This window comes from Neovison vison, chromosome 6 (assembly GCF_020171115.1).
Source record: "Neovison vison isolate M4711 chromosome 6, ASM_NN_V1, whole genome shotgun sequence".
Taxonomy (NCBI): domain Eukaryota; kingdom Metazoa; phylum Chordata; class Mammalia; order Carnivora; family Mustelidae; genus Neogale; species Neogale vison.
Genome location: NC_058096.1, coordinates 3753359 through 3823597, shown reverse-complemented (window position 1 = coordinate 3823597; position 70239 = coordinate 3753359). Strand labels below are relative to the sequence as shown.

At 57.0% G+C, this 70239-nt stretch overlaps 1 protein-coding gene across 1 annotated transcript; it reads right to left on the bottom strand.

Moving 5' to 3' along the window:
* Positions 1-40266: 40266 nt before the first annotated feature.
* On the bottom strand, positions 40267-66028 carry RIPK4 (receptor interacting serine/threonine kinase 4). The gene is made up of 8 exons (XM_044250894.1): positions 65839-66028; positions 55683-55974; positions 50794-50942; positions 49055-49104; positions 46723-46881; positions 45840-45943; positions 44287-44548; positions 40267-42533 (listed from the first exon to the last, which is right to left on the bottom strand). The coding sequence occupies exons 1-8, from the start codon at positions 66018-66020 to the stop codon at positions 41374-41376; spliced, it is 2358 nt and encodes a 785-aa protein (XP_044106829.1). The 5' UTR covers positions 66021-66028; the 3' UTR covers positions 40267-41373.
* Between the last annotated feature and the right edge of the window lie 4211 nt (positions 66029-70239).

Here is a 70239-nt window from a genome sequence, read left to right as displayed (position 1 = left end):
GGGACACCACCCGGTCTAGGCAAAGGCAAGGGGAAACCAGTAGGTGAAGGTGGTGGAAAGCCCTGTATTTAATGCTTTAGAGGCAAATTTGCCAAGGAGACCCAAGACAAGCCGTCCGCTGCCAAACCAGCCTTCTTGGAAGAGACCCTCGGGCCCAGTGATGCCAGAGAAACAGCGGGAGTAAGAGGAGGGCCGGCCGGACGCAGGTGTGTCTCCTGAGCAGCCAAAGGGGAGAGCAGAGCTGTCTGCTCTTTCTGCTCTCAAGGCTCTGCACTGGTTCAGTCCTCGGAAGCATGAGGTTGTCATGCTGGCCGTCGGCGTAGAGGGCACCGCAGCTCAGGGGGCCTGGGTGTCGCCGCCTGGGACACGTGGCTTGAGTGACCGACCTGGGCTCACACCGTCCTCCGGCTGAATGCAGCGACTGCGAGCCTTCCGTCATCCTGTTCTGGGGGAACCAACGGATGCCCTTACTTGGGTCTTCTCACCAGCGACCACTTGAGTGGAAAGATCCTCTCCCAATTTTTGTGCCCACCTCCGAGTGTCTTGGGGATTTACCTGGCAGGTGACCTAGCCAGAGCTTCTGCGCTTCCTTGGGAATCAGACGGCTGGACGGTTAGAGCTGGGCACGTTTTCCTAGCCTGGCTGGAATCTCTGGGAAAGCTTACTCCACACGTGCCATTAGGAAACCACGGCCCCAGCGTGAATTTGGAAAGTGTGTATTTTGCTACTTGAGGTCAGGTATCGTGCGCGGCATGTTGGTTCAGAGCAGAGACCTTGGAAGCAGAATGCCTGAGTTCAAATTCTGGCTATGTCCTTGAGCAACTTACCTCTGCGTATCTCAGTGTTCTCATCTGTAAAATGGGGATGATCTAAGCCACTCATCCAACGGCTATCCTGAAGATCACTGAGGCTTACCGTGAGCACCAGGTGGGAGAGGTTCTCGGTTGGAAGCCCACGAGCCTCTCCTATTATACCTGCCCTGCTCCCTCCACACACTTAGGGGAAGAGGTGTTCAGGATCTTTGGATTTCAAGAAGGAAAAGTGGTGTAGGTACTGGGTAACCCCCCACCCCCAGTGGGTCTGGTGCGGTCCTCTAGTAGTATTTCTGCAAGAGAGTCTAGAGCCTTCACCCTGAAAGGGATCAGTAAATGGCATAAATGATATTTTTATAGTCATGTCAGGTCGGAAAGGAGCCAAATTTCAGGTCAGATTTTGCCATCAAATGAGGTACAGAGAAAGCTTTTCTGTTTATTTTGGATTTCAGATTTAAAGACAATGGGTTTCCATCTTGCCTTGAAGAATGAAATGCATTCGTGGTCCCCGTGATAGGGCCAACCAGTGAGTGGGGGGTGCTGGCGGGACTGGGGGGACGTTGGAGAGCCATGTGGAAAAGGTGGGTGGTATTTGACTCTAGCGAGGTAGAGAACGTGTGGGCAAGAGTGCCCTGTTGTTAAATGATTTTGTTTCAAATCTTCAGGGGCCCCTGGGTGGCTCCGTCAGATGGACGTTTGGCTCTTGATTTCACCTCAGGTCATGATCTCAGGGCTGTGGGATCAAGCTCTGCCTCGGGCTCCGTGCTGGGCGTAGAGCCTGCTTGAGATTCTCTCTCCCTTTCCCTCTGCCCCTCCCCACTCCCACATGTGCTCTCTCTCAAAAAAAAAAAAAAAAGAAAGAAAGAAAGAAAGAAAGCAGGGTGGGGGGCAGGAGTCAAGCCAAGAAAGATGTCTAATGACATCGCCCAGACCCCCAGGAACTCCACTTGGGCAAAGCAAACATGGCGGCCACGTGCACAAGGCTGATGGTGCCTGCTGACGCCTGCGGGCCTCCCGGAAAGTCCCGGCCCTTTCCCTGGTGCGGCCTCACTCACACCGCCTTCTCCCAGGGCTGACTAAGCATCTGCGGTGTGTGGCCACGCCCAGAGCCCAGAGGATCCCGGGAGCAGAAGACGGCCGGGCCATCCTGGCAAGCCAACTGTCCGTCTTATGGCTGATGTGTCACAGTCCTGCAGCAAAGCTAGAGACCGGGATCTCTATTCCCAGAGTCACCGCCTTGACTGCCTGACTCTGGCATATGCAGCTGGTGTCTTAAAAAATAACTGACACGCTTCCTTCGGATGGTCCCACCGCTCCCATTGCTACTGTGCTTCCGAGCACCTGGTCAACAGCTGTCGCGGAGGTGTCCTGCCGAGGCAGCTTTGGTCAATGCTCTACCATTTCTGCTTTCCTCTTTTATTCCTTTTCAGTACTTACAGTGAACTCTCTCTGGTATAGTTTTAAGAGGGTAGGCTCCTAACGGACAGGTGATGACTGTTGCCACAGCCCAGATATTTTAAATGCAAGAGAGCCATCAGATTGTCCTGGGGACCCGGTCATGCCACACAGCTCCCACCGACCCGTTTCCTTTCCCCTCTGTGTTCTTCCACGCTGCCTCACGCTGCACCCCATGGAGGACGTGGGGGCGGGGGTCCTGTCTCCACTCGGTTTCCTGGCCAGAGATGTGCTCCAAGCCAGGTTGGAAGGCGGTGTCCTCTTACTTCTGTGTTACAGTGTGAACAGACAGATGCTGAACCGTGGCAGCATCTGTGTCCACCAAGAACACGTATTTCTTAAAAAGCTTGAAGCAATTGCTCTCCGTGGCCCACAAGGATGCTTCTTGGAGACGTACCTCCAGCCTGCAGCAACCTCAGGACAGCCCTGGCCAGGTGTATGTAGGATGTCAGGTCTCAGGAGAAGACCACCAGGAGAAGACACCACCACCGGGTGCCAGCAAACATCCTCCAATTTCTGCTCTGGAGCCAGGTTGGACGTGCAGAAAGCCAGAGACCTGGAGGACGCTGCTTCACCCCCGCAGAGGTGCCCACCCTCCATGGGTTCTGACCCACACCGGGCCTTTGGCCACTGCAGGTGGAAAACAGAGAGAGAGGTGTGCTTTCTGACGCCCAGGGCTGACACATGTGTGCTTGGATTCGGTTCTAGGAAGAAGTTTGTTCCGGCAACCTGACTCGGGTGCTATCTTTCATTAGATGATGTAGGCATGAAACTCTTCTGGCCGAAATTCCCACTTCTGAAGAGCTACTCCTGAGACCACAGTACAAGCAAATGCCGTGGCCCATGTTACACCCCAAAGGCAGTCCTGTTATTTTCCCCTGTGGGTGTAGTAGAGAGAATAATGACCCCCCCAAAACGTCCATGTCCTTATCCTCAGACCCTGAATATGTTTCCTTACAAGGCAACAGGGACATTACAGACCGGATTAAAGACCTTAGATGGGGAGGTATTCCTGGATTATCTAGGTGGACCCAGCATCATCTCCAGGCTCCTTATAGGAGGGAGGGAGGCAGAAGGGTCAAGTTAGAGGAAGAGGCAAGTTAGCAACATTCACAATGGTCAGAGAGGTGTAGCCAGGAGCTTGTGGAAGCTGGGAGAGGCAAGACTTCTCCCAGAGCCTGTGGAAGGAGCCAGCCCTGCCAGCACCTTGATGTGGCCCCTTTCCCACTCATTTCAGACCTCTGGGACTGTAAGAGAATACTCCTGTGCTGTTTTAAGCTACTAGATGTGTGGTATTTGTTACAGCCGCCACAGGAAACAAATACGGTGGTCACGCCCTGCTAGAGGTCACGTTTCATCTGAAGGCAAGACCGTGGATCCTCTCCACTTGGGTTTGAAACCGTCTTTCCCCTTGGCTATGAAGTTGTAGATATCGTAACCTGAACCCTCACACCTGGGGAACCCCCTGGACTGGGCCCAATCATCCCAGTATCTGCTCCATGGCTTCTGGTAGGTTAAAAATTCAGATAACTGTGGGGTGCCCCTCGTCTCTCCAAGTGGGAGTTTGTTAAAGCAAGGGAGGTGAGGTCCATGAGAACCCTTCAAACCCGGCTTATTCTGAACCCCTTCTTCTTGGAGACACCTTGCCCCCATCTCTAGAGAGCAGAGGTAGCCAGGCTGGACATTAACAAGAACCTCAGACCCAGGGGCATCTGGGTGTCTCAGTTGGGAAAGCATCTGACTCTTGGATGAGGTTCAGGTTGTGGTCTTACGGCTTGTGGGATCTCACCCCATGGTGGGCTCCACGCTCAGACTGGAGTTTGCTTGGATCGTCTCCCTCTGCCCCTCCACCTCACACTTTCTTTAAAATAAATAAATAAATCTTGAGAAAGAGAAAAGAATTTCACACCCATATGTCATTTCACACGGTGATTTTCCATCACTCTACACATACCAGCTCGCTGCAGGGCAGGAAGGGAAAGATCATTCCTGCTCTCCTGGAAGGCGAGGCTGAGATCCAGAAAAGTTCTGCTTCCAACCAGACCAGGGGCCCAGGCCTGAGGTCTAAGCCAACAACAGAAGGCTCCCTTGTCCCCAGGGACCCTCCCCCTTGAGCCCTCCTGGCACGTGCAGGGCAGAAGTGAGGCTCTGCTCAGGGGTCCTCGCCTTTCTAAGAACCCTAACCTGCTTCCTACCTCATCCTGTCCCCCCAGCAAGAGCTGGCAGCCTCTCTCCTTCTGCTGATGTGGGCAGATAAGCATTCCGATCTGCACTTCCCGCGCCCACCAGGCCTTTGGATGCTGCTTTGGAAATGCCTTTCCCAGGCTCAGCCCTAGCCTGGAGCCATGGGCTGGCCCAGGTCGGATGGCAGGTGAGGGGCTCCCCTGGACCCGGGAGCAGTGCATGTGTGCAGCCCTCCTGATGCTGGGCCAAGCCTTCGCCTGCCCTCTCCTTCAAGTCCACGCAGATCAGGAGGCAGGCACTCATCCCAGGCCTGTTTTAGCAAGAAGGGGAGTATCTGGCAAAGGTTATTGACTGGCACAGCTAGGATTTGAATCCAGCTCTGAATCCAGAGTCCAAGTGTGTAAAAGCTACCCTGTACCTTCCTGCCGATTGCTAGAATCTCTCAACTCCCAGATGTAGCGTTTTCTTGCCCTCACTCCTCACTCTGTCTCTGTTGAGTAGTCGCTGGTGGAAAGAGCATTTCCAAGAACACACACATCTGCCAAACCTTCTCCGGCTTGTCCAACGGCTCCAGGGGGTGGACAGGTGCCTTTGGGAACGCTCCTTGCCTAGCAGTTACTGTCAGAGCCCGACATGGGTGAAGCGATTATTATCCCCATCGTGGGAATGATGACGACACCCAAATGAGAACACAAAAAGTCTGCATGTTTAGGTCTTGCGCTATGAGGGGCATCAGTCACCATCATGTGTGTTCAGCAGAGACTCAAAGGCAGGCAGGGGACCGGGAACGCTTCATGGGAGAAAGCAAGGAGAGTTTATTGTGCCCTGGGTGGAGGCTGTCACCACGGGAAGCGAGTGCAGGCTCCCAGAAGTGGGGCATCCTTTGTGTTTTGTTAGCCCATATTTGACTTTCTCTGGTTGGTCCTAAATTAGAAGCAAGGACTCAAGTTAGGGAAGCTGGCACTCACTGACTGAGTTCTGACCATTCTGGGCTGATGGTACAGAAGTTGTGGTTCATTCTCTTGCCATGTATATTCTGGCCATTTCCTGTGTAGGGGAGGAAAATCTTTTTCCCTACCCTCTTAGGTTCTTGTATATTAAAGCCATCAATGGGAGGGATTTTCCTATGCATGTGGGATCCAACACAACAGTACCTGACTCCTGAAATGCTTATGGTCAAAAATGGACACCGCTAACTTTGGAGGAATAAGAGAAGGGAAGAAACAGCTTCGATGGGCTTCTTTTTCCGTGGGGAAAACAAATAGGTTTCTTTAGACAAAGGAGTTTTTAGGAGAACAGGCAGGAGAGAATTTGTGATAATGTTTGCTTTAACAGGTATGAATGGTCTTTCTGTCTTCTTCAGGGCTGTATGTCCCCAGGGAGGGGATATATGACAGCTTCATTTCTCAGAAGTTGCTGCTTTTAGTCAACTAAGGGAAGCTCCAAAGAGGCTTTGTTCTGCCTCTGTTGAATCTCAAATGTCTTAACTTAGAATAATCGTTATGCCAACTTGGGGGGCGGTTCCTGAATGGGTCCCCACATCTGTTTGTCATACAAGCTCTCACCATTTCCAGGATAAAGAAACTGAGGCCTTTTGCAAGCGCTCCTTAGTGGGAGGCAGGGCTGTTCAAGGTGGGGAGAAGTTGGGGGGGGGCGGATTTTGTAAATATGATGTCACAGAAGAAAGTCCTACCCACCCACCCACAGGAATCATCCCCGATGCTTGGAAAGCATGACACGGTTCCTAATTTTGAGTTGTTCACACTCTGGTGAGGGGAGACAGAATCATAAAGAATTAATTTTTTTAAAGATTTTATTTATTTATTTGACAAACAGAGATCACAAGCAGGCAGAGAGGCAGGCAGAGAGAAAGGGGGAAGCAGGCTCCTGGCGGAGCAGAGATCCCAAGGCAGGGCTCAATCCCAGGATGCTGGGATCATGACCTGAGCCGAAGGCAGAGGCTTTAACCCACTGAGCCATCCAGGCGCCCCCAGAATCATAAAGAATTATTGATGTTATGTTAAAAACTCCAGTTATTCCTTTTGTAAAATATCTGCCTATCCATCTATGCTTAGAACAGAATGTTGTGGTGATAAACACTTTCACCGTGTGCGAGATGAGAGCAACGTTGTTTCCTCCCATTCATTACCTGCTGGAGTTTCCAGGTTGTCTGTACCTGCAGAATTTATTGGGGGTGGTGGTGGCAGATTTTTAAAAAACCCTGTTTCCTTATCGCTGAAAAGGCTGATTGGTTCCCGAGCCCTTCCGCAGCTTTCCTAACTGATTCTTCCTGCCCACCGCCCGCCACTGCCCTGGGCGGCCGGCCCCCTGCAGGGCCACTTCACAAACCCAGGACGCCAGGCTCTCTCAGACCTCTGGTCCTCGCTCACCTTGAATTCTGTCTGGAGCATTTTCCACCTTTGCTTGGGAATTTCCCCCCTTACTCCCCCAAACCCAGTTTAAAAGTCTTCACTTCTGAATCTCACAGCATCATCCGTCTGCCCCCACGATTCTGTGAGCTCTTCCCGTGTCCCTCAAAAAAAAAAAAAAAAAGTGCTTTAAGAAGGATGTGCAATATCCGCCCCCCAGGAGGCACCATGATTTGTTCTCTCAGGCCGTGGTAGGTAGTTGCGTTGTTTCCAACTTTTGTATGTAACTGATGCTGTGATAATCCCTCTGGATTCGTAATCTTTGATCACGTCTCTGCTTTTTTACAATAGATTTCTAGAGTCCCCGGGTCACAGAGGAAGAACATTTTTTAAAGGATTTATTTAGGGGCACCTGGGTGGCTCAGTGGGTTAAAGCCTCTGCCTTTGGCTCATGTCATGACCTCAGGGTCCTGGGATGGAGCCCTGCATCTGGCTCTCTGCTTGGCAGGAGCTTGCTTCCCCCTCTCTCTCTGCCTGCCTCTCTGCCTACTTGTGATCTCTGTCTGTCAAATAAATAAATAATTTGTTTATTTATTTATTTATTTAGAGAGACTGCAAATGCACAAGTGGTGGGGGTGGGCAGAGGGGGAGGGACAGAGGGAGCGGGAGAACGAGGCCCTCAAGTCAGCTCCACACCCGGGGCAGAGCTGGGTGCGGGGCTTTATCTCCTGGTCCTGAGATCATGACCTGAGTCGAAACCACGAGTCTGCCACTTAACCAACTGCGCCATGCAGGCGTCCCCTAGGAAGGACACTTGTTAAGGCTCTTCCTACATATCTCAGAATTGCTTTCCAAACAGATCATGCAACTTCTTCTCAGGCCCCGGTGTGTAGGTGTATATGTCCCACCCCGAGTGGACGCCGTCATTTCAAAACCATATGTTGGTCTCATCGCTGAAGATGCCACTTCGGTGTTTTGATTTGCTTTTGACTCTTCGTGAGATTATATCTTTAAAAGTTGGCTTACTTTAAAAAAAAATTGGCTTCCTTTAAAAATTCAATTATATAGCATAGTGGTTCTAGGCTTCAGAGTCCAAGAGGGGCTCAGGTCTTGGCTCTGCTGATTAGAACCGGGGGACCCGGGGGAAATTCTGGCCTCCTTGTACATTAACAGACCAGGGGTCAGGCGGGCCCACTTCATGGAGCCCTTGTGAGGACCGAATCAACACGTACGTGCAAAACACTCGGCTCGGTGTCTGGGGCCAGGGTCTTCCAGAACCGTGACCTGTGTGATCAGCATTTTCGGAGTTCTGAGACTTTAGTGTTTTATGTGCAAATTGTATGATTTTTGACTGTGGGTTTTTGTTTGTTTGTTTGTTTGTTTGTTTGTTTTTGGTGGAGTGTGTTTTTCATACTCATTGGTAAGAGTTCTGCTGTATATCAAGGAGTTCAACCCTTTTCTTGTCATATTTATGCAGATATATTTGCAAAATTTTCCACTTATTTTGGCCTTGTATCATTTCTACACGACATTTTCCTTCTATGTAGACAAACATACTCATGTCTTTGTTGAGGATTCCTTCCATGAATTCTATGCCAATAATTCCTTCCCGGAACGGAGAGCCATGAAATAGTTTCTCTCCCTTTTTGGAGGGAAATCCCTGTGATTCTTTGTGTTCTCTCTTACATCCCCAGGCAGACTATTTTGGTCTCAGTTACCGGAGAGGATCACACCAGACCCTTTCACAGAACCTTTTGGGGAATAATTTTTTATGGACCTAAAAGCAGAAGGCGATGGGATTAGCTATGTTTTCAACAGCTTGCTGGCTCCCGTGCAGCAGGAGAGACCACAGCGATCTTAAACATAGCCAACAGGTACTCAGTCCTTCCTGTGGGCCGGGCTCTGCTCTGGGCCTTTGCACACCCTAAATCCCTCGAGCTCATGACCACCCAGAGACATGAGCTGGAGTTTAAGGAACTTACCCACAGTCAGAGCCAGGAATGGAGTCCAGAAGAAGGGGTGATAGACACAAGGAGCTGCATTTTTCCGAAGTGATGGTCTCCATGAAAAGCAGTGCGGTCAACCTAGACAGCAGCATAAGGAGGAGAGGTCAGGGCAGATGAGCGGATCTGGGACCTGACGACCCGCTGCCTGTTGGGGCACCGTTAGGAGGAGGGAAGTTAGAATCCCATCCAAGTGTGCAAGACCCTCGAAGACGGCACGCACCACAAATGCCCCCTTCCTCCGTCCCCACGGTTCTGGCACACTCGGCTGCCCGGGGCTGAGAGACCTGCAGTCTTCACCTTCCCAAACGGCCCAAGCGCAGCAGGCACTGGTGGGAGAGGGAAGGCTCTTCTTTCTCTCTCACCCAGGCCCCTCACACCTTTGTCCCCCACCCCGTCACCCTCTGCTTGCACAACGCCTGGCTCTGGCCCTGGGCTCCCGCACAGGCAGTGTCTGCGGGGCACAGCTGGTCATGCCTGACCTCCCGGTCACTTCCACTTTAGCTCGTGTTCCCCATACTAGAGGCCACTGGCCGGGCCCCTTCCGAGGATGGCCTGGGTCCCTGTGGTTGACCAGCTGCCCAAGCCAGACTGGCCGTGACCATGTCCATCGTGAATGGGCGTGACGTGCCCGCCGTCGGTGCCCCTTGACCCTCTGAGCAGAATAACGAGGCCCACTGCTCAGCGATGTGCAAAGGCTGGGCTGAGGGCAGAGCCCCAGGACTTGCCGCGGTGAGCACGGCCACATCCCCCCTCGGAGTCCCAATAGCAGGAGCTCAGAATCCAAAAGCAAATTAGAAATCGCCCATATCTCACCTTCTCCCAACAGCTCGCGTAGTGACTTTGGCGTCAGACGCAGTGAATTTGGGGAGCCCTCTCTGCTCAGACGAACAAGCTTCTCCATCCCGTTCTTCCTCCTCTCTGTGTTGGGCCACAGACGCTCGCGGCTCCGGGGATCGGGGAAGGGCCACTGAGGCTGTGCACCTGCAGGGCTGGGTGGGCGCCGGGCCTCTAGCACACGCTCGAGAAACACTCGCTTCCTAGAGCAGTTTGCCGCCTCCTCCGGGGACAGCCTGGAGCACAGGACCCCGTGCAGATTGGGGTCAGCAAGGAGCCCCACCAGCCGGCCCCGGTCTCTGCCGGCAGCTTGTCCTTGCGTGTTCAGGTCTCGTCTGCACCAAAGATCTTAACCCCAGTTGACTTGCTACAGCAGGGGCCTGAGCAGAAAGCCTGCGGTCACAGTATGTTCGCACCGTCTACATGTGGCCGTCCTGTGACATGAAGATCGTGCTCTCGGCCCTGGGCGGCGATTCCTTTTCTGGCTCCTCATCCCGGCAACCTCACTGCGTCCCCGAGCCGGCAGAGAAGCTGCCAGAAGGTTCCTCTGCCCCAGACCGTGGGCCTCCCTGAGCTGCCTCCTCTGCCGCCCTGGAGCGCGGGGCCTGTCCTGTTAGCCTGTCTTAGCGGATTGTGTACCAACGATCGCTCTCAAACCTCAGGCATGCGGCTCCTCTTGCATTTCCTGTCCAGGGAGACACCTGTGTTCCGTGACATCAGTTTACTTATCTGTCAACACAGCCGTGTGTCTCTGCTCCTCCGCCCTCCTCCCTCCCTGCCCCGTGCGCCACCCGGCCTGGCTGCCTGGGTGCTGGGAGCGTGGCCTGCCCTGGGGAGAACCGCAGGAAATGAACCGGGGCCGTGCGACGAAAACCAGGTCAGCCCATTTGTGAGCTTGTGCCTGTCCCCGCGCAACCAAGACGGAAGGCCGTGGAGATTCGTGGGGGGATTCGTGGGGGGCTCCTCACTGTTGGGTCTGACGTCGAAAGCCCTGTGTCCCTGGGAGGCCGTCTCTAGGGACGGAGTCGGGTCCCCTCGAGTCGGAGCGTCTTTCTCCAGATTTTCAGCTGCCGGTCATCAGAGCAGAGTCCCCTCCCCCCCCCCCCCCTACCCCCCACCCCCCGTTCCTGTCCCCAGCCCCGCCCTCGGCTCCGGAAGCACCATGGCTAGACAGCATGGCAGGAGAGATGCTCTGCCTTCCCTCCTTCTCCAGAAAGTCAGAGATGCAGTGACTCTCCCGTCCTCTTCTGGGGTGCGTCTTCAACGCACCCATCCCCCACGTCAGAGCAGCCCCGACCGCGTACCCTCCTGGGACCCAGTCCCGGGACGGCAGCAGCAGCGAGCCTCGAGGGCCTCCGAGCCTCCCTCCGTGAGCTGGGGTCGGTGCGCGCCCAGGGCCGTGTCACAGAGTGGAGGGACGCTTTGCCGACTCAGCAGACACGGGCTGCGGCGCGGGGAAGCGCCAGGTCCCCGAGCACGTTGCAGCAACAGGACCTGCCATTTCACCACCTTTGGCCGGCTCCTGGGTGATGCCCAGGAAGGTGTGGGGACTCGTTGGGCAGGTCCCCAGGAAGCTGACCGTGTTTGCCTTGGATCGCTGGGCTGGTCCGCAGCCTGCTGGCGCCACACCCCATGTGTCAGCCTCCGGGAGGCACGCCGGACTTTTCTACCATGCTTCCTGTTTTCACTACCAAGTGGTGCTGGGCCACGGCGGTGCCCGGAGAAGACCCCCCCAAGAACCTGCCTTGTGGGAAGGCACCTTCCACGCGCCCCAGGGGTCTTGGCCATCCCTCTATCACCGGCTCCCCATGCTGTGTGTGTTAACTCTTTTCCTTCTCCCCAAACCCCACTGATGGGGTCAGAACTCATCCAGCAAATATTTGCTGAGTACCCGCTCCCTGTGAAGGGCTGCTGGATGCACCGGGGACACATCAGGGAGCAGAGCACATGGAAGTCCCGTGCCTGTGAACCTCACATCCTAGCTAGGGAGACAGACCGCCCAGAAAACAGGAGACATGCATAGAGAATGGGCTAGAAGGAGCTCAGTGTGGCTGTGCTGAGCAGAGACGTGATGGGGGTAGACAGCAAGCCCGGGGGAGGGGGCGTTATCCCCACTTTACAGATGCGGAAATCGAGGCACCGATGGATGGAACAGCTTGGTCAAGGTCTTGAGGCTCACAATGCAGCAAAGGCTGACCTTGAGCTCTGAAATCGGAGACCGTTCTCTAAATGGGCCATCTCAAGCCTTTTCCCATAAAGGGCTAGGGCGTAAGTATTTTAGGGTTTGCAGGGCGCATAGGGACTCTGCTGCCTAGACTTCCTCTTTTTTTTTTTTTTTTGGTTACAATCCTGAAAATGCGTAAAAATCATTCTTACCTCTCTGTGGCACAAACACAGGGGCCTGGGGATGGCTCTTTGACCCCAGCTCTGAGCCACAAGCCTTGGGCACTTTCCCAATAAAGCTCAATGTTCTCAAAGCCCCACACAACCCTGGTGGATGGACGCGCTCTCATTTCACAGACAAGAAAATCAAGGCTCGGAAAAGTGAGATCGTTTGGCCGTGATCGAAGAGCCGGAATCTTGCCCTTCTGTAAGGCTGACAAGATTCAGACACGTTTTTCCTTCCGCCCTAAGCGTCTCACTTTGGACAGTGGTTTAAACCCCTGCTCTAAAAGGCAACATTCACGACTCCGGAAACAATTAAACGTAGATTGCCATATGGTCGGCAATCCAGTCCGGGCATAAAGCCGAAAGAATTGGAAGCAGGGTCTCCAAGAGCCGTCTGCACACCCATGTCCAGAGCAGCGTCGTTCGCAAGACCTGGAGAAAGGAAGGAATCGAGGGTCCCTCGAGGGACGCAGGGATCAGCAAAATGTAGAACCTACGGGCCAGGGAGTCGCCCTCAGCCTTAGAAACAAAGGACATTCTGACACCTGCCGCAGCAAGGGCGAACCTTGAGGAGGTCGCGCTCGGTGACACCAGCCAGAGACAAAGGGACCAATAGTGTGTGACTCCCCTAACATGAGGTAACGAGAGGAGTCGGATCTGCAGAGACAGAAGGTGGGACGGGGTGACAGGCGCGGCGGGAGGGCGTGGGGAGTTAGGGTTTCAAGGGGCCACCAAACCTGGAGCAGCTGGAAGGTAAGGGGACTTGGGACACAGACACACAGGGAGGAGGACGATGTAAGAGACACCGAAGAGATGGCCACGTGAAGACGGAGGCAGGGAGCGTGGTGAGCCGTCTACAAGCCGAGGATCGCCGGGGACGGCCGGCAGCCACCAAAAGCTAGTAGAGAAGCACAGAAGGGTCCTCCTCCAGAGACTTAAAAAGGAGTAGGGCCCCGCCAGCACCCGGATTACAGACTCCCAGCCTCCAGAGCAGCGAAGTATTACATTTCTGTTGTTTAAGCCACTAAATTTATATGATTTGTTAGGACAGCTCCACGAACTCCTGCAGAAGGTAAACAGCTCAGCTCGGATTTCTCAGCATGGGACCCACAGTCAGACATGGTTTTGTAATCTGATCAGAAGGATGTCCCTTCTGCATTCTCCCCCTAGGGCAGCAGGAACCCCAGGGACCCTCTAGGGACCCTGCTGCAGGAGACTCCCCCATCCAGTGTCCAAAGGAGGCACATTGGGGTGTCTGAGCAGGACAAGAAATGACAAGCAGGAAACCCATTGTCTGGCTGGAGAAAGCTTCCAAGCTCATTTGCTGCTTTAAACACCAGTGTTTGGGTTCCACCCAGAGAAAAAACAAGAAGACTGTGAAGAAGACAGTGAAGAGAAGAAGATAGTGTTGGATGGACAGTTTCCATTTCCGCCACTGCCCGTGTTGCTAGTAGGACATGTCGGGGCCCCCAGCCTTGTGAACTGGGGGCTGGCGGCATAACCGTAAATCCACTCGTACTGGTCTATAAATGTGCCAAAAGCCAGAGATGATTCCTACTTGGTACGTGTGCCTGTGCTCACGGCCACCACCATTGGTGCCGCGGGACACAGCAAAGAGGGGACTCTCAGACCACCTACAGTGCCTACCTCAAGGTCCACAGCACGGGGCTTGAGCTCCTAACACCAACTCAGAGGATACACTCGGGTGTGCTTACACTGATTTTCTCCAGAGGGGAGAGTACACAACTTTTACCAGATTATTATTCCTTCCTTTTAAAATTTAATTGTCTGTCTGGGGCGCCTGGGTGGCTCAGCGGGTTAAAGCCTCTGCCTTCGGCTCAGGTCATGATCCCAGGGTCCTGGGATCGAGCCCCGCATCGGGCTCTCTGCTCAGTGGGGAGCCTACTTCCTCCTCCCTCTCTCTCTGCCTGCCTCTCTGCCTACTTGTGATCTCTGTCTGTCAAATAAAATAAATAAAATCTTTAAAAAAAAAATAATAGGGCGCCTGGGTGGCTCAGTGGGTTAAGCCGCTGCCTTCGGCTCAGGTCATGATCTCAGGGTCCTGGGATCGAGTCCCGCATCGGGCTCTCTGCTCAGCAGGGAGCCTGCTTCCTCCTCTCTCTCTCTCTGCCTGCCTCTCTGCCTACTTGTGATCTCTCTCTGTCAAATGGATAAATAAAATCTTTAAAAAAAAAAAAAAGAAAGAAAGAAAAAAATAATAATAATAATAAAAATAAAATTTAATTGTCTGAAAATTCAAATTGTGTTGCAAAGCTTGTGATAAACAGTGGTTGTCACGACGCACCTTCCCACCTCCCATTCCCTCCCACCTTGAGTCTTGCTTTTCAAGTCTTTTAACAGTTGTTTTTTAAATCTTTACCTCTGCATTTTTAACTCACATACTTACGTTATGATTTCTTGGTTTTTCAGTTTGGCCACCACTCCACACACACTCTTCACCTCTTCCACGCTGCCCTCCATCTCCGTACTTTATTTATATTGCAATCTGTAGCCACAACAACAATTAGCACTGACATTACGATGACTCCATAAATACGCTTCCAAGTCAGCCAGTTAGGACACTCAGACGGCTTTTTCCTTCTTACGCAACTTTTTGGGTTTTCCTGGACTTCGTTGTTGCTTCACTTTTTTTTTCATATCCTTCATTTTTTATATACGACTTCCCAACTATTCCCCCAAGTTATTTGAGAAAGCTGAAAACCTCCTCTCAGCAAAGTCACACTGATCAGGTAATCATTCATTTTTACTTTGTTTTGTTGTTTTGTTGTGTTTTTTTTTTTTTTTCATGGCGACATCCCTTCTGGAGATCTCTGCCCTCCTGTATGTATCTGGACTGGTTGATCTCTTAGCTTGTGACACAGCTCTGCCCTCCTGAGGACTCCCTTCAACTTCAGTGAGAACCTCTTTTTAGCTTTCCATGTTAGCTATAGTGTGTCCTGTAACCTTTGTCTTTCTTTTTCTGGATTTACCTTCTTGCTCAAGTAGAACACCTTCCAGGAACCTCCTAAAAAAAAAAAAAAAAAAAAGGATGCCTGCAAGGTACGACTTGTAAATCTCAACTATCTTTGAACATCTTTCTTTGATTGCTTGTATTAATAAAAAATTCCAGGTGAAACATTTCTTAGTTAGAATTTAGCAGACATCGCTCCATTATCTTCTGCTTTCCAGTATTGCTATCGAGAAATTCTGATCTTCTGAATATTCTATTATTTCTGTCCTATAAATATGTATGGTCCTTCTTCCTAAATCCCCAGCATTTTGATCTTTCAAAATGACGTGGGGTTTTTTTTGCATTTATTGTTTAGAAACTTAGTTAGCTCTTTCGATCAGGAAACTTGATGTCCTACCGTTCTGGGACTGTACAGTTCTTGTATTGCTCCGTTGATGACTTTCTTTTCTTTTTGCTCTTTCTTGAGGCACCAGGTTTAGAGCATGTCTGGTTTAATTTCCCTGAGCTCTCTGCAGGGACAGTTGGGTTGTTGTCTGGCTCTGTGCAGCAAGGGAGGAGATCTTAGGGTCTAAATGTTTCATACAGCATATTCTCAGCACTTGATTTCTACAGTATTCACCCAACTCCTCACTTCCACTTTCAAAGATGCCTGGTGTCTCCAATTTCACAGCCATTCCGGAGATTCCTCGTGCAGGTCAGTGAGCATCAATTCCGCTTCGGTTTCCACGGGTCTGCTGTGCTGGCTCATCATCTATGGATCACATGTGGCTGCATGTAACAGAATTCCATCCAACGGCTCAAACAGCATTTTGATTCTCTTACCAGAACGAAGCAATCCGTGGCTAAGAGAGCAGCCTCCTGAGGCTGGCACTGTCTTCTACCTTTCTCTCTACCGTGCTTCTCAGGTGACTCCCATCCTCAGGGCTGTTTCAGGGCCACAGATAGCCCCTCCACCCCAGCCGCATGTCCACATTCCAAGTCAGGAGAAAGAGAGAAAAATGACAAAGAAGAATGAACGGTCCCAATATCAGGAACGGGATTTTCCGGGGTCCCCAGCAGACTTCTGCGTACGGAGTCACCCGGCCATCTTTAGACACAACGAACGCTGAGAAACAAGTTCACTGGAACACTCCTGCCAGCACTGATGTTGGGATTCCGTCTGCAGGGAGGAAGAGAGAAAGGGTTGGAGGAGGCCACGAGCATTGTCCGCCACAGGCCAACTGTGGGAATTTTCACGAACAGCCCTCCCCTGGCGCCTCCTCTCCCTTCCCTTTGTTCTGCTGAGTTGACCTCTTACTTTTCCAGTGCCAGTGTTTTAGAGGGTTTCTTCTGCAGGATCGAAAAATCAAAGTACATATTCAATCTACGATGTTTAACCTGATGCCCCAGGAAAGGTCCAGGCCCATGGAGCTAATTTGTTTCCTTGTAAGTCGGGATACTTCTTCTTTTGTGTTGAGTAGAAAGAACAATCTCACTCAGTCACTTTGTTTTATAACTTTTTTAAAAGATATTATTTGTTTGAGAGAGAGAGAGAGAGAGAGAGCACAAGCAGGGTGGGGCAGAGGCAGAGGGAGAAGCAGGCTCCTCGCTGAGCAGGGAGCCTGACATAGGGCTCCATCCTGGGACGCCGAGATCATGACCTGGGCTGAAGGCAGATGCCTCCCGGACTGAGCCCCCTGGGCTCCCCCTCCTCTTCATTTTTAAAGTGAAGACACTGGGTGAGGAAAGCATTTCCCATGGGATACTCTGGCAAGAAAACAAAAAGCGAAACAAGCATGGCAGAAAAAGATGAAGGGACAGCAGAGAAGCCCATGAAAAGATACTTGATCATTAATCATTAGAGAAATTCAAATAAAACCACAGTGAGATGCTATTACACACCCACTGGAGTGACTAAAATGATAATAACAACAGGAATAAGAATCACACAAAACCAAGTGCCCATGAGGAGGCAGAGCAGAGGAATAAATTGCTGATAACGATGCAGAATGGCACGGCCCTGGGGAAATCAGGTGGGCAGTTTCTTATTTAGTTAAACATATATTTGACCAAATGACCCAGAAATCCTAATCCTAGGTATCCACCCGAGAAATGCAAACTAATGTTTCCCCCGAAACCTGCGGCCACGTGCTTACGGCAGCTCTACTCACCCCCAAACTGCCCACGACCCTTATCCGCCTCACCTGATCGCTGAGCAGACTCCGGGGACCCACGGCGGGTGACGCTCCGCAGAAAGGAGGGAGCCACGGATACGGCCACGGCACGGAGGGCGCTCCGACCCGCGGCTGAATGAGACGGGCCAGAGGCTGCGGGCTCCGCGGAGACGCCGCTCTGGGAGGGGCAACACCGTAGGGCCTGGGAACCAATCTGTGGTTGTCGGGGCCGCGGTGGGAGGAGACTGACAGCAAACTGGGGGGTTGACAGCTGCGCTCTGTGTCCCGACTAGGAGAGCGGTTCTGCAGCACGTGCCTCCGTCAAAATCAGAATCCGAGTCGTCCTCTTTTTTTTTTTTTTTTTAAGATTTTATTTATTTATTTGACAGACAGCGATCGCAAGTAGGCAGAGAGGCAGACAGAGAGGCAGGCAGAGGGGTGGGTGGGTGGGGGACGGCTCCCCGCTGAGCAGAGAGCCGGATGCAATGCGGGGCTCGATCCCACATCATGACCTGAGCCGAAGGCAGAGGCTTAACCCGCTGAGCCCCCCAGGCGCCCCAAGTGGAGTCTTCTTGTATGTGAATTACGTCTCCGTAAACCTGACTTGTAAACATCAGTTAAAGTCAGAAACACCTGGGAAATGCTGCACCTGGATCCCTGCTCATTGAGTCCCTGAGCACCTGAGCACAGCCAAGGCACTGAGAAGTCCTGCCGCCAAGGCACTGAGAAGTCCTGCCAACCATTTAACCAAGAGGATTTGTTCTCCAAGTCCTTTTCCAAGTGACAGGCTTTAACGAGCCTCCGGATGATGTGGAGCCCCTCGGTGAGCTCGTCGGTGACCTTGGGGCGGTGTGGGCTCACAGCTTCCCTGCAGGGAAATCAGGCTTAGCATTTAGGTTTCTTTGAGAATAGCCAACTGCTCCACGCTTTTGTGCACGGCCTTCCCTCCAGCCCCACAGACCAAGAAGCAGGGCGGGCCGCTGGGAGAGGGAGGCTCCCACAAGGGAAGGAATGCTGAGGCCAGGCCTGGGGACAGCACATGCCCCTCCCTCGGGGCCTGCTGCCGGCCAGGGGACTGTGGCCACCCTCACAAAGGTGAACGCTGCTTGACCGCTCATGCCTAGGCTCAGCACTGGGCGTCCGTTGCACAAGACCCGTTGAAGGAGGCGTGGCCGTCATCTCCGAGCGCGGGGAGATGCGGCAAAGCCCAGACTCCCGGGTGCCCACGGCCTTCAGACCCCCTCGGAGGTCAAAGCCCAGCACCAGACAGGCCAGAACCATCTTTCCCCAGGTTTGGGCCATCTTCCCTGTGCGATCAGAGCAGGACCAGGTCCAAACTGCCGTGTCCTCTCCCAATTGCGACAGCTGTCCAGGTGCTTCCCAAGCACACGGAAGGAGATGACTCAGCGGGCAGCGGGGAGCACACACACGGAATCCCAGCTGCAGGGGACGGCGCCAGGGCCAGTGTGGGCGCTCCTTCCTCACTGGAGGGCTTCCAGGAGGAGGCCCTGCCCCTCCCCTCACTCCCCTACACAGAGCTTGCCCCCCCCCCGCCCTCCTGCTGGCCAGTCCAATTGCTAAAAATAGTCTCCCCTGCGGCCAGAATCAATGCCATCATATTTTCCACAGCAGGCATGAGCTTGGCGGACAATGGAGACGATTGTGCGGTTCTCGCCCTCCCCCACGCAGCTTCCCAGGGCAAAGGGAAACTTTCAAAATGGGATGGTGGGCACTGGAATCACACGGTGGCTCCCAGAGCAGGGTTGGGCAAGATTGTGGTTGCAACCAAGTCCTGGGAGAGGAGGTAACCCACTGCCTTTTTTTTTTTTTAATGCCCTAACATTTACATGCACAGGTTTGTTGTTTCAGAGCAAAGCAAGCCGGCCGGGGACCATACCAATAAAATAAGGGTCTGAATTTCATCTCCAAAGAGGTTCTTTATTTTGTAAGACAGGCTCTTAGCAAGCAAACCTTTTGCGTCGAGAAAATATTCTCAGAATGTTGATGGACACAGAACTATTTAACAAACTGGACCACATCATTGGGCGCACACGACGCCTCGTTCGAGGTGGCCTTGGAAGGGACACTTCCTCTCCCCGCACTGGGCGGATCCATCCTGCGTCCGCGCTGGGCTGCTCAGTGAGGCGTCAGCAAACCGCGGACACTGCTTCTCCCACAGCTCTGGAGACGGCAGTTTAGGACCTGGGCATCTGCGGGTCCTGGTCTCTCTGAAGGCTTCTGGGGAGGGACCCTTCCTTGCCTCCTCCAGCTTCTGGGGGTTCCAGCCATCCTTGGCGCTCGGGACTGGGAGACGCATGACGTGGGCCACGTGGCGGTCTCCGCCCAGCATCCGAACGGGGCAGTGCAGGGCCACGTAGGACACGCAGGGCGGTCCTTGCCACAAAGCACCAGACAGAGCCTTGAGCTGGTTCTGTGTGTCCCGTCCACCCCCTGCCAGGACCCGCAGAGGGGATGCTCCAGAGGAATGCGGGTGTGCATGTGCACGTGTGCGCATGTGCTCTGCGTGCGGGCGTGCATGTGTGTGCTCTGTGTGATCACGTGTGCCCTACATGTGTGCACGTGTGTGTGCTCTGTGTGATCACGTGTGCATGCCCTACATGTGTGCAATGTGTGTGTGCTCTGTGTGTGTGTGTGTGCTCTGTGCGGTCACATGTGTGTGCTCTACATGTGGGCATCCATGTGTGTGTTCTGTGTGTGCCCTACATGTGTGCACATGTGCGTGTGCTCTGTGTGTGCAATGTGCGTATGTGTGATCACTTGTAGTGCTCTAGCTATGTGCGTGCATGTGTGCACTGTGCTCTGTGCACGCACATATGTGCGTGTGTGCTCAGGTGTCTGTGTTCTGCATGTGTGCACATGCGTGTGTTGTGTGTGCACGTGTGTGCTCTCACTGTGCACACATGCGTGCGTTGTGCTCTGTGTGTGCACACGTGTGTGTGCGCGCTCTACATGTGCATGAGTGTGTCTCCCTGGGGATGCTGGTGGCTGGGCTGCCTCTCCAGCTCAGGCAGCCAGATTTATGGGGGGAAAAGGATGCCTTGTAGAACTTTAGTTTAAAATAAACATTTAACAGGATATACTTACGCTGAAATATTATTTGCTCTTTATCTCATACACCTGGAAGTCCTAAATTTTATCTCGCATTCTTAAAGCCGCTGCTTACCCTCTTGGCTCTTGGGTTGCTGGGCTGCCGACCCCTCCCCGTGAAACACAGCAGGTGTAGACAGGCTTCGGATTCCCCCGCGGGGACCCTGGACAGAAACACACAGAATGTTAATAGCCCTTCCCTCCAGTTAGTGGGCTCGCAGGTCATTTTCATGTCCTTGTTTATACTCTTCTAACTTTTTCCAACCAAAGTCCATCTCATAGAAAATATGTCAGTGATTCCAGTGACAACTGCTCCCTCCTCCTTGGCTCTGGAGTCCCAAAGGGCAGCTTGTGTGGGCTTAGGGGCGGGGAGGGGTGGACTTTGGACGCCGTGGGTCCCAGGGCCCCATGAATGATTAACCCTTGTATTGGGGGGAGGGAGCCATAGCACCCCTCACCCCCACCTCCCGCCCTGGTTCTGTCTGCTCACACCTTTCCAAGAGTTAAGGCACTGGCAGTTGCACGGCGGTCAAGGTCACCCAGGACAGACGCAAACCTGGCACCTGACTGCGTGGCCAGAAGCCACCCGGCCACTCTGGGGTCCCCTCCAGGACTCTCCACAGGAAGGGTCTGGCCCAGCTTCTCCAGGCCCTGCACCCCTCATGGTGACACGTGTGATTTCCTAGTGGGACGCTGAGCGACACTCACGGGGAAAAAACTGGACAGAAATACACTAAACCCTCAACAGCCCATCTTTCTGGCTCCTGGGCTTGGAGGCCTCTTTCAGTTTCTTATTTATACTTTCCAATTTTCTCCAGCCAACGTCTGTGCCTCCTGCGCCCTCCCCTTCCTGCCTTGCTGTGACCCCTCCCCGCCCCCCCGCCCCCAGAGCAGGACGGATCATTCTGGCTCCTAGAGAGAGAGTAAATACGTGGGTGTGTGCACGTGAGTGTGTGTGGTGGGGTGGGGGTGGGGGGACACGGGACTTTTGCTGCAGAGACTAGAGGCTTCAGGAAGCCCCCAACCCTGCATCTGTTGCTTTAAAGTTCTTGAATGTCCAGCAGAGGCTCTGTGACTGGCTGGCCAGTGAGCCGGAAGGCAAAGGTGCTGAGGGCTTCTAGAAAAGGTAACAAAGAGCTATGAGAAGAGAAGCCCATTGGCTGTCAACGCCTCCTTCCTGCAGTGGATGTCGTCCTGCAAGGTGTGATGCCTGGAGCCCCTGCAGCCATCTTGCCACTGTGGGGAAAGCCAAGAAAATCTCAGACTCAATACCTTCCTTCCACAGTATCTGACACAATGAACACTACGGCCTCAGCCTCTGAGAGGAATTCTGTTATTCACAGCCCAAAGCAACCTAACCACGACACTGACCAGAGCCATCCTGCGGATGGGCAAAGCCAGGAGGCCCGCTCTCTGCACTTGGTCATTCTGAGCAGAATTGGGCTGAGACCTGGCCTGACACCTTCCTACCATGGTGGTGGAAATGAAAACTTTGCTCCTGGAGATTTCCTTAAGGTCCTGGTTCTGTCAGGCACAACCTGTTGCTAGGGAGGGGCTACCTGGTTGCCGTGGAGACCAGGACACTGCGGTGGAGACGGAGCTTTCAGTGGGGTTCAAGGTTCAGTCCCAGGGGCCGGGAGGGGAGGCAGATTCCCAGGACCTCTGTTTACCAGCCTAATTGTTATCATTCACGCTCCGTAGTCCAGCCACCTTCTTGCTCTGCACTGGGTCTTTTTCTCTGGCTCCTGAATGCACCAGGCAAAGTGGCCGGGCACCCCTGAGGGCAGAGTCAGGTGCTGGCTCAGCACCCCAAGACGTGCAGGGTGGGGCTCAGGGAGAAGCCTGCACCCCGTCCCACCCCCCCACCCCCTGCAGTAGGACCAGGGCTGCAGGGTCCATGGAGCACAGGTGCTGTTCCAGGTCCCTCCCCACCCCGTCCCACCCCCCACCCCCTGCAGTAGGACCAGGGCTGCAGGGTCCATGGAGCACAGGTGCTGTTCCAGGTCCCTCCCCACCCCGTCCCACCCCCCACCCCCTGCAGTAGGACCAGGGCTGCAGGGTCCATGGAGCACAGGTGCTGTTCCAGGTCCCTACCCCCCCCCCCGTCCCACCCCCCCACCCCCTGCAGTAGGACCAGGGCTGCAGGGTCCATGGAGCACAGGTGCTGTTCCAGGTCCCTACCCCCCGTCCCACCCCCCACCCCCTGCAGTAGGACCAGGGCTGCAGGCTCCATGGAGCACAGGTGCTGTTCCAGGTCCCTCCCCCCGCCAATCTCCCGGCAGCAGGTGCAGCAGGCGGTGGGCGAGCGGAGATGCTCACGAATAACCTCCCGGTACCCGGCTGCTCCTGGTAACACAGACATGGCCTCACACAATCTCTTCTTTCATCCAACACATATTTCTCAAGGCTCCTCCAAGTCCAGTGTCTCTGCTCTCCGATGGTGGGCAGAGCAACGTCCCCCCACTGCCCTCCCCCAGCCCCCAACAGGGGATGAAAACTTCCGGAACCCAGACCCTGGGTAGGTTACTCTATATGGCAACGGGGGCTTTGCAGATGAGGGTCAGTTGAGGACGGCGAGCTGGGAGACAGCCCTGGGTTATCCAGGAGGGGCTGGTGTCCTCACGGGGTCCTCACGACAGGGATGCGGCAGAGACAGAACCGGCTCCAGTGATGGAATCGCTGGCTGGGAGCGCCCAGGAGGAGCCCGCAGAAACCAGAAAAGGCAGGGAAAGGACCCTGCCTGGAGTCTCCAGGAGGAACCCGCCCCACTGAAGCCTTGATCTTAACCCAGTGAGACCCAGTCCAGACCGACCCCAAGACGTCTAAGAGGACTCGCCCCCGAGGCCGGTGCTCTTCCTCTGGCTCTCCCTCCTCCCCGCAGACCCCCGCCATCCCTCCTGCTGGCTCCCGCCTTTCCTCCTTGCCCCTTCAGCCTCCCGGACTCACAGTCCTGGCTCTGAGTATGGACACCCCAGGTCTGACCTGCGAGCCCCTGCTCTAACAGGCTGGGTTTCTAGCGGGGACTCGGAAGCCGGGAGGCTTCCATCCCCGCACCGGTGTACCAGTAAGGTCCCTAAGGCTTGCCTTCAAGGTCTAGGACAGGAAACCAGGCTCCATCCGCGTGTGGAGAGGAGGCCTGCGCCCCTTGGGGTGCCTTTCTCCTCTGGCCAAGCCTCGCGAGTGTAGACTGAAAGTCACCTGTTCTCTGCAAACACCCCACCCCGGCTGGGGAACCACACAGCAGACATTTCTTCTCCCTCAGTCTGTAGCCTGAGAGTCCGAAGTTACGGTGTCCTAGGATCGCTTCTTCCCCTCCAATGATGTTTGCAAAGTTCATCCACGCTGCAGCGGCTGTCAGGGCTCCGATTCCTTTTTACGGCCGAATGACATTCCACAGTAGGGAGAGACCCCAGTGCGCGCATCTGCTGGTCGGTGACACTCGGGCTGTTCCCACTTCCTGCCTCTTGTGCATAAAGCTGTGGCCTCAGACGTTCCCAGACCGGTGTCATGTGGACTCTTCATTTCTCTCGCGTGCACGTCCAGGGGCGGATCTTCTGGGTCACACGGTAGAGCAGTAGCTACTGCTCTGCCCTGCGGTTGTCCAAGGCAGTGACCCCATCACCCACCCCCGCCAGTATCCAAGCCCCCTTCCTCACCCCGCCGGTGTTCTCTGCCTCTGACAGGTGCACAGTCATACCTCTTGTGGTTTTGACTTGCGTTTCCCCTTACGACGAATGACACTGAGCATTCCCTCGTGGGCTTATGGGCCATCTTTATAACTTCTTTGGAGAAAGCGACAATGATTTTGAAAAGGATCAGGTGGTCCTAGAGGCAGCAGGGTGTGGGACAACCTTTGGGGCTTTGGAGGCTGGACTCCTGGGTTTGAACGGGTCCACCGAGCTGGCTGTGTGGTCGGGAGCCAAGCACATCCCCCTCCGAGCTTCCTGGTGCGTAAACCAGAACAACACTAAGCTCCCGGGGGGTGGACAGGTTAGAGGTAACGTAGGTCTAGAATCTGGAGCTCAATAAATCGGTATTTATTATTTTGAAGCAGATGGGGGCCAAGGAGAAGATGGTGAGGGTGTTTGTGTCCTAAGTTTTCAGCCACGGCTCAATTTGCTTCCAAAAGATGCCGAGATCAGAGACCTTCATTGCTGTGTGACAGACCAGCACAGACCAGCAGCTCAGAATGGCCCCTGCTTACTTGCACCCAGCTCTGCAGCCCAGCACGGCTCCTCTCCCCTCCCCCCACCAAGTGGGCCACAGTTTGGCAACGGCCCGGCCCAGAGAACCCATCTCCAAGTTCACCCAGACCCTGGGGCTGCAGGACTGAGGTCCCCGTGTCCTTGCTGGCCTCCCTGAGGGCCACTCTCGGCTCCTGGTACCACAGGGGCCACTTCAGAATTCTGGCCCGCACGCCTTCCACCCGGCCCACGTCCCGCAGATCCGTCCCGAGAACGTGCAGTGGGCTGGGCTCCCTCCTGCGCCAGGCGTATCACAAGAAGGTAGAAAGGTAGCTGCCGCGCCTGCCTACACTCCACGTCCGGTGTAGACAAGACACCACGCGGGGTCAAAACCCGATTCCCAAGAGGCTGGGTGTGCGCTTCGAGTTCCGGAGGGTTGGGATTTCAGGAAGCCTCACACACCCACGCGCCTGCACATGCACACACACCACCTTCCCTCCCCCTCCTCGTGCATGTGAAAGTTCATCATCCGAACGCCTACTCCAAGCAAGATGCATGAAAGTCCCTGGCCCCAGCTCCTGCCTGGCGCACGCCCTGGGCCGCCACCCTGTCCTTCTCTGCCTGGCCACCCACAAGCCCTGCCACTGAGTACATCCAGCTCCCTGGCACCTGCCGGGACGGAGAACACTCGTCCCTGGTGGAAGGTGCCCCCTTTGTGGGGTTCTCTGGTGCTTTGGGGGAGAGATGTCCCAGAAGACGCCCTAGCTGGATCCTTCCATGCAGACACGTGGGAAAGCATGATCAGGGGACAAAGGCATCCTCCTACGGGGTCCGAGGTGGGGACATGACACGCCTGGGTGTGGGCCGGGGAGGCTTCCTGGAGAAAGTGGCCGTGCCGGTCCAGGAGGAAGGCGGGTGGGGCTGCAGGCCAGGCCAGGTGTACTGGGAGGAGGGGACAGGCGCAAGGCTGCTGGATCCCCAGGGGCAGGGATGGAGGTCTGGGATGGTGACCAGCCGTGGTGCTGGGGACAGGCTGGGGGGAGGGGGCCCTTCATGGGGCAAAGAGGCTGCTGAAGGATTTGCAGGAGCCTCAGGCCTGGGGGTGAGTCCATTTCCCTCACTTAGTTCCCTGCGGGGGGACAGGCCCAGGGGGATGAGACGGAAGGACGCCAGGAGCCCCTGAGCCTCTCAGAGAGGCTGTCCCGGCCTTGTCCTCACTTAACCCCAGGAGCCAATCGTGCTCAAAGGAAGGAAGGCCTGAAGCAGACGCCCCTGACCAGCAGCTCATCGTGGGCCCGTGGCCTTCGCACTTGGCGCCCAGAGCCCGTGGAGCCCTGCCGGCCCCCTCGTGTGTTCTGCCCCCTCATAACCCCTCCTGGCCTCTCTCAGCCCGTCGGCATGTGGCCGGGCTTGGCCCTGGTGCCCTGTCCCTGTGCTCCATGTGCTCCCAGGGCTCACCACGGGGCCGGTGGCCTCTGCCCCCTGGGGTCGCATCTTCCTGGACCCCATCACATGGGCAGCACCCCAAAGTCCTCGGCCCGTGGTGGCCAACACAAGGACTAGCCATTAAGGGACTTCATTTTTTTTTTTTAAGATTTTATTCATTTTTTTGACAGAGAGAGAGAGAGAGAAGGGGCAGAGGCAGAGGCAGAGGGAGAAGCAGATGCCCCGCTGAGCAGGGAGCCCGATGTGGGGCTCGAGCCCAGGACCCTGAGATCATGACCTGAGCAGAAGGCAGAGGCTTAACCCACTGAGCCATCCAGGCAACCCGGGACTTAACATTGTGAAGAGACCCAATCTGTCCGTTTTATTTCCACTTTTGCAAATAACAATGAATGTATTCTACATAAATGAGGTAATATAACGTCTTCGGTAACAGTTATGGAATGTGCCGGTTATGGTGAAGCCTGTAGAATGAACTTACTTGGGAGAAATCCAAATTCCAGAGCATTTAAAAACAAAGGTTTACACTTTTCAAATAACCAAGCATTGTTAGGAACATGTTATAAAAGCAAGATTGCCAGATACAGTACAAGGCACCCAGTTAAATGTGAATTTTAGATGAAAAAAAAATTTAGCATATCATTTATAAATAATAAAGTACAAATACAAATTATAAATATTCAGACTTTTATAAATCTTTATAAACTATTTATCAACTTTCATAAGTCCCATGCAATATTTGAGATATCCTTACACTTAAAATTATGCATCATTTTTAGAACCAATTTCAAACACAATGTTAGTAAAAAGGAGTATGATGTTCTAATAAAAATTAATAAACTGTATGATGCATAACTTTTTCCTATTGCCTTACGCAATATTTGGGACATACTTTAAAAAATGATTCATTGTTTGTGGGAAATTCAGACAGAACCGGGCAACCCCGTATTCTTTCTCATCCAGTGTTTTTATTTGCTAAGCCTGTGAGGAGCTTTAATGAGCCCGTGATGCCCGGGCACGGGCCTGCCCTTTGTAAGAACCGGGTGTGTCTGGCCACCACCAGCAGATCACACATTCCCCGGGGGCTGCACGGGACAAGCCAGCATCCACATGCTGGACGAGGCCATCTGAGAGGGATGGGGGCATGTGGCAGGTGCACTGAGCCTCACCCCTGCTCTGGACCTTGGGCTTCAGCCCTAGCCTGCTCTGTAAATCGGGGGCACCAGGTCCCTCCCAGGCTCGCTCCCCACACTCCCATCCGTGTTTCTCACATGCAGATGGATCAGGCACGAGTCCAGTGGGAGAAGGTGAAGCCATGCCCCCCAACGGGACACAGCCCAGGACGTGCCAAGCCTGGATGTTGGGGAGACACCTGCGATCCTGTCCCTTTGGGGCACCTCCCTCTGTGAACGAATGTCTAGCATCCTGGCAGTGGCTCACAGCAATCTGGATGTTTTCCACCCAAGCCCCCTTCTCGTGATGCTTGCCGGTCTCCTTTCTGGAGGGTTCTGGAGTTTTCACAGTTTCCCTAAAAGCCCATGTTGAACTGGCCAAGTCAGAGGCATCGTGGAGGATGGCGTGGGGGGAGGGGGGCGGTCTCACAGCCCGGGGCCTCTGGGCCAGCGCTGGGTCTCGGGCCTCTATGGGCCTCCCTCCCCACTTCCCCGTCTCCCTGCCACCCTGAGCCAGGCTCCTCCCGGGGGAGGAGAGCAGAGCTGGGAGCCAGGCCGACCTGCTGTGATGGCGGAACAACATTCAATCCCCTAAAACGTGTGGAGTGAAATGGCCTTGTCGGTGGTCTGGGCCTTACTTTCCCTCTTGCCCTCCCCCTCCTTCCCGCTCCCTGCCCCTGCTTCCATCCGTTCTTTGATTCTCTTTTTGTTTTTCCTTCCTCCTTCCTTCCTAAAGCAACCACAACCAGAACGAAGCAGAAGCAAATTCCACGCCATAGAGAAGTGCTGCTAATCGAGGACAACGAGGGCGTCCTCTGCCGGGACAGAGGGGCTGGGGCCATTTCTTGGGGGACATGGCAGGTGGCCTGAGGGGCAGGCAGCCCTGCTTATTTGTGGCAGAGAGGCAGGAAAGCGTGTCCCAAGAGGGAAATGCAAGAGCCAAGGCGGGGCAAGGAGGAACATACTTCCTGGGAGCAGATGTGCCCCCTCCCTGGGGGCTGGAGGCTGGAGGCTGGAAGGCCAGCTGGGCTGGGGCACAGTGCCCTGAGCCTGCTGAGGTCTCCCTCACCCACTGGAGGATGTGACACTCCCTGGTTGTGCCCCAGAAACCGCTCTAGACCTTGGGCTAAGGCCTGGCAGAAAGCAGAGGGCTAGTTCTAAAAGCTAAGCATCAGAGAGGCAGGAGGGCAAGGCTGAGGGATACTGCAGCAGTCCTAGCCCAGATGGCTGCAGGACACTGGTGCCCGCAGTAGAGACAGGGAAAGAAAAGGCAGGTGCGGGGTGGGGGGGGAAGGGAGGTGGGGGAGACTAACCCTTACAGGTGGCAGCCCTCGGGGGTCCCACGTGCCAGGCACTGCAGTCACCTAGGAGTCAGCCCCAGGTCTCCCCGACACCCAGACCTCGTGCCCTTGACCACAATTCTCGCTGTGTGTGAGCACCCAAGGCCGAGGCTCCCACTGCTGTCCCTGGGCCTTGACACACACTCAGGGTCCTCAGTCGGGACAGACAGGAAGCCCACCCCCTCCTTATCCCCCAGGAGTGGCGGCATCGGCTTCCGTTTTAGGGAACAAAGTCAGGGCAAGCTGGCCCCTGGCTGGGATGCCCAGACTCCAGCAGGCCCTCAGAAGCTTCCCTCCAAGGTGAGGTGGGACCCAAAGGAGCCCTTCCCCTGGGTGGACAATGCAGGGAGGCTGGCTGGGAGGACAGTGGGGAGGCTGCCGGAAGGTAGAGGCCGGCCTGCCCTGGGAAGGCCTTGCTGGGACAGGTCCCGACAGGCCACCGCCAGCTTTGATAAACAAGAGAAAAATGTGCCCAGATAAGTAGAAGCGGTTCTGGTGACTTTCCTCCCCGGCAGCTGTGTGGTTATTGGCTGACTCTTCCCACCCGATGCTCCTCTCCAGAGGGGAAGCATGGCCCAGCACCAAGTGGGGCCCCCAGGCCACACCGTGTCCCTAGGGAAGCTGGTCCCTTCGGGCCCCTGAGCTCACCTGGATGCCAAGCAAGGACAGAGACACCCATCCAGTGGCGGGGGGGCCAGGAGGAGCCTGGGTTGAATATTTAGCAATCTCAGGTCACCCTTAGTGGCCAGGGCTGCTCGTAAGGGTCAGGGGAATGTGACCGTTAATTTTATGTGTCAGTTCGGCTGGGCCAGAGTCTCCAAACATTTGGTCAATCATTATTTCTGGATGTTACTATGAGGTGTTTAAGGATAAGGTTAACATTTTAATCTATGGACTTGGAATCAAGCAGATTGCCCTCCATAATGTGAGTGGGCCTCATCCAATCAGTTGAAGGACCTAACAGAACAAAAACCTGACTTTCCCCGAAGCAGAGGGCATGCTGCCAGCAGGTGACCTTCAGACTCAAACTGTGACACTGGCTCTTCCTTGGGTCTCCAGCCTGCTGGCTCACCCTGCCGCTTTGGGCCATGCCAGCCACCATAATTGGGTGAGCTGATTCCTTAAAATAACCCCCTTAATATTTATACATCCATCTCCTCTTGCTGTGTTTCTCTGGAAAGCCCTGACAAACAGGGTGTAGGAGGCCCGCTGAGCTGCTCCTTCCCCCACAACCAGGAAGAAGTTCAAGCCTTTGGAAGCCTCAGACACCCAGCTCCCCAGGCTCGGCCAGGGGTGATCTTTCAGCCTTCTAAATGGGTCAGATTTTGCCCAAATAACCTGGAAGACCCCTCCCCCACTGACTATGCCAGCCCCCTCCACCCTCAACATGCCCACGGCCAGAGTGGAGACCGTCATCTCCATGACTGTCACTGCTAATAAACACAGCGTATGTGTGGCTACACAGCGCTTCACCCCCCACGGGATCTGCGTCCATCTCCTCTGCCTTCTTGAGAGCCTTTCTGTTTTGCTGTTTTAGAAGCACTCCCACCGGGGCGCCTGGGTGGCTCAGTGCTCAAGCCTCTGCCTTCAGCTCAGGTCATGATCTCAGGGTCCTGGGATTGAGTTCCACATCGGGTTCTTTGCTCAGCAGAAAGCCTGCTTCCTCCTCTCTCTCTCTCTCTCTCTCTCTGCCTACTTGTGATCTCTGTCAAATAAATAAATAAAATTTAAAAAAAAAAAAGAAGCACTCCCACGAAAGCTGTGGTTTGGGGCCCTGCCTGAGCTGCCCCTCTCCCACCAAGACAGAGGTCCCATCGCGGAGTTTGCCTGGGGAGGAACGCTTGCAGGCAGGGAGGAGGGTGGGGACAGGGAGAGCTGAACAGCCACCTTGGTGGGAGCCCATCCTCCAACCCAGAGAAGTGGGGCCCCAAGAGTTTCTCGACCTTCTGGGGAACGGCCAGAAAGGGCTGGGAGGTTCATGCCTCATTAGCAACTTGCTCCAAAAAGGTCCAGAATTCACTCTGGGGGTGACCCCAGGATGCTCCCTGTCTTCACAAAGCCCATTTCCCACCAGCATCCAGGTGAGTCCCAGCGGCCCAACCCTTACAACCTCCAGCATGCTGGCCTCTAGGCCCATTGCCCAGTGGCCACATGGAGGTTCACTCTCCAGACTGGGGATCTCTGGGCTTCCTTCCTTCGCTCTCCCCAAGGCCAGCTCTCTCCATCACCCACTGTCCTTTGGAAGGTGAACAGAGCGACAGGGAAGGTGGTGGGCTCTTTATAAACAAGAGGAGAGGAAATGACCCATGGTGCTTGGCAGGAACACGGTCCTGGGAGATAAACACAAATCCAAGGACGGAGGAAATGGATGAATGAGTGAACGCTGAGTCTGGCTTCTTCATCTTGCACAGCTGGGTTCCATGACTTTAATGCACCTGTAAAAGCAACTGGGCAAATCATAAAATAGTCATAGAGTTGATGCAAGGAACTCAGTTCCTGGGAAGCCGCTCCGACAACCACCTTATTCACAAGAGGGACTTGAGCCACGGCCACTGGCTCGTGCTCTTCGGGTTCTGGCTTGTCCTCCGATTTGCTTCTGTTGAGGAGTCAAGATACACTTGTTTCATGTATTGACGTGAAGTGCACATGACACACAGGAAGCCATTTCCAAGTAAAAATCGGGGGCAGCACGTTCGCAACGTTGTGCAACCACGGCTCTGTCTAGCTTCTGCATCTCCATCCTCCAACGTGACCACCCTTGACCCATCCCACCATTTCTCCTCCTTCCCCATCCTCTGGCACCTGCTGACCACCCACCTGTCTCATGGATCTGCCCGTTCTAGACATCTCACGTACGTCGAATCGTACGATATGTGACCTTCCATCGGGACTCCGCTCTTTTTATAGCTGACAACATGCCGGCGACTGGGTAGAGCACACCTGTCTATCCATTCATCCACTCATGGGCATTTGGTTGTTTCCCTGTTTGGTGCCATGAGCACAGTGTACGTGAACATATTTGCATCCCTACTTGCAATTCTTTTGAGGTATGTACCACCTGTGGTGTTCCACCACCCATAAAACTTTTGATCTGCTCTGTTTTCAGGCATCAATCCTTGACCGAGGACACCAGGTCAGGACAGGCAGGGCCAGGACTGGGACTGAGGTGTCCTGACCCAGTACTGTGTGTTCCGTCTCCATGGCAGCTGCTGCCATGATAAAGGTCCCCATGCAAGGCAATGGAAGGTGTGTTTTACTCACTAACACCCAGGCAGGCCACAGGCGGTGTTGGCAAAGGTGGGGCCCCATAGCCTTCCACCACCCACTGAGGCCACGTGAAGTAGATGGGTTTGCCCGGTTGGGGCCCGAAAGCAGGATCCCACAGTCCGAGGCAAAGGCTTTTGCTTCCTTGGGAGGCTAATCTGGAGTCTGGGTGGAGGGAGGAGAGCAGGAGGAACGAGCTCAGAAGGGAAGCCCCACCCAGTTACTCAGAGCCAAGTAAACATCTGTGATTCCCACCCGGGGCAAAAGGGATGAGGAGGAAAGTTCCCTGGCCATGTTGCCTTCCCAAGAAGCCACCGCAAGCCTTTGAGGTGTCTCTGCAGGGAGGGGAAAGCTGCCGTGGACTAATCACAAAGCCGGGCGACCAGGTCTAAATCAGTGGGGCAGGTCTTGGGGTCAGCCAGGATGTACAACAGGGCCATCACTGCTATGCACCCTCCCTTTCCCTGTGTGAGAGTCCCGAAACTCTCCATACCCACCCCAGTCACCGGCCACGGGAGATGCTGAAGAAAGTTTGTTGTGTGGATGGTGAAAGTCACGGAAGCTGCCCTAAAAACTGAAAGCAGATCCCCTTGACCTGGGTACTTCAGCATCCCACAGGAAGAAGGTGTCCCCTGCTCACGGCTGGCCCATCCTGGGCTCACTCTCCCAGGCAGGCGGCCCGTGTTCAAATCTTGTCACCCTTTCTTCTCGCACTTGCCCATCACACGCTTACCCACCACTGGTTTACCTCTTCTGTTTGGTATTTTAGGTATTAATTTCCAGCTATGGAAGATGAAGATTCAGCTTGTTCACAACAACCCTGCCCACGCCCATAGCCACTCAGTGAGTCATGCCACCACTTACACTGTTTCTACACCCCAGTGATGGTCAATAGGATGAGACCCGCCCCTTGCCTGTACGGGCTCAGATGAGAACTTCCCTACCGCACAGCCAGGAAGGTCAGATAAAATGTGGCACTCCTCTTAAACGACCAGCTAAAGTAAAGGGGTGAAACCTCCAGTGGCCAAAAGAGACAAGAGATATAAAGGCCAGCGTTGTCTCCGCAGGCTTGTGTGATACCCTTGAAGGGGCCCCAAGGGACCATGACGGCCTCCAGCAAAGGGAAAACACCCAAAAGCATGGGGATCTCGGCCTGTGCTGTGGATGGGAAAAAACATGGCCCTTGGGAAGTGGTAGTGTTGGCCCCTTCTCGGCCCTGGAATCCACACGGGGTGATCACAGGCTGGCAGGGCAACCCCAAGTCTGAGCACCACGAATCCCCAGCCTGAGTACAGCAGACTCCCACGGGCATGGCCCCACTGAACATGAGCTCGCAATCCAAAATTATGACACGCAAGGAAGACAATTCGGCTGCAGACCCGACAAAGACAGAAATGAGATGCCGGAGAATCTCAGGTAGTAAGATGCTCGGATAATGGCTTCTGGCAAACCCACTGACGGTTACTCCAGATGCAAAACATGGAACTGAGCACAAGACCCTGCTGAGGAAAGCAAGGCATTTTGGAAGGAATGAAGTAGAATTTTTGGAAACGAAACACACAGCGACTGAGGGAAACACGCCCATGGACCGGCTAACTTCAGACGGGATGCAGGCTCCTCATGGCCGGGTCAGCTCCACTGGGCAGCAGCAAGATGCTCTAGCTCCCGCGTGGCAGCCGGTGGTGCAGGGAGTAGCACGGGGAGATGGGAGCGAGGGCAGGACGCGGACACTGAAGGAGAACATCAGAGCACTTTCCTCAGCATGTCGGTGGTGCTGTTGTCTGTCCTCCAGCTTCTCCTTTGCTGTCTCAAAGTCTGAGACTGTGGATGACGCCCCCCAGCCCTGGGGAGCTCTCAGGACAGCCTCTGAGCCCCGTCCTGCTGTTCCAGGGCACTGTGTCTGTGCACGCGCTGCCGCCTCCACCACAGAACCCTGTCCTTCGGCTCAGGGATGCCTCCTTTTCCCTCTGTTGCCAGGACCCCTGCCATGGGGTGGCTGCACCACCTGGAATGTTCTTACCGTTCTTCTTTTAAGAGTTTTATTTCTCAGGGTGCCTGGGTGGCCCAGTCGGTGAAGCATCTGCCTTCTGCTCAGGTCATGATCCCAGGGTCCCAGGCTCAAGCCCCACATCGGGCTCCCTGCTGAGCAGGGAGCCTGCTTCTCCCTCTCTCTGCCTCTCTGCCTACTTGTGTCTCTCTCTTTCTCTGTCTTTCATGTAAATAAATACATAATCTTTTTTTAAAAAAGAGGTTTATTTCATTACATTTACAAATTTTTCCATTTCTATTCTCTAAATGTTCACACACATACATGCACACGTACACACTCCCGTTCTGCTTGCCATTTATTTAAAATGTCCTGTTTCTCTCTGAAAGAGTTGTAGATTATAAAAACTTTTCTCGGGGCCCTTCGTCCCCACTTTCTCTTTGTTCCCTGCTTGCTGGGGGGTTGGGGTGCTGTCTCTGCCCCCTCACAGGGAGTCTGGTGGGCTCCCTGATCCCCTTCCAGACACGAGTTAGTAACTGATGTTTGCAGACCCCATGTGCCCGGGGTGCTGATTGACAGGGGAGGGTCTCGCCGGATGATGGGGGTGGGCGGGGCTCTGCCTGTCAGGGCAGTAGATCTCCTCCCCCGAGAGGAGCTGGGTCCTGAGACAGGGGTGAGGGCTGGAGAGCGGGGTGGCCCGGTCCTCACCCTCAAAGATGTGGACTCAACTGGATCTCCTCCACAGAGCCCCTTCCCCAGCCCCACTCCCCCTGTGCCAGAGTCACGGGCCCCAGGGACACCCAACTCAAGCTGGTCCTGTCTTTGGAGTGGGGTAGGGAGAGAGCCTGCAGCAGTGCAGGGCAGGGTGGGGAGAGCCATGGGCTAACTGCTCCGGGAAGCCCCGTCAGCGGTCCCCACCTCCGCCCCATGCTTCTCCTCGCCCTCTGGGGGCTGCGGCTTCACCCCTGACGGCTGACTGTGCTCTCACCGGATGCAGCGGTCACGACGTGACTCTGTCAGAGGGCGCTACGTTTTCTAAATGCTCGTTCTCAGGCTCTGGGCTTCTCTCTCCGTGGAGCGGGAAGGAGGAGTTCACAGACCACGCAACCGGCAGGCAGCCCGATTCCTGCCATCTCCGGTGTCCCCCAGCCCGTGGCGGCCCCAGGTGGACCAGACAGGCTCCTCGAGACACACAGGTGTCTGTTTGGTCTTGAAAACACAACCCGTGTTTGCACGCTCCTCTCTTGAAATGGGTCTATCGATGCCTTCCAGATCCTTCCCTCAGGAGGAAGGGCTCTGCTCTTCTGTCCGCCCCTTCCCTCCACCCTGGAAAGACCAGCTCAGCCAGCTCCTGTCTCCCCGCTCTGAGCTCACAGAGCCAGAGTCTGGGGGCCACACTGCCGGCACTCCACGACTCTGCATCAGACCCCCCCACCTCTCCTTCCCCCACTGCCACTACCCTGAGGGCAGGGCGGGGGAGGGGGGTCTCCTGCTGCTCTGAGCCCTCCCAAGGGCAGAGCCTGGCGGCCCTCACAAAGAGCCTTCTCCCCGCCTGGCTTTGTTCCTGGGAGGCAGTGGGGAGACAGAGGCAGGGGAAATTCTCTCCTGGGGACCTGCCTGGGCTTTCACCATTCACCAGCCTCTTCCCACAGCCACCCAGGAAAGACAGAAAATCGAGGTCCCGTGGCCACAGCCACCCCTGTGATCCACTCTCTGCCCAAGGGCCACGCCCACCCCCGGCCGACCCCACTCGGTTTCCTCCACCTGCCACCTCCCCTGGTCTCGTTTTTCTAGCAGCACAGCTGGTCCGGGAGGAAGAGAGTCACCTGCGGGGAGACCTCATTCTTGTTAGTTGCCAGAGGGACAGGCTTGGTGCAACCTCTGGGCTCTGTTCCAAGCGGCAGGGTCTGACCCAGATGCTGTCATATAAAAGGGGGGGAGCGCGCCCTGGGTCCCCAGTCTCTGGGGTGGCACCACTCACACTTGGGGAAAGACGACACAAACTGCGTGTGTTGTTTTAACTGCGCCTTGCCCTGCGTGGGGAGTAGTGAGCGGAGAGCAGCCTGCTTTCCCCGTCCCCAGGGCATTCTCTCTTCCTCACCCATCATCGAAACACACTCCCCAAATCTGAGCGCCCTTCTTTTAGTGCAAATATTTTTCATCTCGATCTTGGCACTTTGGTTCGGCCAGAAACACAACTTCCTCTATGTTAGGCTCTTCATCATCATGGCCCACAGCAGCTACCCACCTGGGAGGCTCCAGAACGTTCTTTCCCTCCTGCACACAACAGAGTGGCTACTCCGAGCAAGGCAGCTGTTCCTACAGCCTCTCCCCCTTAGTCCGTACCTTCGTCCCCTCACTTAGGTGGGTGGTCTCTCAGGTGCCGCTGGGGTTAGGAACATGGCCCCCGAGCCGTCCCCTGAGCAGAGACGCCCACCCTGTGCCTTCCCGTCCAGGCAGAGCTCTGTGGCTGAGGATAACTCTCCTCCTCATTCTAGATGTCATTTGGGGGCTCCACTGAGCACTGGTACCTGGGTCTCCTCCCTGCCTCTGATGCTTCCAGGAGGTAGTCCCCAGATCGTCTCTCTGTCCTACCTGCTTCACTTTCAAAGCCACTGGGCAGTGTCTCTGCTGTTGGGCTTCTAGCAACAGCTTTCCAGAACATGCACGATGCCCTTCTCCCAGGGTCCTGAGAGGGGGCCCTCTGGATCAAGGAGCCTACTGTCTGTTTTCCTGAGAAAATGCAAAGACACACCATCCACCCAGCTCCAAGTCACTCACAGAGGGCTCCAAGTGCTCTGTGGGCTCTCCACAGAGAGTCCCCTGTGTGAGGACACCTGTGGCCATCACCACACACAGCCCCTGGTCCACCTTTTCCAGTAAGAACATTCAGATTTTCCTTTAGGAAACTACCAGCCCCACATTCAGAGGTGAGATCAATCAGCCTGACCCAGACTGGTTGACCAGAATATCCTCTTCCTCTGGCTGCCGTGATAGGTTTCAGGGATGAGCACAGCCAGGCAGAGGGGCCACAATATTGCAAAACTCCTGAGATACCATGAACTATAAAATGTACCATTATCTTAAGCACCACCAAAGGAGAAAATATGCTGGGTTTCACTTGTAAGATGCCATAAACTCTCTCACAGCTGTTGAAACATGAGGGTGGCAGGGGAAGGGGGTCTAAGAATCTATGAATTATGTTTAACTTGGGGTTTGGGAAAATGGCTGGATCCAGCCATTCCTGACACTGGCCTTCATGAGGTAGTACACCGTCTTTGTCAATGCGCCTAAATCAGTGACTAGCACTATTTCATGGAAGAGACTGCCCATCCGGTGCCTCTCCCCGTGTAATAATTGCTGTGGATGCCTGTGCCGCCTGATCTCAGATATTAGGGCACGGGCACGGCAGGAGGCCTAGAGCTCTCCCCCAAGGAGTGTCTAGCACAGGGCCCATGCATCCAGCACAGGGCCATTTCACAGGATAATCAATAATAAAGGGAGGGAGGGAGGGAGGGAGGGAAGGAAGGAAGGAGGGGGAGGGGAGGAAAACTCATACAGGGTTAAGAGTCTGTTTCCAAGATACAACCACCGAAGTGTGACCTTAGGGGCAGGTATTCTCTCTCTGAACGTCGACTTCTACAAATGCCTGTTCCCTTTCAGCTGCAGGGTCAACAGGAGGCCTTAAATTCAAGGCCCGCCATACCCACACTTCTGAAATAAGCAGTAGAGGACTCAGCACCGTGAACTGCATCCCTCAGAGTCCCGAAGAGCTGGATTGAGGTTCAATGACCTGGATAAGGATGGTGACTCTTGGTTCATCAGAGCTTGGAGTGGGGGAGTCGGGTGGTGAACCAGTTGTCTGCTAAGGAAGACAGGTCGCCAGGCCCTCTCTGGCTCCAGGCGTACATCTAGGAAGGAGACATACTACCTGTAGAGCCGCGATGCACCTGAGCCCAGGGCCTGGATCTCTCACTGCAATGGAGGTGAGCGGGGATGGGCATTGGAAGAAAGCAGTGCTCAGACTTGGATCCTCCATGCCCGGATCTGTGGAGTGTAAACCGTGCCCGATCTGAACCAGAGGCTGGGGTTGAGACCTTGGCCACTGGCCAGGTGGTCCCCAAACCGAACATCGTGGTCATTAACAAGAAAATGTTTGGTGCTGTGTCCCCTCCTGGTTCTGACATCATCCTGGGCCGCTGTGGGCGGCAGTCCATGACCCTAAATGCCGGAGCAGGAGGGCGTTGCTCTTAACCTGCTCCGGCCAGGGATGAACCACTTCTCTCCTAGAACCTACCATCTCCACATCCCAGAGCTGCTGAAGAAGGGCTGGTATGCCTCTCTGCTGCTACTCAGGGGTAGGGCCCAGGAAGGATGAGCTGGGGGTGACCTAAGGGACCCTCAGCCCTAGAACAACAGCACAACACATGAAATATAAGACTCGCTTTTGTTTCCTCCCAGGAACAAAGGATCAAAGAGCAGAGGGTCTAAGAGAAAAGCTCATGAAGTCCTCAAATCAAAAGATGCTTCTAAAACACAAAAGCATGGAATGGGGATCAGAGGGAAAAGAGGGGGAAATGCCCAAATTTTCTGAGAAGTGAAGGAGAAATGTAAGGTTAAACGATCGCTACTTCAAGACAGGAAGTGAAATGAGGTGGGTACCTAGTGCAAAAAAAGAAAGAAAGAAAGAAAGTTGAGCCAAGCAACAGAGTCTTAGTAAGAAAAGGTTCACATGTCTTTATCAAATCAGTGTCAAATGCTTTTAAAAGGAATCCTCATTCCGCAGGGCTGGGGGACTTGGCTGGTGCACAAAGGAGCACAAGGCTAAGCGAATCCTGGTTGGCTCAGCCCGTGTGAAGGGACACAGGCTGAGGCAGCAGCCAGCATGGCAGGGAGGTCTGTCACACACATAGGGGTTGAGCAAAGGTGCACTTATATTCAGGAAGATGGGGACTAACCTTCTCACTGCCAGAGGAAGTAGAAACAAATATGGACACGCCAGATGAAACCCCAGGGTGTTGGACTGAAATGGAGGACATTGGTGTACTATGCTTCCTGATAAGATACAGAGATCTGCATGTGTATTATACATCAACTACATGGATGTCTTGCAGGTCTGCCAGTTGAAGCCTGGAGGGAATGACACCCTGGGACAGCGAGCACATCTAAGCCACAGATCTTGGTGTCTAAATACCATTCCTCACAAAAAGAAACCTCTTTACTTAGAGAACTCGGGGTATCTGAGGCTGGGTGAAGGAAGGGTAAGACGAGTCTGAACTCCCCTTGTGTCAGGAAGTGAGGAGTGCAGAGGGAATGACAGGGACACATCAAAGGGACATGAGTGTTGGCATGAAGACACTGGAATTGGCCAAATTGGGAATAACTTAAACATGAAAATCAAAGACAATAATGGAGTAGAGCCCACGGACTAAACGGGAATCCACAACTGCAGACCCATATAAATAAAGTATTGAAAAGGGAGAAGGGAAAGCTGTGCTTTATGACCGTATCACATCGGTGGTGTTTGTGCCAAAAATACTTAAGGAAAGCAAATGGTGAAAATTAAGACAAACCTATATTGAGGACAGTCTACAAAATAACTAACTAATCCCCAAAAGAGGCAAAGTTGTAAAAGTGAAGGGAAGACTGGGGAGCAAAGGACTGAATACTCGGGGTGGGGGGGCGGTCAGGACAACCAAGTATGGTGGGGTCCTGAGCCAGAAAGGGAGAAGGAAGACTTGCTGGTCGTTCCCATTGTTTGTTTTTCCTACGGAAAACATTTTGAGACCATCAACAAAATCTGAAAGGGATTTATGGATGAGATGGTATCGTTATCAATGTTGGTTTCCTGCTTTTGATGGGTACACTGTAGCTATGTAGTAGAAAGTCCTTCTTTTTAGAAAATACAGATTAAAGTATTTAGGGGTGATGGGACACACTCTTTGCAACCTTAGACAGATGGATAGATGGATGGTTGGGCGGACAGATGGATGGTTGGTTGGATGGGCAGGTGGATGGATGGATGGATGGATGGATGGACGGACGCATGGACGGGCAAGTCAACGGGTGCGTGGACGGGTAAACAGGCAGGTGAATGGACGGGTGGATGGGTAGGCAGAAGGACGGACGGATGGATGGAGCAACAGGTGCACGGGTGGGTGAGCAGGAGATAAGAAAGCAAAGAGAATGATGGGGCTAATGAGGGAAACGTAAATGGATGGGGACTCCAGGTGTCAGGTGCCACCCGAGTTCTATATATCTAACTTTCCTGTAACTTGAAACTATTTCAAAATGTAAATTTGACAAAAATAAGAATTGTAAACACTTATAAAGACATCAAAACACTGGTGTGAGGAGCTTCCTCTGCTAAGGTCAGAGCATCTTTCTGCTGGGTCACCCAAGAGGATGGGCTTAGCTAAGGAGGCAGGAAGCCTGGGGCCCCCCCTCCCCCTTCCCATCACAGGCTGATTCAGTGCACCCAGAGTACCCTTCTAGAAGGCTGTCTCCAACCACAGGACTGCCTGAAATCTCCGGTTTTCAGAGATCAGATGATTCACACTGTTTTATAAGAGGAAGAAGTCTCACGGACGCCAGAACAATTAGAAGATCGTTTCGTTTTATTGCCGAACGGTGTGTCGTCCACACGTCCCACATCCCACTGTAGCGCACCGTCGTGAAAGCGTGAGGTGTACTAAAACACAGCCCGCTCTAGGCAGCGATGTTTCCCGTCACGGAAAAGCATCCCATGCACAAGTTCACATTAACACACACAGTACACCAACATCCACCCGTACTGCATCCCAGGCCACGGGGCGCGTCTGCGCACAGGACCACATCCGCGGCCAACCTCCGGGCTTCCGGCCAGAAAGCCAAGGCTCCAGCACGGTGTAGGCGTTGGTCCAGCGGCTCCCACGCCCCACGAGGCCCCAAGACGGTAGCAGTCCACACAAAGCGCCACCGCACCAGACATCAGCAAGCTGGTGGCCCATCTAGCTGGTCAGCCCGACGGTGGTCCCAAGCCAAAACGGCGGCGCTCTAGGCAACCCGCAATGAGCAGGGAAAATCACACCATCAGGGCGCATGTGCGGCCGCCCGCGAGGACCGACACATTTGGATAGAAACGAGCAGGTCACGTGACCGTTGGCTCGCCTTTAAAAACCAACCTTATTACTTTACATCCTTCACGGACCAGACAGCCCATGGACGTGAGCGTTTTTAACAAGTTTAAGGGATAGTTACACCATATCTGTTTCTTGAACACAGTCTGTAAGACAAGGATTCCACTAAAACTCCCTGAAACAGGCTTTCGTGCCTGCTGCGGGGTCTGCGGGTCCAAGACACCGCTCCCCTCGCACTGGCTCCGGCCACGGCTCGGCCACCCCGGGGCCCCCGCGGGGAGCGAGGAGCAGAGAAATGATTCCGACCCATCGTCCATCTGATAGCGGGCGTGCGATCAGGGGAGGGGGGTCGGCAGCCCAGCGCGCTCCAGCCGACAGCCCTCAGAGGGGGACGCGCCCGAGCGGATGTCCCTCGCGAACCCGGAGTCGGCAGCCGCCTGCCTCTCGCTGGCCCTCCCGGTCAGGGTTCCTCCGGGCCGCAGACGTGGCGGGCGGTGCCAACCGGCACAGCGTCCTTCCGTCCCCACGGTGAACACGGCAGTGGGACAGGAAGCCCACGGGGGTCCCGGCGTCCAGGGCGGCAGACTAGGTCTTGCTCCGCCGGAGGAGTGTGGCAGTGGGGCCGCGGCCGCCCTGGAACTTGAGGCTCTGCAGGTTGACCAGCGCGCCGTGCTTCAGCAGCGTCTCCACCGTCTTGGCGTGTCTGCCCTGGGCGGCCAGGTGCAGCGCGCTCAGCCCCTGCGCGTCGGCCAGGTTGAGCACGTCCGCGCTCACCAGCTCCTCCACCACCTCCGCGTGCCCGGCGGCGGCGGCCAGGTGCAGCGCCGTCTGGTGGCGGGGCCCCCGGGCCAGCACGTCCGCCTTCTCCTCCACGAGCAGCTTGACGGTGGCCAGGTGCCCGTGCCGGGCGGCCAGGTGCAGGGCAGTGCAGCCCTCCGCCGTGGCCGCCTCCTTGTCGGCCCCCCGGTGCAGGAGCAGCCGGGCGGTGCTGGTGTGGCCCGTCTCGGCGGCGACGTGCAGCGGCGTCTGCGACAGCACGCTGCGGACGTTGACGTCGGAGTGCAGGTCGATGAGGACGCGGGCCACGCGATAGTGGCCTCGCTGGGCGGCCAGGTGCAGCGGCGTCCTCCCGTCCAGCGTCTGCGCGTTCACGCTCACGCCCGGCTGCCTGGCCAGCAGCTTGACGATGGGCAGGTGGCCCTGCCAGGCGGCGTAGTGCAGCGGCACCCACGCGTCCTTCCCCGGCAGACTCACGTCGACGCCGCGGCGCAGCAGGATGCGCACGATGCTCTCCTGGCCGTGCTGGCAGGCCACGTGCATGGGCGTCCGGCCCTCGCAGTCCACCTCGTGCACGGACGCGTTCTTCTCCAGCAGCAGCCGAGTGCTGCCCTCGTCCCCGTTCTGGGCCGCGAAGTGCAGCGCCGTCCACTGGTCCTCGTCCGCGGCGTTGACGCTGATCTTACGCGCCAGCAGGAGCTCCACGACCCCGCGCACCCTCTTCTCCACGGCCAGGTGCAGCGGGGTGGAGCCCTTCCTGTTGGTCAGGTTGGGGTTGGCGTTACTGAGCAGAAGCCACTTGACGCACTCCTCCTGCCCGGCCTCCACGGCCAGGTGCAGCAGGCTGGCGCCACCGTCCAGCCTCAGGTCCACGTCCTGGGGCTGCAGGATCTTCATCAGCCTGCTGGTGTCCCCGCTCACCACGGCTTCCACCAGCTTCCTCTTCTGGACGTCGGTCGTGCCGAGATCTGCGGGGAGAGAGAGGCGAGGCTCAGGCCAGCAGCCACTCCTGGGGCCTGGCTGGTGCCCGGACGTGGCCCCTGGGTCTCCGTGCGGCTGACTCACTCAAGAGCCCGCGGGGCCGTGTTACTAGGTTTCAGATGCGGCGGGGAGACACATCAGCGAAGTGAAAGTCATGCCACAGACCTACACGGTTGTCGTCTGATAAGGACGCAAGCCTCGGCCTCTGTGTGCTCAGAACGGCCGTGATCGCTACGCTTACTTCATTGGGAAGAGAAAAGGGAAAGGAAGGACGTATGCCCCGAGTCTACTGGAGAGCTGACGGCTCCGAGGCCGGGGGCACCCTTCCCAGGCCACCCACGGCTCCCCGACCCAGCCTCCTGATGCAGCGTCTCACCCAGGAGACGTCGGAAGGTTTCCTGAAAGAATCCTTCAAGGACTGTGACCTCCCATTCCGGAAGAACCGTTATTCATGATGAAAAGGTTAGTCCTACCAGTGTCTGCGTTCTCATTAGTGCAGAGCAAGATCCCCTCCCCCTCCTCTCCAGCGGACCTGCAGGGGGCAGGGGCTGGGGGTACGACGTTCAGGCTGGAATTCAAGAAAGTACAGCCCGCGCAGTGCGCCAAGTCCGGACTAGCGTCTCTGCACTGGCGTCCGAGTCCGGCCAGGAACGGATCCTCCAAGAGCATTGGACCCAGCGAGAGCTGTAGGACACGTCTCTCCCCGCGAGGAGGGGGGTCTCTTGCCGGTTCCGTCTCTTCTCACCCAGTCAAGCTGTCTGGCTGGGCCCTGCCCACAGATGTGTCTCTGTAAGGCTTTTCCTCAACCCAAAATGCCCTCTTTTGCCCCAGAGTCCACTCTAAAAATCGCAGAAGGCTACCGGCATGCGGGAAAAGCCCTTCCTTCCAGAAAGGCCCTGATCCACCAGGAGAAACAGACACCCCCTCCCGCCGGGCTCCGCACCCTCCCCACGGGCCAGGCACTTGGCCGCCCCCACACCACTGTCCCCTGACCAGGACCGTCCATATGTGCCTGGTGGGCCGCAGCACCCTGAGGGCAAGACAGGGCTGCGTCTTCCCCTCCCCATGGGGGGGAGCCAGCCCCTGCGCCCAGGGACCAGCATTTGGGCCAGAGGCAGGGAAAAACCCCCTTCTGAAGGAAAAACCCATCAGAATTAACATAAAAATATAAGATGACGTCACCGGGAACGACCCTATCCCAACAGGTAGTATAGGACGGGATCGACATGTGAACACCTCCAGGAGCGACTCACCCGTTACAACACGTGGCTAAAATGAACGGGGGACTCACAAATAAAAAAGCAAAGGGGTTTCAGGAAAAGGGGGGACAAGGCTGCCCTCTGCAAGAGAGAGCTCTCCGGGTGCGGGGTTTCGTTTCTCCACTGGCCTCACTTGACAGGACTCGGGGTTCTGCCAAGCCAAGGTCAGACCCTACACCTGGGGTTGGCACAGGTAAGACCTCCTGCACGGCCCAGGGCACGGCCCGCTCCCTCTGCTCTGAACTGACAGCCCGCAGAGCCGCTCGGCCCGCCGCTCACCAGCACGGCCTCTCCGGATTTGGGCTCGGCGAGCTAGCTACGGGCCAACGCCCCCCGCAGTCGGTCACGGATACAGACATGGACAGCGGCTCCAGAAGCTGCTGCCCGAGCTTCCAGCGGCACACGGGCGCCTATACACACGGCCTGCCCACGGCCCCATCATTCTGTGCGTTACTTCCCAGGAAACGGGGTCCTCGCTTACCGCCCGCTGAAGGCTCCCGCTCAAACGACAAGGACAGGGACCCTCTGGAGGAGAAGGCAGAGTCGACGGAAGACACCCCCGAGAGCCTCTTGCCGCTGCTGGCCGATGGCAGGCGGGACTCGGAGCAGCTGCGGCTGAGCTCCTCCGGGCCGTCGAGGGTCTGAGAGGTGCCCGAGTCCAGCTGGGACAGGAGCTCAGACAGGCTGTAGTCGCTGTCGAAGGTCGGCGCGGACGCTCGCTTGAGAGGGGTGCACGCGGGCTTCTGTGGACCAGGCAGAGAGGGGTGGATGAGAGCGACCCCGGACACAGGCAGTGCCACGGCGAGGGAAGGGGCACTGGGTCCCTGGGCAGCCACACAGGGCGCCCTGCCTGTGGCCACGTGCACAGCCGCAGGGAAGCCCGAGCACCGTGCGCGGGGCCTGCCAGGCGCAGACACACTGCGAGCCCAGACAGACTGGACGGACGCGGGAACCCCTCGAACTGGGCAGGGCGTGATGCGCAGGGAGCGTGGGAAGCCTGAGTGCTGGGCCGTGCCCACCTGGCCGGCCAGCGTGGGTAAGAAAGGAAGGACTCGGGACAGGGGCTGGGAGCCCCTCACTGACAACCACCCATGCCCCCTCCTCCGAGCCCCGTGAGTAGGGCTGGGGGGCGGCGTGGGGGCAAGTGCACGGGGCAGGCCCGGCTCCTGCACCAAGGGCCCGTCTAGTCCACACGCACCGACGGGGCCTTTTCGAGGGCGTCCCCACCGGGCCTCCAGAAAGGCAGACTTCTGGGGAGGGATTCAGCCGAGGGCGGCTTCCGACCCCTCCCAGTTCAAGTCCACCGTCCCCGGTCCTCCCTCTCCCTGGGACCCGCAGGTCCACTGGGACCCACGGGCTCAGTGCGGGTCGCGCCCTCGAGCTGGGGCTCCTTCTTCCTCCTCAGTGGTGAGGTCGCCGCCCCCAGGCACCTTTGCTCCCCAGCCTCACACACACGCCCCTTTATGCCGAGACAACGAGCACGCTTGAATGCTTATCTCCCGGCCTTCCACGGACAGCCTGGCCCACACCGCCCGACACCAGGTAGCGCATCAGGCTTCCCCCGACACGTCTCTGTGGCCTGTCACCCCGCGCCCAGCGAGCTCCAGCCTCTACCGTCGTCATCACACCTTGCTTAACCCACGTGGCTCTCGGGCAACAAGCCAGCTCCGAGCAGCAGACACAGCGGGGCCAGAGTTCCAAGCCAGGGGGCAGAGACCGCGGAGCCCAGACCCCTACCCAATGGGGCCTACACGGGTCCTCTGTTCCCCGGCTCAAAGAGCATCCGGCCAGTAGCCCTCCAGTGTCAAAAGCAGCCCACACTGTCCACTCTGAACCACAGACAGGAGGTGGGGACGGGACGCAGCTCGGCAGGAACGGCACCAGGGCTGCCAGGCCGGCCAGGAGACCGCCGTCCTGCTCCCGAATGTGGGACCCCAGGTGCCGGGTGAGCTGGGGGACCAGTCCAGGCCGGCAGGGAAGCCTGCAGAAATGAGGGGGGCCCTGAGAAATGACGTCCAGGAAAGGGGCCATTACCGGGCTCTCGGGCTCCAGTGGCTGCTTCGTGTCCAGACCCTGGGCCGGCTCCTTCACGGCCCCGTCCGGCTTCTCACACAGCTCCTCGGTTTCACAAGTGATTTCTATTGGGGAGAAAAGAAAACCGGGCGTGTCACTCGGACAATGGCTTCCACATTCGCTACAGAAACGTGTGACTTCGGGTGGGGACAGAAGAGGCGACAGCTGGGGCACGGCACCCCCGGGGACTGGCCGGCACCCCAGCTTCCCGGGCCATTGGCCCGGCGGACCTCCCAAGCTAGCCCCCACAGCCTCTGCATGGGCCCCTTTGAGGCCTCCCATTAGCCACTACCGACAGGGTCTGCCAGACTCTACGTAGGACCCACGGCCTTCCAGGTTCCCTGCGGGTCCCAAGGCTTGCCCCGGGGGAACCCCGTCTACCAGAGCCAGCAGCCCACATGTCCACGAAGACCAGGGCAGCCTATCATCCCCACCCTCCGTGTTCCAATGTAACGACCAACCCAAATTACGTAAGAATCACTTTCCAACCGCAAAAAATACACCCATTCCAGGGGCACAAGACCCCAGGAGAAAGGCAAAGAAAGCCCCAGGTGAGAGGTCTCGCCAGTCCCCTAAGACGCACCGCCAAACCTGAACGTGCAGCACCGAGCGCGGGCCCCTCTGGGCGGCAAACCAGCCACGGGCTGGAGCAGGGGTGGACGGCCACGACCGTCCCCAGTGCCCGACGCCCCGACCCAGCCCCAGGTGCTGCAGGGCCCCGAGCCAGTGGCCAGCCTGTCCGCGTACCTGCGTCTGATCCCCTCCCCCTCCTGCCCACTTCCTCCCTCCCAGGACCCCAGCACAGCCATCAGGGGCAGGTCCCAGGGAGCCCCGGGGCACTCACCCTGGAAGGTGGGCCGCTCGTGGGGGTCCCCGTGCCAGCACCTCTCCATGAGGCGCAGGAGGGCCCTGCAGGCCCGCGGCCGGGCTCTGCACACGGGCGGCAGCTCCGGGCGGTGGCCCTTCACCACTTTCACCATGATGTGCAGAATGTTCTTCTCATCTGCAAAGGAGAAGCGGGCAAGTCAGGGCAGCTCCGGGGCCGGGGGCCGTGGGCTTCCCCTTCAGGAGGAGGGACGTGCGTCACCCACACCATCCGCCGTCCCCACGACGGCACCCGGAAGCCACTTCATTTCCTTTGCAAAGCACGGAGAGCTCGCGACCCCTCGCACCCCAGCGCGTGTCTGCGCTCCCCCTTCCAGGCTTTAGAAATTCCGTACGATGTTCCAGATGGAACCAGGGCCCGTATCACAGGGAACATCTGCCTGGGCAACCAACTCAAAGGAAAACGGGGTTCAAAGAAGAAAACTATCTGATGAGACGTGTTCCAAAGTGGCCCGTGCCTGCCAAAGGGAGGGAACGCTCACAAGTCATGAAGTCACGTGGTCCAACCTCCACGTAAACCCGGATCTCCCGGTGATGATGCAACACCCTTCCTGAACTCTGATTTCTACCCCAAAGCGCAGGCCCCGCGGGGGCCCGTGCAGGGAGCCGGCCACAGCGACACTGGCCAGGACGCCTGCCCTCCTCCAAGCACGCTCGGGTCTGGGGAGTGTGAACAGGGCCCTTTCCCCACAATACGTCACTTGGGGCCCACCTGTCCTCCTCTGCAACCTTCCCGAGCACGGCGGACTCGTCACTATCACCATCCCCTTGGTCACAGACCAGGCAGCCCAAAGTGACCCTCAGTGAGCCAGACCTCTCTCTGCTCAGCCTAAAATCACAACGCCCATCAGACGGGACCCCAAGCTCCCTGTTCCCAGCGCCCCACAGTTCCCAGCACACCTGCTGCAGGGAGCCCTGCCCAGGCAGCAGATGTGGGTCGGCAGGTGTGGAAATCTGGCCCCAAGTCCCCACTGCCGGCCGGGGTCCCACTCTGACCCTCAGGGCCGCCTTCCGGTTGAATCTCGTACAACAGCTCTCCGGCAGCTGCGCATCATTTCCACGATGCAACCGCCAAACCCTGCAGGGCCTCCAGACAAAACCCAAGTGAACACCTGGAAGACTTTCTGCTGCCAAATGGACGGAAGTTCCAGAAACTTTCCGTTCCTTTCACTCCCGTACCATGAACTCCCCTACGTCCCAAGCAATAAAGCACACAGGCCTTGGATGGCATGTGTCAGACCGTCCCGGGCCAGGGGCGTGCCGCCAGACCACACGGACTCACACCACGGCCGCCGCGGAGGAGGAGGGGCAGGGAGGCAGACAACAACAAGGACACAAACCCCCACTAGGACGGGACTCCCGGACCTGGGGGCCTCACACTGACGCTGCTCTGAATTTCCTGATCTTCCCCATCCAAGTGCAAAGTAGCACGGATGACCCACGTACACCCATAGAGGAAAACGATGAGGGTAAAAAGTCCTCGATTTTTCTAACGTGTCAAGGCACGAGCACCCAGAGGACAGACATCGGAGGGGCTGCCTGAAGGGGGACGAGATGTCGCAGCCCTCAAGGGGGACCTCAGGGACCTGGGTGCGCCCATCAGTGCGAAATCCACCCAGCTGCCCTAGAGACTGGTCGCCCCGCAGGGGCCGCGCCTCACACCCCCCGATGACACACTTACAGGTGGCTAAGGCAGAGTTTACACGTATTTACATATATTTCGCCATGTTTAAATTAAAGAACTGGCTGGAAATATCCACAGCTGGCACATCCAGAGAGACAGAAGGCCGCTGGGCAGTTGTCAGGGGCTGGGGGGGGTGTCTTGTGGCCTGGACTGGGGGTGGGGGAGGGTCCCTTCAGGGGGGTGAGAATGTTCTGGTTCTAGGCTGTGGGGACGCGCGTCTATGCAGCGGCAAATGCACTTGATGTCCCCGAATCAGACACTTTAAAGGGATAAAAGGTTGTTTGTGTCCCGTGTATCACGTCACATGCACACGCACACGCGTACACACTCGCACACACAGAGGAACGAGCTGGTACAGACAGAAACCTGCCGCACAGAGCAGGTGCGGTGGTCAGAACCGTTCAGAACCCGGCCCTCGAACCGCACTGTGACTGTGCGCGTCTCCACACAGAGGCCTGCAGCGCGGGCGGTGGACCAGCGCCCCCACGGTGCCCCCGGGACAGTCCCACCGGCCTCGGGGCCCAGAGCCGCCCCCCATCCCCTGGGAGCGCGGGTCGCAGGCACAGCTTCATCGGAGACAGGACCCCACACACGGCGCGCCACTCACCCGCGAAGGGCTTCTTCTGCGTCAGCACACCCCAGACCACGATGGCGAAGCTGGAAGGAAAATCGGCCAGGTCAGTCTCTGCGGGCCAGGGGCTCACCCACATGGCACGGGCCGGAAGGAAAGCACTCCAGCGCCTTCAAGAGCGAGGCAGTGGGAGAGGCGAGGGGGAGACACGACACCGAGACGTTTCCCACCGGCTCTGACACAGGGGCTCTCCCCACGGAGCGCGTCGGGGTGGTGGCCCCGATGTCAGATGCTGCCTGATGGACACACGTGACCTCCTGCTGCCCCAGTAGCATGCCTGGGGTGGGGGTGGGGCAGCCAAAGGAAAGGAACGCCGCTCTGCGGCTGGACAGTGGGCTCCGGGGAGAAGGGCCTGTGTCTGCTTAGCCGCCCTCCGTCTTCCGGCCGGCTCCGGGCACGAGGCGCTGACGCCAGCTCCGGACGGGGCGAGGAGCCTGCTCGCTGAGACATCACACGGGGCTGGGCAGAGCGCGGGGAACACGAGAGCCGGGCAGCTGACCTTGCTGGGGCCCTTTCTTGGTTGGTGGAAATCATATCCACACTCACTCACTCTCTGGATACATACAGTGTACAAAATTACTCTGACTTGGGGCGCCTGGGGGGCTCAGCGGGTTAAAGGCTCTGCCTTCGGCTCAGGTCATGATCCCAGGGTCGTGGGATCAAGCCCCGCTTCGGGCTCTCTGCTCAGCGGGGAGCCTGCTTCCTCCCCGCTCCCCCGCCTGCCTCTCTGCCTACTTGATCTCTGGCAAATAAATAAATAAATAAATAAAATCTTTTTAAAAAATTACTCTGACTATACCCCCCAAAAAGCACAGTCTAGTACATTAAAAATTAAATAAATAAATAAAACAAGGAGCCCAGACACCGAGCGAGCACCGTGCCCCGAGCGGAGAGCGGCTACCGACCGGGAAGCCCGGAATTCTCCACTGAAAAGTAACCGAAGTCTCCAAGGTCAAAAGTTGAAACGCTCACCTCCAAAACAAACCCGGAACCTTATCGTCCCCAAACCTGACAAGCTGGGACAGGTCCCCACCGTCCGACAACAGGCGTACAGCCCAGAGCACGCACCCAAGGGCGATGGCCAAACCAGTCTGCCGGGACCCCCGGCGCAGGCCACGTCACGAAGGCAAAGCTTCGTGCTCGAGGGCGCAGGGCCATGGTCCCCACGCGGAAGGCCCGTGCTGAGGGGCTTGGGCGCGCCCTCCCACCCTCCCTCTTTTCTTCTCCAACAGGTCTGGGTGAGTAAGACCTTTGCAATGTGGAAAAGGCAGGCACCGCTGGCGTGGCAGCGTGGGGATTACGCTCGAGGACCTCCATCCCACGGACGCGGGTTTGTGGACAGCCCCAGCAAGCCTGCGTTCCTCCGTCAGAGCTAAGTGACATGAGAAGTGTAAGCTGCTGGGCCGGAGGGAGGGGCCCGGGCAGGAGCCCACGTCCTCGCACGTAGGGACACACGGAGCACGGAGGACACAGCGGCGAGAGGAACCCGCGCTTCACGAGAACTCCGCGCTCTCCCAGTGCGGGAGCCCGTCTGGTTGCTCGGGTCTCTAACTGGCACCAAGCGCGAGCACTCCCCACCCCGCTGGCAGCACTTGCAGGGGACAGCGGTGCTGTGCTGCAGGTCTGGGGTAGCCTGGACCCCCAGCGAAAAAGCCCGCACCGAGGAATCGAGGTGCGGAGCCCCGGCTGGGGCCGCTCGTCCGTCTGTCACGCACCTGTACACGTCGTGCTTGGTGTCGAAGAGCCGGCCCTTCTCCCGGATGCGCTCCGGAGGGAGGTAGGCGATGGTGCCGAACAGGCCGTCCATGCTGAGGTCGTGGGAGTGGGACAGCCCGTTGCACTTGGCCAGCCCAAAATCGGAAATCTGCAACAGAGCGAGGAGACCGGCGCTCAGCGAGCTTCGTGGGGCCCCCGGGGAGGCGCTGGGGTTCTCCCAACCCCTCCCCTCCGCCGGGCCACACGGCTCCGTCCGCACACTGCCATGTCGGCGCGTTCGGGAGCCCGCAGCGGAGCGCCGGCCTCCGGCTCCTCCAGGGAAGGCACAGACGGCTTTGCAGGAACCGTGTCCCGGCCATCGGGAGCTCGACGTGCAGGGAAGAGATTACGCTTTAAGGAAAGAATTCACTGAGAGACAGAACTCTGGGAGATTACAATCTTACGCCTGCCACCGGGCACAGCCCCAGTCGGCCTAGAGGAGAAGAGCGACCCTCGGGGTTGTCGGGGTTTCAGAGGACACGTGAGAGCAGGGCCGGGAGTCCTGCCGCAGCCCGGCCGGGGGAGGGGGGGCGGGCAGGCCGCAGCATGATCTTTAAAGGGAACGGAGCCTTCAGACGCCCTTTAAAGCAATTAAGACACATACCATGCAGCCTTGAGGAGGCCTTCTGCCCTCCACCCGGAACGCCGTGCGAGCGATCAACAGACACTTGCCATCTCCTTCCCCAAACGCAAGGCATCCACATAAAAGGCGGGACGCACCCGTCCTCCCCGCGCGCCGCCCGCCCACCTGAGGGAGCGCCCGGACCCCAGCTACGCAGGCCCCACACCTCCGCCTTCTCCTGTCCTTTGGGACAAGGTGTCCGGAGAGCTCAGGAAGCTCGGGGGACCCCACGGCGAGAGGGAAGGCGTCACGGGCTCCCCGCAGCTCAGCCCCCGCTTGCGTGCGTCGGGCACCCCAGACGCCGGCTGAAGCTCTGTGCGTGGGCTCAGGCCACACTCCCTGACACGAAGGGACTGGGGGTCCACTTGGAAAACTGTCCCTTCGTGGTACCTTCCAAGGCTTACGAATTGTTGTGAGCCTTCCAGTGAAGTCCAGGGCCCCTCCTCAAACACGCAAAGGGAGGGAGAGGGAATGGGGCTGAGCTGGGCCTGACTTCTGGGCACGCGTGCCCTGGAGGGGAGCCCACGGCCTGGCGTCAGCACCGCTGAACACAGGGAGAACGTACCCCCGGTTACCCGGTCCTGCAAGGGCACTGGGACCACACCCGCGGGAGCGGCTGGACAGAACGGGAGCAGGACGGAGCCCAGCCGGGACCGCATGGGGCCATGCCCGGAGGGTCCGCCTGGCTGATGCTGGGACCCGGGTGCTTGCTGCCCATGTCGGCCTCCCAGAAACTCCCGTCCACCGCCCTGTCCTGCACGTCCACAGAGCTGCTCAGGGCGGAGACAGAGGCGGCCCGGGACCTCTCCAAGTCCACAGTGCGGATGTCTCAGGTCGAGCTCTCCGCCACTTAACCTTTCAAGTTCGGAAGTGGAGACCCACTGGGGTCCGGGGTCCGACCCCGTGCCTCCCGCCCCGCTCAAGCCCTTACCCTTCGTTTCTGCATTTCCGCTGTCCACCTCAGAATGTCCTCGGTGTGAGAAAATAAGCATAAATTTCACATAAAAGCCACAGCAACAAAATGCAGATCAGAATTCCAAATTCTCTCCCCTGACCCTCCGCGCCACCTGCCCCCACCGGGTATCTCCTTGCCCTGTCCTGCCCAGGGCCTGTCTGTCCTGATCCCAGACACCGGGGCCCGGGCCATCCCAGTGTCTATCATGTATACAGCAGGTGCCCTATAATTTGCAAACACACTTTCACATGCAGCACCCGCCTCAGTACTGCTCGGTGCTCAGAGATGCCACCGGGGATGTGGGCCCTGCTCCCTCCGGGCCCAGCTGGAAGAAACCAAGGAAGGGCCTGGTCAGGGCTGTGCTGGCTTACGGAGCCACAGGAGCACGGGACCCTCAGGGTCCCCCTGCATACTGTCTGGTCTGGGCCGAATGGACCACAGAAGCCTTAAACTAAACCATTCCAGGGGCCGCCTGGCCAGCTGAGCGGGTATGGTACGGGACTCTGGATCCCCATCCTGAGTTCAAGCCCCACACTGGGTGTGGAGCCCGTTTTAAAAAGAGAGAAAATACAGTAACAATAAACGAAGCTTTTTCTTTTCCGCTTGAGGTGGGCTCGCTCCCCTGGTATTTCACACAGTTCACACTAACGTACATGTTAACATTAAGTCTCTGTACCGCACTCTGCACAGGAGGCATTTGCTCCGAAACCGTGACCTCCAGCCACCCCTGCTGAGGACAGAAAGGCAGTCTTGAGGGGCCCAAGGCAAGGAGGGAGGCTGACGACTTGATCTCATTTCAGGATTCCAGATTCAAGTCTTATCATCCAGATCATCCCAGACCACACACCACCCCGAAATCTGGGGGCCCGTCCCTCGATACAGAAGCTCAGACACTTCCCTCCACGCCGCACCTCGGGGACTCGGGAAACGTGTGATGCAAATACGTCGTCTGTCTGTTGGGCTGAGCAGTGGTCCCAGAAGAGCAGCCCCCGGCCCCGGGGCCTTCCGGGCTGATGGGGGAGGGGCCCGGCCTCAGTCACCCCCAGCTCCTTGGGACCCACTGGGTTCTTCGAGGAGCTTCACCCGTTTCATGAAACGGCCACCAGAACCAGGCTGCCCAGACAGCATGCGCATGAGCGGGAGAAAGTCGTGTTCAAACAGAGGAAGCTGACGGCTGATGCAGGACGACCTACCAGGAACGCAAGCCCCAGCACCCGGCGTGGAGAACGGCGCTCGTCTCCCTACCGAGCAAGCATTAAGTGCGCACCGTGTACCCAGCTCTGGAGACGCACCCCGGACGGAGGTCGGCATCCCCGGGGGCAAACAGGACTGTCTGGCCACCCATGCCCACGGCACCAACGGCAGCGCCCTCACCACGCACGTCTGCGGGCCAGGCGCTGGGTCAGCCCATCGTCACCTCCAACCCTCACTACAACACAGAGGGGGACCCCCACCCCCAGGTGACAGCTGGGGGTGGGGACTGCACCCCTAGGATCTGCTTAGCTGGTGAGCACCCAGCAGCCCCTCCCCTAATCTAACTTAGCCTCCCGCTAAGAAACCTAGAATTTTCCATGACCTTTCTGCCTATACCCCCGCCTCCTGCAGCAGGAAGTCTGATCCTCTCTGCGGACCCCGTACCCCACCCCGGTAGAACCCCCCACCCCCAGCTGGAGTCCCCTGAGTAACGCCTCCCCCACCCGGTGGGCGACCTGTGGGGCACCTGCCACCTGAGACCTGTCCGGCCCTCATGGGACACCGCTGTGGCCCACGCTCAGTTTGTGTGAATCTCGTACAGGCACAGACCCCGTGGCTACTGCCACTGATGGTCGACAGCGGCCGAACCCCTGAGCCGCAGCTTAGCTGGACCCGTGCCCCCACCCAGGGCACCTGGCCTGCGGGAGGGACCCCTGGCTCACCCCACGGTCTGCCACTGCCTCCTCGGGCTCTCGTGTACGCAAGCCCAAGGTCGAAAGCGGTGCTCCTCCCCGGGTGCCCAGAGGACTGCACGCTCCCTGACACAGCCCTGTGATGTCAGTGGGGGCAGAAGGTCCCGCGGGAAGCCAGCACGCCGGCCGGAAGGAAACAGGGCTCCAGTAAAGCCGGGAACCGCCGTGGCACCCATTCACGCCCGAACGCTTGTTAGCAGGAGGGTACCTCCACCTGCCGGCTACTGTCTGATTTCCGGGCGACACCCATTCAAGGGGCAGCTTGCAGTGGACGGTGATCTCCCCATTGGCCTTGGGGCACAGAGGGGCCTGAGGAGCCGCCGGAGCAGGCCACCTGGTCGCGCGCCTCCTTCGAACAGAGCCCAGGGGCAGGGCCAGACTGCACCCGGGTCTCTCCGAGCCCTCGGGCCAGCACGGGAGGGGGTCCGGCGAGTGTGGGGTGACCGGGCAGGGAGAGCAAGTGTCCGCAGGTGAGTGTCTTCCAGGAACGGTTCCCACAGGGAACAGAAAGGGGCTCAGGCCTCGGCTCCCTCTGGCGCGCTCCCGGGCCGTGCAGGGGAAGCGCGGCGGCGAGTGCATCCCGCAGGCAGGCCGACAGCCCCGGGCCTCCCAAGCGAGCCAGCGTCAGCCCGTGCGGAAGACGCGTGACGGGTGTCCCCCTGGTGTCCACAGCAGGACCCGGACACGAAGGCCCCGCAGAGGACAGCCTGAGTCACAGAGCACAAACCCGACGACGTCACCAACTGCAATTCCAGGTGGCCAGTGCCTGGTTTTAGCTCTACGATCCCTCACACTTTTCTGTTTCATAAACTTACCCCAAAAAAACAAAAACCAGGAGCAGACCTCAGGGGCCTGGCATCACGAGAATGAGCCCCCTTCGGAGCTGTTCCTGTGGAGCCTCTGCTTCAGAACACCCCCAAATCCCACCACCGCCATCCGGAGACCACAGAAGGGGGTGCAGCCGTCACCACAGAGCCCGCGGGCCCACGGAGAGAGCCCACCCACAGCGCACCCAGGGGCGGACTCCCAGCCGGATTTCAGTAAGATCTAAGTAAGACCCGCGTCGGGAACCCCGGAAGCCTCTTTTTCCAGGGTGCCCAGAATTCAGGCTCCTGCTCCAGGATCTAGGGGAGCGACCCAGGTGCCAAAGGGGTCATTCCCGGGCTATGCGTTGAGGGGCTCACACTGCCCACGACGAGACGAGGGTCACTGGAGTCCTTCTGCTGACGGAGGCCTTTGCTTCGAGGGCCCCCCGCGCACTGTGCCCTCTCCGCCCTTACCGCCCCGGCCACCAGGGCCCTGCCCACGGTGCCGGGCGCGTCCTACCTTGACGTGGTAGTGGGCGTCCAGCAAGATGTTGGCGGGCTTGAGGTCCAGGTGCAGGAGGGGCGGCGCCATGCAGTGCAGGAAGTTCATGCCCACGGCCGTCTCGTGGATGATGCGGAAGCGCAGATCCCACGGCAGCGGCTCGGCCGCCAGCAGCTTCTCCAGCGAACCCATCTCCATGTACTCCATGACCAGGCCCACGGGCTCCTGGCATATGCCGTACACGGGCAGGATGTAGCGGAACTTGGCCATCTCCATCTTCCTGGCTTCTTCCAGAAGCTCCCCACGCTCCCTGGAAAAGTCAAAGACGTGAGACGTGCACGGGGCTCCCCAGCCACTGACACGGAGGCCCGGAGGCCACCAGCTCCACAAGCAGAGAAAATGACCCCCACGCACGTCGCATGATCCCATTCGGAGCCTCCTAAGGTCACCTGTCTTATAGCTATCCAGGCACTTCTGTGCATGGGGGACGGAACGCTGGTTATTATCTGAAAACCCAGGGGTCACCGAGCGAGACGGCCGATGCCGGCGCTCCCGTCTCCTGGGACGACAGAAGAGGAGTTTCCTTGAGACCATGCATCCGTCCCAAGACCCCCGGTCACCTGTGAAGCCCAGCACTCCGTCTGGCCCAGGGGCCCCGAATCCAACCCCACACTCACGTCAGCCGGCGAAGCCACCTTCTTCTAAAACCGCTGTTTTGGTTATAGTAACATATATGTAATGGAGTTTTTGTCTTTTTTTTTTTAGATTTTATTTATTTATTTGACAGATGGAAATCACAAGTAGGCAGAGAGGCAGGCAGAGAGAGAGGAGGAAAGAGGCTCCCTGCTGAGCAGAGAGCCCGATGCGGGGCTCGATCCCAGGACCCTGGGATCACGACCCAAGCCCAAGGCAGAGGCTTTAACCCACTGAGCCACTCAGGCGCCCCTGGAGTTTTTGTCTTAACCACGCTAAGTGTACAGTTCACAGGCATCACATACACTCACGGGCTGTGCAACCTTCCCCACGCTCCACACCCAAACCTCGTTCATCGGCCCAACAAGAACTCCGCGTCCATTCAACAGGAGCCCCGTCCTGTGGGCCCCGCTCACCCCAGGCTACCTCCTGCCTGGGCGGACTCATCCACGCATCTCACGGACATGCAGGCCCACAGTGCCTGTCCTCCTGTGACTCAGCAACTCAGCACACCGTGCTCCTGCGTCAGCTGTGCTGCAGTGTGCGTCCAAGCCCCATTCCTTTTCCGGGCTGAATAATGTTCCGCTGTGGGAACATGTGACCCTCAGGGACCCACTCGTCTGACGGTGGACACATAGGTGGTTTCCCGCGTCAGGTTCCCGTGACTAAAGCTGTATGCTGCACGCGCTGGTGCACAAGTATCCGTCTGCGTCCCTGTTTCCAAGCCTTTGGGCTCCACACCCAGGAGCAGGACGGCTGGGCCATCTATGCCAAACCTTTTCAGGAACCCCCAAGCACGGCGCACAGCCTGCCCTCGGTTCTGACGGGAAGACAGTCTCCCCCGTTCAAGCCACACGGCCGTGCCTGCTTTCCCACTCGCGGTGCAGACCGGCGGCTGTGGGTGCAGAGCTCCGGACGTTTGCTCCCGGGCGCCCCCCACAGTGTGTCGGCCCCGGGTCCAGGGTCACACCTGATGCAGCCGCGAACTCACAGCCTGGAGTCCCCGTATCCTGGTCTGTGTCAGCAAAATGGGGCAAAAGTCCCCGGGTGCACGCAGGAGAAAGGGCTGAATCACAGGAGGCGGCTTGGTCACATGCCATCGAGGTCAGCGGTGGTCAAAACAGGGCACCGTCAAATGCACCCAGCAAGCTGGCCGAGCCGAGGCCTCCCAGCCCCCGGGTGCTGAGGCGGGATCTCAGCCCCTCGGCCCACACACCCACCGCTGCGGCGGGGTCTCAAGAGCATCTGCCAAGAAGCTGGACAGCAGGTTCGCGGGGAAAGGATCCCTGAGTGTCGATCAGGGATGCTCAGTACTCGCGGCTCTGCCCCCGCCCAGGGACACGGAACAAAGTCTGGGACATTTTGGGTGGCTCTGCCACTGGCATCCAGTGGGCGGGAGCCAGAGACGCGGCTCGGCGTTGCACAGTGTGTAAGAGCTCCCACCGCAGAGTGACCCAAGAACCGCGCTGAGCCTGACAGCCCTCGGTGCAGACCCAGCTTCAGTGCCCCTCGGCCAAGTTTAAAATAAACCACCCCAGAGCGGAGCCACCCACTAAGCACCCCCAGCATTCACTCTAACTTCACTGTTTCCACCGGCAGCTCATACTCAACGAGGGAGCCACGGACACTCAGCAGGGACCGGGGCGTCTTCTTGACACGCGGCGCTCGGGAAGCCGAGGAACACGTGCAGAACGTGCCGTGGTGCCCGGTGTCACCGCTCACGGAGATGAACCCAACACGGGTCAAAAGCCTAAAAGCAAGGCTGGCCATGGTGAAACAGCAGAAAACATTAAGAAGCTCATTAACATCCATCCTGGCAAGGAGCTCTTTGGACATGATGCCCAAAGCAAAGCACAAAAGCAAAAATCAGCAAATGCGACTGCATCCAACCCAGAAGCTTCTGCGCAGCCAAAGAAACAAGGAACAAAATGAAGGCCTCCAGGATGGGAGAAAAATCCTGTAAACCACCTAATGGACAGGAAGTTAATACCCACAATAGATAACAAATAACACAACTTAAAGAATGTGATTTAAAAATGGGAAGAAGAACTAAACAGACATTTCTCCAAAGAGAACATCACAACGGCCAACAGGCCCATGGGAAGATGCTGGGTATCGCCAACCCTCAGCAAAGTGTGAATCAAACCCACGGTGAGCGCCTCACACACATCAGGAGGGCTCGTGTCCCAGACATGGAGGAACAAGTGCTGCAGAGGACATGGAGGAAAGGGGAGTCCTTACACACTCCTTACACACTCCTGGTGGGAATGCACATTGACTCAATGGCGAGGACGACAAGATGAAGGTTCCTCCAAAGAGTTAGAACAAAACTGTCAATGTAATGAAAAGAAGGGCCATCTGTACCCCAGTGTTCATAGCAGGAGTGGCCACGGTCGCCAAACTGTGGAAAGAACCAAGATGCCCTTCAACGGATGAATGGATAAGGAAGATGTGGTCCATATACACTATGGAGTATGATGCCTCCATCAGAAAGGATGAATGCCCAACTTTTATATCAACATGGATGGGGCTGGAGGAGATTATGCTGAGTGAAGTAAGTCAAGCAGAGAGAGTCAATGATCATATGGTTTCACTTATTTGTGGAGCATAACAAATAGCATGGAGGACAAGGGGTGTTAGAGAGGAGAAGGGAGTTGGGGTAAATTGGAAGGGGAGGTGAACCATGAGAGACTATGGACTCTGAAAAACAATCTGAGGGGTTTGAAGGGGCGGGGGGTGGGAGGTCGGGGTACCAGGTGGTGGGTATTAGGGAGGGCAGGATTACATGGAGCACTGGGTGTGGTGCATAAACAATGAATTCTGTTACACTGAAAAGAAATTAAAAAAAAACAAAAACAAAAAAAACAGAACTGTCACACAAGGCCTCTGGGAGGGAACCCAAAGGCAATGAAAACAAATTTCCACAAGAGATCTGCACACCCACGTTCATCCCAGCATTATTTACAACAGCCACGATACGGAAACAACCCAAATGCCCATCAGTGGACGAAGGGGTAAAAAGCAAGCTGTGGTGCACCCACACCGTACGCAGTTACTCAGCCACGAGAAGGCAGGCTCTCCCGCATCTGCAGGAGACGGAACTTGAGCACATTACCTGCGGCAAGGTGAGCCCCATGGAGAAAGTTCTGCGTGATGTCCCTGACATGTGGAATCTAAGAAAGAATAAAGTGGCGGTGACCAGGGCCAAAAGGGTGGGGGATCAACACTGATGGTGTTTAAGGGCACAGACTTGTCCCCAGTGTGAAAACAGCCACGTACAGGTGAACAAACACAATCTGTTGCACACAGTATGTAATATCGTAAACATCGCTCTGCTCCGAGCTATGCGAATGTATCAATGTATCAATGTTACACAGTCTTCACCTTAAATTTACACAATGTCAAATGCACCTGATGAAAAGAAGCGAATCTGTTTGTCCTGGACAATGGGTCACAGGTATGTGCTGGGGAACGTGCTTTCTAATCAGCTCCTAAAGGAATGGTCCAGAACCACATGCCAGACGTGCCCTCTTGCATCTTGGGAACTGAGCAGGTCCAACACTGGCACACGGCCACACATGCAGCAGGCCAGGGTGGCCTCAGGGGCGCCCCCAAAGTGCAGGTTCTGGCACAAGCAGCCCAGAACCCACCACAGGGGCTCTTCCAGGGCCCGGACACACCTGGTCCTGCTGCCCTCCCCACCTGCCCTCAGGTGCCAGCCCGATGAGAGTCCCACGCTGTCCTAATCCAATGAGGCCGTGTCGGACGGACCTCCTCTCTGAGACTATAAACTACCAGGTATCACACACTTAGGAAAACCCTTCCCAGGGAGGAGGGCCCGCTGGCGAGAAGGCACCCAGATCACACGGCAAAGACAGCAGCACCCAAGGTCCACCTGCCCTGAGCACCTGCACTCAACATGGTCACCGCAGCTCCGGGCAAAGAGAGAGAGAACCGGAGAGGAGACCTGACGATGTATGGGTATGGAGGGGACAGCCAGCAAGGATGCCCTCGATCTCTGCTGGGGGTCATTGGGGGGGACCCTCACCGATGCTGGGGGAGCACCCCGGAGAAGGTGGAGAATCTGGTTTGGAACACACTCAACGAGCGAAGACTCCCCATGGCCGTAGGAACCAGGGACCCACAGATGGGGAATGGAGAGGAGATTACTGTAGCACAAAATTGAGTTTAGCGCAGCTTGCCTGCGCAGCACGCTGTTAAATGGCCAATGAACGGGGAGCCGAATGCCCAAGGAGGGCAATGCTGCCTATGGCGGCGAGCGGGGGGGAAAGGAGGGGGTCCCTGTGCAGGGTTGAAGAGCTGCTTGCACCCTCCTGAGGAAACTCAGAAGGTCCACCAGCCCCGTGCACACAGAGGCAGACCCCAATCCTGCCCGGGGCTCCACAGGCATCAAGGAGGGAGGGGCTGGGTGCCGGCATCAAGCCCCAAGGAAAGGCTGGTCATTTAAAGTGAGAGCCAAGTGATACCCCCGGGGCCCATCTCTTCCGTCCTCCTCCTGGGAAGACCCAGTTACCTGCACTGACCAGGACAACCACCCCTCCCAGCGCCCACTGCTCCCACTGCCTCCCACCACGAGCAGCCCTCATGTCCCAGTAACCCTCACTCTAACCCTAACCCGGTTGCTGCCTGGGGACGTAACACCGGCAGCCGCTTCTGTTTCCCAGTTGGTTAGAAATCGGTGTTAGAACTTGTCTGATGCTATTGCTTTTGTTTTCTTCTAACGCGGCTGGCTTGCCTCCCCACCCCTCCCACTGTGTGTCTGTGGGGCCCCGAGTCCTGGTGTCCTGCCCAGAGACCCACCTGCCATGGGAAAGCAGTGCAGGGTGCCCCTCCCGGCCCACAGGCCCGATGGCTCAGGTGTTACCTGTTACAGTGACCAGGGAGGGTCACTGCCCACGCGGGGCATCCAGAGATGAGCCCTCCAAGCCTGACTGATAACCAATCGGATTCTGAGAACAAAGTCAGCGACACTGAGGTGGAATTTCTCATTACCCCAAGCTCTGGGCTACTTTGCAAATAAAGGGTTTTCTTCCCTTTGCCCCAAGGGCACAGCACCTAAAAAACAAGGGTGACTTCTGATCCCTCGCCAAGCTCATCAGTGGCAGAACAGCCCCACTGGCAACACGCCACTCACCCCCGCTCCCCCAGCCCCAGGCCCTTTGCACCCGACCCAATATGCCTTGGTTCAAAAACTCAGAAACGCCTCCCTCTGCCTCCCCACCACCAGGCCCCAGTGCTGGTGTCCTGAGAGCCCCACGTTCTCTTGAGAAGAATGCCAGGCAGGCTTTGCACAACCGACCACTCGTGTAAGGACATTTCACCGGGGAAAACCAGCCAGCTTGGAAAATGGTCTTCTGGCAACACCAGGAGAATGCCCTGGAGCACAGTGGACCCCACCCGTCGCCACAGCTCCCCAGGGCAAGGAAGGGGGTCCCAGGACAACCTTGGGGAGGTCTCGGGGGACACGGAGAGACGCCTCACAAGGGCCTGGGGAGGGGGTCGGCCTGGGCCCCCAAAGCGCTAGCATTGTTTTTGTTCAGAAGGGGTGGGCACAACGATTTGGGGACCCCACCCAGCCAAAATCCAAATGACCCCACCCCTCAGCTTTTCTTTAATTGCCCCAGGGCCCCCCCAACACCAACGCCCCCACAGGAGGCATCTGCAATTCAATGGGCCTGGAATGAGCCCTCGCAGGGAGCCACCCAGCGGGGCTGAACGGGCTCCCCGAGCGAAAAGAAACCACCCATTGTTTTCTGGTCAACAGCAATTACTTATTTTCCGTATACTTTCCCTCCAACTGTGTCTCTGGCTCAGGCAGACGACAGAGAAGCAACTACAGACCCAGGGCTCCTGGAGGACCCCAGCGCACGGAGCTCCAGCCCCCGCGCCTCCGCCATGCATCACGGGTCCGGGTCCGCATGACCAAACCCCTCTCTTTGCTGATAGGAGTCAAGCTCGTGGCCACCCGAATCCACTGACCTTAGTCAAAGCACCCTAAAAGTCGTGACGGGCCTACAGAGTATCTAAAACGGGCACATTTCGGCAGGACCGGTGTCCCATTTCTCTGCGGGGACCATTTCAAAAGCAGCTCCTTCTGGGGAAGGCTTACGAATTCTGTTGCCCAGCAGAACCGCCAGAGCGCCCCAGGCCCAGTACCTCCTCTCTTGGTCCCAGATCGAAAAATCTCTGAGCGTTAACAGGACTGAGGTGGGGCTCTTTGTCCCGTGCTCCTCCTCAACAGCACTTACAGTAATTCAGTTTTTTGTTCTCTTTGGACTGGCCGAAGCTACTCTCCCCCTCCCGGGGAGGGCAGGCGCGAGGGAAATACCAGAAACTCATCAGACAGACGCTGCGGGCTCTCCTCGCCACTTCGCTCAGAAACTTCAGAAACCCCAGAGGCCGACGGGGAGGGACACCAAGGGTTCCTTCTCTGGAGGAATTCAGGGTGGAAAAGGGGGAAAGAATGGCATGAAACGGCGGTGGCTGAGGCGCAGGGCAATGCGGGGTGTGTGGGGGGGGTCGGATGTGGCGAAGGACCGGAGGAACCAAGAGCTCCTGGGAGGGGGACCCAGGAACCAGCTTTGGGAAAGGCAGCGGAGGAAAGTTGAGTCACGTGCGAGCCGCGGCCTCTGGGCCCGGCCTTCTCACCGCGCAGCCAACCCAGTGTGCGCCCAGGGAGCCTCCGAGGGTTCCCACACTGCTATTTTTAAACCTGACAAGAAACGGGCTTGTCAGATTGTCAGCTCTGTAGCTGCAAACGTGGGGTTTGCTCAGGCTCGTCCGGACTAGCCGGGGCCCGGGGGCCTGGGACGCAGTGGCTGTGGGCCTGGTGCTCTGTTATTCAGGGCTTCCTCCTAGCCCGGGGGAGGGGCGGCGGCCTCAGGAATGGGGCCTTTGGGGTCACTATGCTTGCTGAAATGCAAACACGCCCAACCCTAGACTCCACCCTGGCCCTCGTGACCCCCTCATCAAGGTTCACCAGGGAGGCCACTCGTCTCCCCAAAGCCACCAGACCTGCCCATAAGGAGTGGGAAACACAGATCGATCCCTGAAATCCCTGAAGACCCCCTTGGAAGCTCCCTGGGCAGGGGCTTCTCTGCCCCCGACCCCGCCACCATCCCGGCGATCCTCCAGGGCTGCCTGGGGTTGGGCAGCCCCTGCCTCCCCTGCACACAAGCTGGAGGCGGCGCCTGCTCCGAGGGGCCTGGGGAGGGGTCTGGGGGTCGCGGGCAGGGGCTGCTCCCAGAACCCCACAAAGATCCTCTTTCCCATTTCAGGGAACATCTTGCAAACGGTGGGGCAGGGAGACCACCAATTTGGCAAGACAGGTAGCACAACCACACTGCGGGGTCCAGCCGGAAGCTCGCAGGCCTGCAGTGCCACCAGCCAGTACTGGTGCTGGGCTACTGGGCAGCCGGCCCCCTACCCAGCACCTGGAACCGAACCCCGTCAGCCATCAGCCGAGCAGAGCCGGCTTCTCCAGGAGCAGAGAAATCAGCCACCACGGCACATGCAGAACTCCAGCCTGCCCTACCGGGCCGGCCAAGTGTAAGAGGTGAACCTCTTCCTGTTGGGTGATGCTGACCTCGGCCTGGCCGCCCAGGACATGCCAGCGCCTGCCTGCTTGGGGCAGGGCAGGAAAGGCTTCCAGTTAAAGGACAAAATACTTTTCACCCAGGCTACGCAACATCCTCAGTGATCTGCCTTGTGTGGAGAAACCCTAGCTCCGTCTGGGCCACCCGAGAAACGAGGGCCCAGCGGCTGGAAATCACAGAGTCGGGGATGCAGGAGGAGGCGTCAGCCTGGGGACGAGCCTGCACTTGGCTTGCTCTGACACAAAAAAATTGGCATGACAAATGTTGCTGATGAAGAAAGCTCACTTTGACCCAGACTCCATCCGACCTGTCCCCCAGACCCCGAGAAAGCTGCTAGGGCCAGGGTCTTGCCTTTCTGAATCTAAGCACTAGCTAGTATTCGAAGCAGTCGGGATTTTACCAAAATAACCACAGCGCCCCTCCCGGCCTGAGAAGTTACCAGGATCTGGCGCGGGGAGGGGAGGGCTTGCACAGCATCTCACCGCTGCGGTGCTATCTTTATGACACCTGCCACCACTCTGCCCAAGTTTCCAAGAAACACTTGGCTTGAGGCTTAGAACGAGGAGCCTTCGAGAGCAGTACCGTCTCATCTCCGAGGCCCGGAAGAAAACATGAGCGGGGAGCACACGGGGCTGAGGGCACGGCAATCCTTCTACCCCAGGCCTGGGCACTCAGCCAGCCCCTGTGAAGGGCATCGCCACCATCCCACCTCCCAGAGGCCAAGGATTACACACCAGACGTTTGAGACAGCAGAGGCTACGTGGGGTTTAAAACGGGCTGTTTTCCCTAGTCTGTGTGTGTCTGAGGCTGACTTTGTAAGGGAGGTCTCCACACAGAATACAAACACAACTTTCATGCAGAACGCAAACTTTCACTAAGTGATCTTTTAAATGTGTCCAATCGAAGCTTACCTATAGACTCCTAAAATGCACATGTAAAAGGAGCTTCTCGACACCTCCCTCTCCCACCCCCACCCCCAAAACGATGCACAGATCACCGTCCAGCGACTGTGTTTAACTGGGGTGGCCCTGTGTCCTTTCCAATCGTCTTTAACTTGAACACCCCTGCTAGTCCGGGACAGGCAGGTTCCCACAGTCCTGGCTTTTGGACTGGAGCATGGGGGTCGGGGGTTTGCGAGGAGGGAGCGAGCTCTGACTCGGACACAAAGCAGGTCAGTGTAAAGACCCCTTCCCAGAGGCTGGGTGTAGAAATCAAGTCGCTAAAACTAGAGTGTGCCTCCAGTAAGTGCTGCGAGGAACACGACCCCCAGGGCCACTGCCGGACCCCAAGGCCGAGCCGGAGCCCCGCAGCCCAGAGGAAGCCTGGCCAAGCCAAGCCAGTACTTCCGACCGAAATAATTACCGTCTTAGACCAATTTGTGCTCCAGCGTAAATTACTAAGTGAGGCGAACGGAGTGCAGCTAACTCACAAAGCCCGGATCCCCACACGGCAATTTCTCTAAGCCGGGCGCAGACCGCAGCGCCCAGGCGGGTCCCGGGCGGGCCGGACGCGCCTCCGAGGGGCGCGGGTCCAAAGCCCCGAGAATCCGAGGCTTCCCGCAAAGCCCGGGAGCACCCCGGGCGCCTCACAGCGCTTCCACCCAACGCGGCCCCCCGATGTGCCTCGGAGGAGCCGCAGCGGGGCCCGGAGTGCGCAACGGGACGGTGGAGCTCGCCCCGCGGCCTCCGCGTCCCTCGGGCCGGGCGGGCGGCGCGGACACCGCCGGGGCCCACGGCCTCGCCCGGCGCCGGCTGGTCCCTCCCGAGCGCTCCGGCGGCGACCCGGGCGGCGAGCAGAGCCCCCGGCACCGCGGCGCCCGCCCCGGCCGCGCCACCCGCCCCGGCGCCCCCGCCCGGGCGGCTGACCTGTCGTCGACGTGCAGGCTGGGCGGGCACTTCAGCGCGAGCCAAGTCTTCCAGTGGACGTGGCGCACCTTGTACACCTGCCCGAAGCCGCCCGAGCCGACCTTCTCCCAGCCCGCGAACTCGCCCGCGTCGAACGTGCGCAGCAGACCCAGGGCCCACGGGCTCCCGCCGCCGCCCGCCATCGCGCGCGTCTGGCCGCCACCCCGCGCCGCCGCGGCCGCCCCGACCGCCCAGGTGCCCAGGTGTGCGCCCCGCCCGCTGACGTCACTTCCTCCGCCGCCGGCCCCGCCCCCGTCCCGGGGGCGCAGACCCACGGAGACCCACGGAGGCGAGTGCGGGGTCACCGCGTCCTCCGCCGCGCGCGGCTGCCCGCGTGGGCGCGGGCGCCTCGATCCGAGTCGATCCGATTCTCCGCGCGGCCGTCGGAAACCCGCGACTGCAGGTTTTCCCAGGTTTCCCGGTGCTGCCACTCGGCTGCGCTTTGCCAAAAAAGGACAAAGGGATCCAACGACCGGGGGGTGGGCTTTCGTGCAAACCGCGGATCTTGGGCGGACTTGCCCCATTTTAGGTGTCCTCGTTGGCGTGCACGAAGGTCTGTACAACGTTATCACCGTGTGAGCTCGTGGATCTATCACTGCTCTCAAGATCTAGAGCAAACCACCACGGAAGGACCCCCCGCGCCCCTTTTCAGAACCGAACCCCCAAACCGTGCCCGCCACGAGTCTTACCTCTATTTCAAAAATTGTATTTGCAAATATGTTATGTTTGCACGCAGGAATGACCTCCTGTGGGATCTTTTGGAATCCCCCCTCCCCCCACCACCACTGGGCGTAATTCCCTGGAAATTAGTGTCTCGCTTTTCTACACTGAAGTTTCCCCTTTGGAATTAAGTTTCCTTCTTTCTTTCTTTCTTTTTTTTTTTTTTTTAAATCACCCCAACAGCAAATCTTGAGTTTAAAGGCAGAAAGTTACCTCCATCCTGTCCTAGAGAGCAGTATCTTTTGTATGCGTAGAACAAACTGGGGAGAAAAGGTTTTCCACCTTTGGGGGAAAAAATCCCCAGCCTTGAATGAGCTCAGATCTTGGAAAGATGTCTGAGTCAGAGGTCGAGAAGTATGACTGCAAACTTCAATGCCTAAACACCACTTAACCCCTGTGTGACTATACAGTGAGGGAAGGTTTCTTCTGGGCCATAGGAGAGATATTGTGGAGGTAGGATGGGGGTGGGGGAGAGGGGACCTAGGAGGGAGCAGGACGCTAACTGTATTTTTCTGTTACCCAAAGAAGGAGATGCTGATCCTAGCTGGCTTGTGGAAGCCTCAGACTTACACAGGCTTGACCTTCCAGTGGGCATATGATAATTCTATATTATTTCCTGTAACAGAGCCTTAGTGCTGCTTTGGAAGCCACCTACTGCCCCCTCCCCCACAGGGCTACTCTTTGGCCAGCGCTCACCTCCAGCCCCCACCCCCTGCCCTTGGGCCTCTTAGGCAGGAGGACCACTGCAGACTCCTCCTTGGCCACATAACCTTGAACCCAGAGTTGATCTGGTGGAGTCTAGAGTGGCAAATGGCTATTGATTGTAGCAACGATAACTAACATTTACACGAACCTTCAGAAAATAACTGAGAGATTTTAAAGATACAAAGATAACTTAGAAGTAAATACAGCGGCTGTTTTGCTGCTGAAAAACAATGAATCGACTAGAAAGTGAGTCACTTGTGGGACGCTGTTTCCGGGACTCAGCAAGAGGCACCTTTCTCCAGACTTCCTCTGCTCCCGAATCTTACTGTACCAGGCTCAGCAACATGAGTGACTAACAGCCCACACTGGTCTAGTAATAAAATACAGCAATTCCATTTATTTAATTATCTCGTGTTTCACTCAACAAATATTTATGGAGTGTCTGCTGCAGGCTCAGCATGGGGTTCCTGAGCCCACAACCAGAGCCCACAGCCGCCTCCATAGACAGTCCCCAAGGGCAAGAGCACGGGGGCAAAGATCAAGGCCAGGGTTGGGTAAACCGGCAAGGCTCTCCTTGGACTTGGCTGGGTTCCTGGTGCAGGCCACTCAACCCACTCTGAAGTTCCGTTTTTTTCATCTGTAAAATGACAACAAAGTCCTCTGCAGGAGTCAAGAACGGAGCCCAGGCTGCAGAGCCTGTGAGGTTAAAGGAGAGCGCTGTTGTTTATGTTAACGGTCACCGGTCCTACGAAAGCCTGGAACCCTTAGTGTAAAAGTGACTTACAGTCTCAATACTTTAGTGACTATTTGACTGTTGTTTACTTTATAATGCGAGGAGCCGAGCCTTTGTGGCTACGCTGTGGACCATCCAAGAAACCCCAAAGATCGCTGAAATGTAGAAGACACCTTACCGTTTCTGACAGAAAAAAACTTGATACTATATTGAGGTATGTATAAAACATTTACAGTTGTTTTGTTGTGCAAATACTTAGCATAAATACATAGCAAGTACAGTGACAGGTGAAAAGATTTAAAATGAACACGGCAAATCAATTTGTTGAATTGCTTTAAATCACGGAAGGGCACGGAACGTAAAGACTGTCATTTTTTTTTTTTACCTGTAACTGTTTTATCACTTGTAAGCTTTAAAAAAATTAATACTAGCATATCATTTTATGTTTGAGATTATGCATATACAAATTGAAATTTGAAGCTTCTAATGTTAGCTTTAAAATACAGTAAGTTATTGGAATATTAAATAAAAATGTATGTTAAATTGAATTTTCCATTTAATGAACTGTAGCAATTTTCTTAATAAATAGAAAAACTCATCCATAATTTTATAAGCACCCCTGTTACCGGAAATGACTGAACCCATTACAGTGTCAATAATTTCTGCCAATGAAAACCTTTCATCGAAGCATGAAGTTTCAGTTTTAAGGTATTTTAAGTAAAAACAAAAGTGGACTGACTTAAAGAAAACTCTTGGTTCAAGTTTTGCATCTCAGCCTCCGGAAGTGGCCGTCGTGAACATTAGTGACCGCCTGGAAGATTAGTGACCGCCTCTGTGCACCGCCCCAGGGGTGGCCCCAGCGCGCGGAACTCCCCGCCTCAGTGGGCACCTCCAGGGGCTCGAGGCGGAGGCTATCGGGAGGGGTGAGCCCCGAGGGCAAGACGCTCGGCGAAGTGACGGTCGACCTGTCCGGGAGCGCGGGTGGGGAAAGCAGAGCACGGGGGAGGGCAAGGCAAGCCCCCGGGGACTCTGCCGCCCTTCGCGAAAGAAGTGCCAAGTCCGTGTCCTCCTACGCGGGGGCCTGGCCAGCGCTGTTCCGCCGACGCCCCCCACCCAGCCCAGGGTCCTCCCGGTCCAGTGTGCCCCGCTGGGCGGGGATGTCCCTCTCTCCGCGCGCTGCCCCTGCGTACTCCGCGGGGAACCCACCGAGCCCGAGGCCCGGGAGCAGGCGGGTGCGGGGCTCTCCTGCGGCAGGGTCCCCGCGCCGGGACCGCGGGTGACTTTGCGGGCCCTGGAACCCGGGGAGAGGGGTCCCTGCCTCAGGATGGCCGGGGGGCTCCAGGGGGCCGGTAGGCGCGGCGTGGCCAGGTGCTGGATGAACAGTGCGGGTGTGTGTCACTTCTGCCGGGAGCGTCTGTCGCGTGCGTTGGTCCTCCCGGAGGTCCCCGGAGCGGCGCGCCGCCCTGACACGGCCCTCCTAGACCACCGGCTCCCTTAGTCCTGGAGCCAGCCTGGGGCCACCAAGCCCGGGGCCCAGAATGACCCAGCGCCACCGGAGTCCCCTGCGGGACCGCCCCCGGAGAAGGGCAGCGGAGCCCTGGGTGCCTCCTCCGAGCCGCGCCGGGTGTCCCCTCCCCGCTCCCCACCTCTCCCTGTCCCCGCCCGCGCCCTGTCCCCTCCCCTGCCCCTCCCTCCCGGAGGCGCCCCGTGGTCCAGCCCCCTCCTGCCGCGCGGGCTCCGCCCCAGGAAGGTGCCTCTGCTCTCCTCCTGCTGCAACTTGCTCGCTGTTTCTGAGAATTCCCTGCACGACTTGAGTGTTACTTGCTGAAGAGCAGAACTTGGTCACCGCTGCGATTCTGCACTCCGAGCCCCGAACGGCCCGCAGAGCAAGATTCTGCTGCCCGGGGTTTGGGGGGAAGAGAAGGGGAGAGGGACCGACTTCTAACCTAGCTCTCAGCAAGCCGGTATCTTCCCTTCGTTTCCTTGAAGGGTAGTGACACACGTTCCACCCGTCTCAGGCCCACAACGCAGTGATTCAGCATCTCTCCGTCACACTGCGCTGAGCATGAGGACAGCCACCGGCTGTCCCCACACCGCGCCTTGTCCGTCCCATGAGCTCTATTCCCGGTGCTGTGCCTTTCATGCCCTGACTCACTCCCCACCTGGAGGCCTCTGCCTCCTGCTCCTTCCTTCCCCCCAACCCC

Excerpts from the sequence above, each read along its gene's own strand:
- RIPK4 (XM_044250894.1), bottom strand. The coding sequence starts at position 66,020 with ATGGCGGGCGGCGGCGGGAGCCCGTGGGCCCTGGGTCTGCTGCGCACG. Across the intron at positions 55,975-65,838 it reads AGCCTGCACGTCGACGACAG|GGAGCGTGGGGAGCTTCTGG; the intron begins GTCAGCCGCCCG and ends TGACTTTTCCAG. Across the intron at positions 44,549-45,839 it reads CACTGGAGCCCGAGAGCCCG|AAGCCCGCGTGCACCCCTCT; the intron begins GTAATGGCCCCT and ends CCTGGTCCACAG.